Raw genomic sequence first — 72,089 nt, 5'->3', positions numbered from 1 at the left:
GCTTGGTCGAATGAATACCCGTAGCAAACTTAATCCCGCACCGCTTCCCAAAGATACAGTGCTCACATAAGTCTAACTTACTTGTCTTCCGACCCTTTAACAACCCTCTATCACTCAGCATCGTCATACCCGCCTCACTCATGTGCCCTAAACGCATATGCCATAAATGAGTTAAATCAGAATCTGTCTCACCCGATAAAACCGCAGCAGCTCCTCTCACGGTCTCTCCCAGTAGATGATAGAGAGAACTCACTTTCTTCCCTTTCATCACCGTCATAGCACCTCGAGAGATCTTCAGCACTCCACCTTCAGCGGTGTACTTACACCCGATATCATCGAGTGTCCCCGGAGAAATAAGGTTCTTCTTGAGCTCCGGTACATGCCTCACGTCCGTCAATGTGCTCACCACACCATCGTGCATCCGAATCCGAACTGTCCCTATGCCCACAACCTTGCAGGCTGCGTTATTCCCCAATAGAACTCTACCACCATCTGCAGTCCGGTAAGTAGTAAACCAGTTCTTATGAGGCGTCATATGATAAGAACACCCCGAATCTAGCACCCATTCATCTCCCGATGAACTCGCAGTTACACACAAAATGACCTCTGCATCACTAGTGCTTTCTTCAAGAACATTCGCCACACTGGTTGTGGCTTTCCGCTCATCACCTCTGTTTCTCAATTTAGGACAATCTCTCCCGATGTGCCCCTCTTCGTGACACTCAAAGCACTTCACGCGTCCCTTGGACTTTCTATGGCGTGACTTAGATCTGCTTTTACCTCTGCTGCTACTGGACCCTCGTTGTTGCTCTCTACCCCGAACCACTAGTCATCGCGCTACATCCTGCGCTAGACCGTCATCTCGCAACTTTCTCTGCCACTCTTTAGAAAATAAGGCGGACTTTACCTCTTCCGAGGTAATCGTAGTACGCCCCTGCAACAGTGAATCAGTAAAGTGCTCCCATGACTCTAGTAGGGAAGCTAACAACATCATGCCCCGCTCTTCATCATCAAGTGTCTTACCGACGTTCTTCAAATCCATCATGAGTTTATTAAATTCATCTAGATGGGTTCCGATAGACGTACCTTCAGTATATCCGAACCGGAACATCCTCTTCAACATGTATAAGCGATTGTTCAAACCCTTCGTTACATAGAGCGCCCGAAGTTTTGCCCACAATGCTGTGGTATCCTTCTCCTCACCAACCTCTATTAACACTTCATCCGATAAATTCAACAGGATTAAACTTCTAGCTTTCCTCATTACCACATCCTTTTCAGCATCTGTCATCGTTTCGGGCAACTCAGCTTTGCCCTCCAATGCTTCTGCTAAACCTTGAGTTGTCAATATCGCCTCCATCTTGAGACTCCATAACCCAAAGTTGTTCCTCCCGTTAAACTTCTCAATTTCAGCTTTAACTCCAGACATAATTGCAATAACAGGATATCCAGATAATAATCAGACAAGCAAAAGCCCCAAATCACAATCTAGAATATCCGAACTCGGTGCTCTGATACCAATTGTTGTAATATAACGTGCGGAAATTAACCCGGATCTTGCAAATAAATCAATGCGAAAAGCCACGAGAAATAACGAGGAACGATAAATGACACCAGGAATTACGTGGTTCGGTCCGAATATCGGTACCTACATCCACGGGAGAGCCAGCAAGAACAATCCACTATAATCGGAGAATCGGAATTACAATCGCTCAATACGCTCGTGTTTCCCGCACCTAGATTATACCCAAACCCAAAGTGTTCACAAATAAACAACTTACTTGGATATAACAAAATAAAACTCACGAAGCACTAATCTTCTCTCTTCGGACTTCTTCGCGCGATCGGAAGAGCATCACCTTCTGCTCGCAATTTCTCTTCCTTTTGTGCGGCACTCTTCCTCTCTTCTTTTGGGTGCTCATTATTATATATAAGAAAACCCCTTCCTTCCTTCTCTTTTGTGAACGACAACAAGAAGAAGGAGAAATGAAAAGAAAGCTTGCACCTTTCATTTACTCTATGATGAAAGGCTCTTGCACCTTTCATTTACTCTCTGATGGGATCCACAATAAAATATTTTATTTAAGCCCCTCTCTTTTGTCTTGTGGTGCCAATAACAATTTTAAACTCGAGACATATTTAACGGGTTCTTTGAGGAGGATGAAGGGGTGGCTCAAATGATTTGGAGCCCCTATGGTGGGAAAATGGCAGAAATCTCCGAATATGCCCCGCCCTACCCTCACGTAGCTGGGGTTTTGTACAAGATCCAGCACACAACGTCATGGACTAATGAAGAGGTTTCTCAAAAGCATTTGAGTTGGATACGAAGCTTTTACAGTTATATGGCCCAGTATGTGTCGAAATCACCTCGAGAGGCGTATATCAACTACGGGGATCTCGATATTGGAATGAACAACGTGAAAGGCGACACGAGTTATAAGCAAGCGAGCGCTTGGGGAAAGAAATACTTCAAGAACAATTTCGAAAGATGTGAAGACCGCGGTTGATCCTTACAACTTTTTCCGGCACGAGCAAAGTATTCCTCCCGCTTTCATCTTAAAAGGAAAGGAAGAATAGTTGAATTTAGATGTGTCCATCGCAATAGCAAGATGATACTTTTTAATAAATGGAACACTTGACAATGTTGATGTATGAGCTTTGTGCGGGTTACTTACAAATAATATTTAATTATCTGAATTTTTGAATTTTAAATATCGAATATGCAATTACTAAAATAGGATTACGAGTTATTGAAAGGTAAAATGAATAAAAAATGGGCGGCGCTATTTTTCCTTTTCACATAGCTCAAACACTCCCCTTTACAAGTGTACTACGATCATATAATTCCTCGATTTGGGGCCCATTTGGGTTCTTTTTTTATTTGTTTCTTCTTTGTCTTCCACTTTCCTTCTTCTTCTTCTCACTTGTGTTGAAGCTTATGGCGACGCTTCTTCATCTTCCTCCTCCAAGACCTCCGTGCACATCAACCGAGCGGCCTCTCGGAACCTCACGAGCTTCCTCTTTACCTCGTCTTCGCCCCTTGCAAACCCTTTGCACATGTGGCAGAACCACCCTATGTCGGCATGAGCTGCTGCAAGATGGACAACTTGATCTCGTCTCTCGGCTTCTCGTTTGGCACACTCCATGAGATTTACCAATTGCATATGGGGCTTGTCATTCTCTTTGGCGATCATTTGATTCTCGCAACGATTTATGAGAATTGAAACAAATTGGTTGAGCCGCTCAAGCTCACGAGCAATGCGAGCAAAGACTTGAACGTGAAGAGGATAGCCTCAATGCATCCGCAATCGGCCATCCGAGAGGATAAGGAGCTCGACACTCTTATCAAAGAACCATCATGGGGGGCGGCATCATCATTAGATTCGCGAGTCCCTCATCAACAAAACTAACAAGAAGAAAAAGGAAAGTGAAAAAGAAGAAGAGGAAACCAATAAAAAAATCCCAAATGGGCTCCACATTCGATTGTTTGCAGGTATAGCATTGTAAAGGAGGAAAAAACGAGGGTAATATCGTTAGTACAATGTGAAAGGGAGTGTCTAAGTCTAATTAGGAGTGAAAAAGCATGGCCATAAAATTTCACATAATATAGTATACGGCAAATAGGGCATTAAGTTCTTGGTTGTTGTTCATTAATGTGGTATTTAAGCAATGGGGAGAGCTATCTACATAGCGATTAATGGTTTCCTATACGAATTGTTAGGTAAACCGTTGCTTTTACCCATGCTTGGCATGGATTTCTTTTTCCTTTTTCTTTATGGTATTTTAATCAATGTCAAGTACATTTTGCTTCTAATAACAATTATGAATCGGGTCTTTCAAGAATGTTTATTGTCTATAAAAATAGCAGATTTATTTCTTAAAAGGTCCCTTCAAATTGTTAATGATGTAGGATTCGTTTGGAAATTGCTTCGCTTAGGGGGTTTTGGCTCTAAAGTCACTTGAGCAAATGTAAATATTATTTGGCAAATTTTTTGGAGAGCTTACTACAAGTTCGGAGGTTCTTTGAGCTTGGAGCTTTTTCGAAATGCAAATAATAGTTTTTTCTTCCAACTTTGCCCTTGCTAAGTTTTCATTTTCTGAAAATATCTCCACCTCATGCGACGACATTAGTGAGCGTTCAGGCGGTAGGCCATGCCAGATTTGGCTACCGGCTAGTCTTGCCTGAGGTCGCATCACTTGGATCATGCGAAAGAACTATAACCAAATCTTACTCATAAGATTTAATCAGCTATGAAACACTACCAGATCTTCATTAGGATGCAATTAGCGAAACTTCTTGATGCAATTAAGCGCAATGCCACAAAACCCGCGATGAAGTCGCCTTTTGCATAGTAACATCGTTTCCGATGGAGCACGTGACCTGCAGCGTACATGCATGGCACACATGACAATCCTTGAGGAAAAAACACATGTAAAAGCGGGGAGTCCACTTGGCCGAGGAGTCCAAGTGGAATTCGGTCAACACAAGTCAACTTTCCTTGGCTGGCAACTCTTGCACACTAACTTGATATCAAGATAATATGAGAAATATCCAGCTTGGACTCTGACACCAAATAGGAAATATGAATTTCCATGGCACATAGTCGTGGACTTCCGCCAAAAAACAATTAATCCGAGATGAATTTCGTTCACGAGTTTAAATTTGGGACATGTTTTGACATAACGGGCCCGAAGAAGTTACTACCTTCTCTTGCACTCTTGAGTAGGAGTGAGCATGGGCCGGGTTCAGGCCTAGACCCCGAAACCGACCCCGTTATAACCGATTCCTAGTTTTTAGAATTCGAGAACCGACCCTGTTTGTCTTGCAACCTGTTTTCAAGCCGACCCTGTTTTTCGGTTTGGTTGTAGGGTCTACCCGAGAATCTATTTTTCTTTTTTTTAATCAAAATAATATGCGTATCGATGAAATGAGCAATAAAATTACAATCCACTGAAACCAACGGTCCAAAATATAATAATAGATAATACGACGAGATGGGAAAAAACAGAGGACCGAGAGGGGGTGAATGCCGTAAGGCAACCAAAGGGCAAGCGACGCTAGACTGGACATTAGGGTTTCTATTTTTTTTTAAAAATAACTAAAAACTGGTTCTAAAATCGGTCCGGGTGGATCTTCACTTAGAACCGGAAATTGAACTGGTTTCAACCGGCTCCAAAAATTGGAACCCATTCCCGGACCAGTTTGAGTAGGAACCGATTCCCGACTCTGTTTTTCGGGTGGGCTGATCCGGGTTCTGGGTAAACCCGGTCCGATTGCACACCCTTACTTTGAGTGAAGATAGGGCAACCGTTCAAATATAGGATTAGGCAGTGCTTAGGTTACGTTTTTTTTTTTTTGACAACGCAGTCAAGCCAAACTTCGCAATAAAAATGAGGGTTTCTTGCCATTTAGAATGTTACGTGTCATCATAAGATATAATCCGTTATTATATATTTATTTAGATAGCTACCAATAAACGAATATTTTAGTGAACTGCTTTTGGAATTTGAAAGACTAGGAGATTATTCTGCCTCGAATACGTTACTTATGGAATTTGAAGGTTACCCATGTACGTGACTCTTAGGCCCTATTTGTTTGCGAAAAATGAATAGTTTAAAAACATTTTTGCAAAAGTTATTGATTGTATAGTTTGAAATAATTAGACAGTGAAGAATATTCTAAATAGCCACAACAATTTTGTCTAAATATTTTCGTGAACGATAACAATTATTTTTCGTTCAATTATTTTTGTAAGCGATCATTTTGAAGAAAATATTTTTCAAATCATTCATTTTTCACGAAACAAACAGAACCTTAGCATTCTCTTCATTTCATATTCCCAAGTAATATGAGTGCATGTGATAACAATACCAATCCGAGTTTTCCGGTCATACTTCCCTCTTAATTAGGCACCAAAATAACAAAGAAAACAGAAAACGTAGTCTTCCCACGTTTCAATTGTCGAAGTCTATTGATCTTTGTTTCATCCTGCATGAGATGGTTAAAAAGGATATGCTCTAGTCCTGGTAAGTCCTTTTATATTCCTTGATGCTATTCTGATTTAAAGGGCCTTCTTTAAAATTGCTAGAACCATCATGCATGATTAAAAGATATGCACAGGCTAGAAACATTTCAGGGCAATATTGTTTCACCAAAAAGTTAAAAAAAAATTGATAATGGATGGAATTGATGAATTTTAAGGAAACAGCTTTTTTTTTTTCAAAGGGAATGTAAATTGCTGTAAAATTTAAAAAATGCAGGTACTCCAAATTAAAGGTTGAAAGAGAGATAAAAGAGTATGGGAAATTAACATGTACTGGAAAGGTAAATTTGCATGAAACTTATAGATGAAAGTAAATATGCGAGAACATATATTAGGTGATTGATACGAAGCTTTACAAAGATTTGTAAAAATCATTGTGGAGAGGGTGGCCCTCACTAAGGGTTGGTGAGGGCGGTCCTCGCCGGATTTGGCGAGGGTGCCGAGGGCGACCTTCACTAGGGGTCGGCGAGGGCGGCCCTTGCCTGCCCAAGCAAGGGCGTCCATCGCTTGACAAGGAAAAAAGAAAGGAAAAAAGTAAAAAAGGAAAAAAAAGGAAAATGATAAAAGGAAAAAAATATTCGGCAAAATGTTAAAATATTATTAAAAATTATCCAAGTCAGCGATTTCCGGCCCAGAGACGACTGAATTGGTAAAAAGTAAAAATGTTTAGGACTGAATCGACAAATTTAAAAGGTTTAGGACAAAATTGACAAAAATGCAAAAGGTTTACGATTTTTTTGACAATTTTTCCAAGCCCACGCAAGCAGGACCAGGCTCACTTGCCACCTTTTTGGTATTTTGTTTTATTTCTTTATCTCCTCGTGAATTGTATATTTGCAACAATAGTGACAGAATTTTCTCAATTCCAATCGACTAGGCGTATTGTGTCAATTCTTTTGAGTAATATAACTGGAAAGGGGCAGCGCTATTTTCACTGCCATTTTGGCTAATATATTCCTTTTTTCTTGTTAACTTACCCAAGTACCCTTCTCTCTTCAATTTATTATTTCTTTTTTTATCTGGTTAATCCATAAAACTGCATTTATTTTTGTCATTACTCTCATTAGTTTCACAATACAAATATTCAATTACACTTGTCAATATACCAATTTACCATATCTCATTATCTTCTTTTGACCCAAAAAATATCTCATTATCTTCTCAGTTTTAATTTTAGTTTTTGTGTTAACCATGACAATTTCTTACATTTTTTCTTCTTCTTCTTCTTTTCTCAATTTTACTAAAAGAAAAATTTACCCGCATCCCTTCCAAACAATTTTTATCTGTTGATTCTTCCACACCCATCAGATTTCAATATTTCCTTCTTGTTTGTCTTTTCCTTTTTTGAACTTATTCTTCATTATTGTAATCTATACAAGCACTAATCTTATATCATAGTAGAGAAATGTCAACTTTATCTGCAAATTGTTTACTTCTTTTCCATAGATTATCCTCATGATTGTGAATTTTTCGTCTTCAGGTTTTGGTACAAATTTACGAGAATTTAGTCAAAGATTGAATATTGTGGTTTATGTATGCATTGTCCACAGTTTACTCAAAGATTCTTAGCTTACCTTAAGTTATTTTTTGAATAATAGTTTCCTAGTTAAAAAAAATACAACTTATTAAGAAAAAATTATATATTTTTTTTTATAGAAGCACAATAATTAGTTTCCAACGGAGAAAGAAGAGCAAAAAACCAAAAAAGAAGGCAAGCATTAATCTTTAAATCAAGAGTGGACCCCAAATTTAACGTCAATAAATGTCCTTTGAGAGGATTATGATAGTTTTATCTCTAGCAAAATTGAAACAAAAGAAAAGGAAGAAAAAAAGGTAAGAAAAAAAATCTTAAATCAAGAATAAGACCCATTAGGGATAATGTAGTCAATTCAATGTAAAAGAGAGTGGCAGAAGCCAATAAAGAAGTGGAAATAGCGCGAGCCTAATGTGGTCAATTCAATGTAAAGGGGAGTGTCATAAGCCAATAAGAGAGTGGAAATAGCGCGACCCTTTTGCCTTTTGTTTTTAGAAAACTTTTAGCTTCAATATGAGTAAGTATGAAATCTAAATAAGAAATAATTTTTGGTTTATATTTGTAGTGCAGATAGCCACATGCATAATTGTACGAACATGTTCTTAATCATTCTCTCACGATCATAAGTATAGTATTTAAAAAAACACTGTGCCAGATAGTCTGTTGGTTACATTGTAAGTATATTCCCCAAGGAATTCAAAGTCTTCAATGGATGGCCGAGAATATGAGGAGGTCCAACCCTATTGTCGTGCCAGCTTTCATGCTAATCATTTAGGTTTTGTTAATACAATAGTTTTTGAGTGATTGTAAGAATAACAATATGTTGTAAGCCATTAACTTCTTAAAAGAGTGGACCGTACAATGATTTTTACTTAATTGTCATTTATTTTTTTGTGGTCCAAAACGGACCGTTAGTCTTATAGTCATCCAAATATTATTACATAGTAAATTTTCTTTCGTTTCTCACCAATTGGAAGGCAAGAGAGAAAATCACCAAGGAGTTTCGCTGTTTGTGCCCTCGCATGCACTATAAAATAAGGCACACATGAGAGAGCTGGTAACGCAAGCTCAAGAGAACAAAATTACAAATGATGATGCAAAACTTCACTCTGGCATGTCTCGTTCTTTTTTCAGCTCCTTTGGTAGCTTTTGCTATCAGCACTCCTGAGAATTTCATGCAATGGCTATCTCGTCACTCCAAAAATGCAAACTCAATCGCTACACTCGTTTATACTCCAATCAACTCTTCGTATTCTTCTGTGTTGGACATTACCATACAGAACCTGCGCTTCTTGACTCCTTCCGCTCCGAAACCTTTGTTCATCGTGACGCCGCTCCACATCTCCCACGTCGAAGCCGCCATCGTTTGCTCCCGACGGTACGGACTCCACATGAGGACCCGAAGCGGTGGTCACGACTATGAGTGCCTTTCATATTTGTCCAAAGTTCGGTTTGTCATTGTTGACATGGGGAATCTCTGATCGATCTCCGTGAATGCGGAGGCTAAAACTCCATGGGTTCAATTGGGGGCAACGGTCGGCGAGCTTTATTACAGGATTGCCGAGAAGAGCAAAACCCTAGGCTTCTCGGCTGGTGTCTGACCCATGGTCGGTGTGGGCAGGCACTTCAGCGGCGGAGGCTACGGCATGATGCTGCGCAAATACGGCCTCGCTGCCGATAATGTAATCGACGCCCAGTTGGTCGACGCCCAAGGTTAACTCTTGGATAGAGAATCAATGGGGGAAGATCTCTTCTGGGCGATCCGAGGCGGAGGAGGCGGCAGCTTTGGCGTGGTAGTGTCCTGGAAGGTCAACCTCATCCCGGTATCGTCGACCGTGACGGTGTTCACTCTCCTGAGGACGTTGGAACAAAATGCGACGAAGCTCGTACATCAGTGGCAACTGGTCGCAAACAAGCTCCCCAATGACCTATTCATAAGGTTGATCTTGCAGAGCTATAACTCCGGTCCTAACGGGACGAGGACCATGCAAGCCATTTTCAACACCCTTTACCTGGGCGGGGTCAACTCGCTCCTTGAGGTGACAAGGAGTAGCTTCCCGGAGCTCAACGTCACGAGACAGGACTGCACCGAGATGAGCCGGATTGAGTCGATCCTCTACTTCGCGGGGTTCCCAAGCGGAGAGCCCTTGGAAGTGTTGCTCAACAGGAGCTCCGACACCAAAACATTCTTCAAGAACAAATCGGATTATGTGAAGGAGCCAATCCCTGAGAGTGGCTTAGAAGGGATGTGGGAGAGGTTCTTTGAGGAAGATGAAGGGGTCCCTTTAATGATTTGGAACCCCTATGGCGGGAAAATGGAAGAAATCTCCGAATCTGCCCTGTCCTGCCCTTCCCTCACAGAGCTGGGGTTTTGTACAAGATCCAGCACATTACGGCCTGGACCAGCGGAGGCAACGAGGTTACTCCAAAGCATGCGAGTTGGATACGAAGCTTCTACAATTATATGGTACAGTATGTGTCGAAATCGCCTCGAGAGGCCTATGTCAACTGTAGGGATCTTGACATAGGAATGAACAATGTGAAAGGCCGCACGAGCTATAAGCAAGCGAGCGCTTGGGGAAAGAAATACTTCAAGAACAATTTTGAAAGGTTGGTGTGTGTGAAGACTGCGATTGATCCCGACAACTTTTTCTAGCACGAGCAAAGCATTCCTCCATCTTTCATCTTAAAAGTGTTAGGATTTGATGCACAATTACAACGAAATAAAGCGTAAAAGCGAGAAAGAAAAATTGAGATACGAGATTTTATCCTAATTCACCCTTAAACTAGGGTTACGTCCAGCAGAGGATTCCACTATATTTAGCACCTCGCACCTTTCGTTACATCACTCAATTACAAGCAAAAAAGAGTATATGTAGCGGTTGTTATTTATGAACCCAACCCCAAACTACTATTGAAAAATTACAGGCTTAAATCGTAAAAGTTCTATGGTGTCTAGGGGGCGCTGCCCCCTTGAGACCCTGCCGAGACGGCTCCTTCAGACCCCCGCCCGCTCGGCGTAGAGTAGGACCCATGTGATTTTGTATGGTTAGGGAGTATGAACCACATCCCAACAAAATAGAAATGAAGAATGGCTGAATTTAGGTGTGTTCATCGCAATAACAAGATGATACTTTGTAATTAATGGAACATTTGACAATGTCGATGTTGGAGCTCTGTGTGGGTTATTTGTTAAACAATATGCAATTTTACTTTATATCTCTCCTGCATGAACTTGGAGTGTCTTTTTTTTACCACACCTAGCATCTATTACGATAATATTGGTGCTACATATGTGATCGCTAATCTTGTTTTTCACTTCAAGACGAAACAACATTGCCATTGATTATCACTTTATTCGCAACATGGTTAACAAAGGCCTGTTACGAGTGAGTCACGTGTCTACTCATAATCAACTCGTGGATGCACTAACAAAGCCTCTTGCATGACAATGATTTCTCCATTTAACGGTCCAAGATCCGCATCCGTGATGGAATGCCTCTCTTGAGGGGCCGTATTGGAGAAAACATCGCTCAACAGCAAAACAACTACAAAACTTCCTCTCTAATCTGATCAAGACCACTCAATCAATTCTTATACTCTTGGCAAGTGTAGTGAGAGTTTTCAAAATTGACAAAGTCATTCTATCTAATTTTGCACACAGAATGTTATCTTTCTATGTATAAAAGCCATAGCTATGAAACTTATTACATTACAATTATTCTAGCTAATGTCTTCCAAAAACTCATTAGCTCTCTTGTACTTTAAATACTTGTAAGAAACAAAGTGAAAGATCATCTTGTCCAATTCTTTCACTGGTTTCATCTCCAATCCAGACTCCATTGGTCCAACCGTTGAAAGGGCTTTGAGATTGACACAAATGGTCTCGATGCTCAGCGGAAGGGAGGTGGGCAATGAGTGAGGATGCGAGGCTCATGAGATCGCTGATGGGGAGGCTAATGAATGTGTAAAACACGGCCACGGAGGATGTTGTCGCTGTCTTGTGGACAAAACAAAAAGGAAACAAAGTTCTTGTGCCCTAGATACCCCTGGCCATGGCAAGGAAAATGGTATGTGAGATGCGTATGCTAGCCGACCAGCGAAGGCTTGAGCCGCCGGTTAATTGGGAAGTCAGTTGTGACAAAATCGTGAACTTCGAGAGTTCTTTTTTTTTTTTTTGTTGGACAAACACCACTCTAGAAGGCTCTTTTAAGAAAGCGGCCTCACTTCATAGGGCATTTTGAAATTTTCCCAGTGAGTATTAAATACAAATCAAGGATGAGTACATCTAATTAGTACTTCTCATCTCAATTTGTAAGGATTATGTTTACTTTCTTTTCGATAATTTGCTATCGACTAATTAATTCAACGTATCTACCCGTGTAATGCATGGGTTGCTGAAACGTGTTGAGAGAAACAAAAACATTTCTTCATCACATGTATGTAGTTGGTAAAGCATTGACACGGATCACTTGATTTTAAGCCAAGAAGATAAGAGCAAAGAAACGAAGGACCACGCAACCAAACATCATGTCCATGAAGAAGGTTCAATATGAATCCTTATTGGATGGTTTGCAAAACATAATCAAGTTACTGGGGTCAAATATATACAAAATCTTCTAGGTGTTTGAATTTTGGGAAGTATTGATTGAAGGAGATGTTCGATAGCAGCACATATTGAATATACACGACGTACCTACATAGAAAAGTGGGAAAAATCAATGGCATAGCACCTGATTAATAGACCGGAAGAAGGTCAATAATCGTATTTTCTTTTTTTGAGACTTAATTTAATGACTATGAATTTTCCAGGAAAGCAATATATGGAATCACATCTCCAGGTGATAACAGAGACAGCTTGGCAAGATTGAAAATTGTGTAATTGTTGAAGATTGGCATAAGTCGGTCGACAGGTTACGTTCTTAGGCAGATGCAAACTTTGACGAAGAGGAGACAAATCTATATCAATAAAACATTGACGTTTGACGAGTATATAACAATTGAATCACGTCACTTTTGCTATATAAAAAGGCATTGCCGAACCAAGTTGACTTTTTCTTTGGTTTACATGTCACTTGCAAGATAACTACGTGCATAATTATCTGTAAAAGGTCTTAATCATTCTCCCACGATGACAAATATAATCTTTAAAAACAATGTGCCAGACAGTCTATCGAATTCAAAGTCTTCAATGGCCGGGAATATGAGAAAGTTTAACCCTAGTATCGTGCCAACTTTCGTGTACATGAATATGAGAAAATTCAGCTAATTTCGTCCATTTCGATTATCACCAACAAGAAGGGAAATGTGGAATTCTATGATCGGAAGTTTCGCCGTAAGTGCCCTCGCATGTACTATAAATAAGTCATGGTTAATAGAGTTGGTAATGCAAGCTCAAGAGAACAAAATCACAAATGAAGATGGCCAACTTCACTTTGCGCCATCACTTGGCATGCCTCCTTCTCTTTGCAGCTCCTTTGGTAGCCTTTTCTACCAGCGCTCCTGAGAATTTCATGCAATGCCTCTCTCTTCACTCCGAAAACGCAACCGCAATCTCTAAACTTGTTTATACTCCAATGAACTCTTCATACTCTTCTGTCTTGGACGTTACCTTACAGAACCTGCGCTTCTTGACTCCTTTTGCTCCGAAACCTTTATTCATCGTGACGCCGCTCCACGTCTCCCACATCCAAGCTGCCATCATCTGCTCCCGACGGTACGGACTCCAAATGAGGACCCGAAGCGGCGGTCACGACTACGAGGGCCTTTCATATTTGTCTGAAGTCCCATTCGTCATTGTCGACATGGGGAATCTCCGATCGATCTCCGTGGATGTGGAGGAAAAAACAGCATGGGTGCAATCGGGGGCGACGGTTGGCGAGCTGTACTATAGGATCGCTGAGAAGAGCAAAACCCTAGGCTTCCCGGCCGGCCTCTGCCCCACGGTCGGGGTTGGTGGGCACTTTAGTGGTGGAGGCTATGGCACACTGCTGCGCAAATATGGCCTTGCTGCCGATAATGTAATCGATGCCCAGTTGATCGACGCCCAAGGTCAGCTCCTGGATAGAGAATCAATGGGGGAAGATCTCTTCTGGGCGATCCGAGGAGGAGGAGGCGGCAGCTTCGGCGTGGTAGTGTCCTGGAAAGTCAAGCTGGTCCCGGTGCCGTCGACCGTGACTGTGTTCGCGCTCCAAAGGACGTTGGAACAAAATGCGACGAAGCTTGTGCACCAGTGGCAACTTGTCGCAAACAAGCTCCCCGAGGACCTATTCTTACAAGTGATCTTGCAGAGCTACAACTCCGGCCCCAACGGGACGAGGACGATGCAAGCCATTTTCAAGACCCTTTACCTCGGCGGGGTCGACTCACTCCTCAAGGTGATAAGGAACAGCTTCCCGGAGCTCAACGTCACGAGGCAGGACTGCACCGAGATGAGCTGGATTGAGTCCGTTGTCTACTTCGCGGGATTTCCAACCGGAGAGCCTTTGGAAATCTTGCTCAACAGGAGCTCCAACACCAAAACATTCTTCAAGAACAAATCGGATTACGTGAAGGAGCCAATCCCCGAGAGTGGCTTAGAGGGGATGTGGGAGAAGTTCTTTGAGGAAGATGAAGGGGTGCCTAGAATGATTTGGAACCCCTATGGCGGGAAAATGGCAGAAATTGCCGAATCTGCCATTCCCTTCCCTCATAGAGCGGGAGTTTTGTACAAGATCCAGCACATAACGGCCTGGACCACTGGAGGCAACGAGGTTGCTCCAAAGCATGTGAGTTGGATACGAAGCTTCTACAGTTATATGGCGCAGTATGTGTCGAAATCGCCTCGAGAGGCATACATCAACTACAGAGATCTCGACATAGGAATGAACAACGTGGAAGGCGACACGAGTTATAAGCAAGCGAGCGCTTGGGGAAAGAAATACTTCAAGAACAATTTCGACAGGTTGGTGCTTGTGAAGACCGCGGTCGATCCCGACAACTTCTTCCGGCACGAGCAGAGTATTCCTCCGTTCTCATCTTAAAAGGAAAAGAAGAATTCTTGACTTTAGATGTGTTCATCGCAATAACAATATGATACTTTGTAATTAGTGGAACATTTGACAATGTTGATGTTTGAACTTTGTGCGAGTTATTTGTTAAACAGTATTTAATTATATTTTGATTTTTAATATCGAGTGTTCAATTACTAAAATATGATTAAGAATTATTAAAAAGTAAAATGAGTAAAAAAAAATTATTTATAATAAATAGGGCATCAAGTTCTCTATGTGTTGTTAATTGATGTGGTATTTTTTCTAATAATAATCATAATAATGAATCAGGTCTTTTAGTTATGTTTAATGTTTCGAAAAAATAAAGGATCTATTTCCTAAAAACCCCCTTCGATTTTGTTAATGACATGATGGGATGTACGAGGGGAAAAAACCAACGGAACCAAAAAATAAAGGTCAAGTTTACCATAATGCTGTTACTTGTAAGCATGCTTTGCATGGATTTTCACGACATTTTTTTAAAGTTTCACTTAATTAACGAAAAGTTCTTGTCACACTTACACACTTAAGTTGTTATCATATCGATGCGTACTATTTCATGTGCGTAGTTGAGTGAGTTTTACTAAAAGGATTTATATGCATCATGATACACCAAGATACTTAAAAATATTTAACTCCGTCTACACTCCATATGTAGCTGATTTTACTATGATTGGACAATTGTATTTTTGTTAACGTTTCACAAGATTTCTTTGTAATATTATTTTTCTCAGCAAAACCTTGAATTTTTATTTGGGAAAAGACTTCTCACGTCAAGGGCCGCGCTTTTTCCACTTCTAGTTTGGCTAAAACACTCCCAACAAAGTGTTGTAACGATTTTACCTATTGTGGGTCCCACCATGGCATTGTTGAGTTTGTCTCCTTCTGCGAATTCTGTTAATTGGAGTTTTTGTAATTTTGTGAGGAAGAGTTGAAAGAAGAAAAGAGAGTCGTGTCCGTTCCTAAAGAGTTTTGCTCTCACCAAGTGACAAAAAGGTTTATCATCCCATTAACTTCTAACTATTGAATTTACTAATTTCTTCGACCCTATTGATATAGAGCATGCATTTGATTTTTTTAGTAAATTTTCGGTAGTCTTCTCATTGAAATTTTCTTCAGATTGGTTTCCATTGATCTCTTTCTTTTCTGCAATCTATTTAGCAGAATGATTTCAAGATGCATATTTTGATATCTCCCCACAATATTGCTCTAATTATTGTTCAGAGTCGGTAAATGATGAAGGGTTTTTTTCCAAGAAATTTCAGTTTTGTTTTCGTTTCAATATGTTAATTGAAACTTTTTACCATTTTGTTTTCGGTTCTTGAGAAAGTGGAAAATCAGTGGGCACGCCAAATGCATTTTCACATATTAGCTAGTAAAGTCTATTGATGGTAATGAAAAGTATGATTGGATCCCTCCTCTATAATATATTGGGTTGGTTTTGAATAGAGAAAGGCTTCCATATGTTGTACAACCACCAATTAGATCAAGAAAACATCATTTGATCGAGTCTTGTGCTTTTACGGAGATCATCACGGTGGTATTTTCTCTACAATATAGAGACAGAGAGAAACATGCTGAAAGGTGGGATGAGAAGGAAGGAAAATAGGACCTGCAAAGAAGATTATGGTGGCATTTTCTCTGCAAGATAGAGAATCGGGACCCTTGTGTTACATGCGAATGTCTTAGTGACGAAGATGTGTGCTTTGCTCGAGCTTTATCTAAGACAAAAAAATAGGCAAATCCATCGCTCACTTGCTCCCTCTATGTCTCTCCCCCGAAAGCAGTGTGGGGGAAAATTTTCAAAGAAAGGGCCCTAAGTATTTTCATTTTAAGTTGACTTTATTCAAATAAGGGTTTGAAGTGCCCTTATTATCTCAAATAAAGGCATGAAGTAGATATTGTTTTAAATAAGGGCCTAACTCACTAGTTGTAGGGCATTTTTTATTTACCCTTTTTTATTATTTTATTATCTTTCTTTGGTTATCCCTTTTCTTTATTTTTCAAAAATTTTAAAAAACAAAAAATCGAAAGTGAAAAACCAAAGACACAAGCAAGAGGTTGCCCTCTCGCCGGTGGCAGCTGCCCCATCGCCGGCGGGATGGCGGTGATGGCCGGTGGGGTTGCCGAAGCTTTGACTAGGACCGGCGACCCCGCCAATCGTAGGCGAGGGCCTACTAGCCCTCGCTAGAAAAGGAAGAGGGCATGACCCTCGCCCGGGTCGAGGGAGCATCGTGATCTTCGTCTTTGGTCGGTGGGGTTGTCGGTACTAGCCAAAGCGCCGACAACCTCGCCCGCCATCGCTACTACCCTATCGACGGTGGGGCAAATGCTATAGGCGGGAGGTTATCCTCTTGTGCCTGTATTTCCTTGTTTGTTTGTTTTTTTTTTTTTGTTTGTTTTTTTTTTTTTCAGTTTGTAGTTTCTATTTTTCTTAATTTTTAATTAATTTAATTAAAAATTAGGTTAAAATAGCATTTTGACCAAAATGCCCTTGATCGATCGAAATATTTAGCTGGTCTACCGATAGCAAGGTGAGGCCATTATTTAAAATAGCCATGGTCATTTCAGGCCCTTATTTGAGACAATGATGGCACCTCAAGTATTTATTTGAAAGCACTTGGGGCTCTTATTTGAAATTTTCTCCAATTTGGGTGCTCAACAAGAGGGTAGAAGACAAAAAAAGAATTTGGGTACTCCAATCGTCCTCCACGAACACAATATTTAGGTGATCCAACTTCGTAGACAATGTGTGCTCTTAGTGATGGGGGAAGAAGAATCCAGAAATATTTGCAGTTTTTTGTTTTTGTTTTAGGGTTTATTAATTTTTACCCAATTTTTTTGGAAAAAATTCCCTTGTTCCGATCACTGGAAATGTCACATTCTCTGCTCTCGGTGAACATTGGACCGGCCAATGAGCTTAGGTCTTTATTTGAGATTGATTTAGCCACTCCAAGTCATCATTTCAAATAATGTCCAATTTAGGCCTTTATTTATGAAAATAGCCATACTTCGAGTTCTTATTTGAAATTTTTCTTAAAAATTCGAGGAAACTGATGGGGAACAGAGAAATTTGGAGATGGTGGGCCGGTTTGGTTTGAAGCAAATAAGGGGTGGTTTCAAAAGGGAATATATTGTGGGAAATTGGCTTCATTGTATGCGTGATGAAATTGAAGGGAGATGATTGGTTATTGTTTGAGTGATGATAAAGATATGAGTGGGTTGCCAGTGAATTCTAGCAGAAGCTAAAGAATGTGGGAGTGAGCCTTGAGGTGAGATGCTATGAGTTGAGGATTTTGGAGTTTTGTTTGGTTGTGAGGAGGTAAGAACAAATGAAAAATTGAAATTATTTCATGTATCGAGAGCAAAGCACCGCGACCTCAAGCCCAAAAAATCAAATAAAATCTCTCCCTCCTCCTCTCTACGATCGGCGATGAGAACCACCCCGAGAACGCCATGTCCTCCATGACCTGGCTTGCAAGGAGGAACATGTGTGGAGCAGCAGATGTGATGCCCTCCTTGTCACCCTCATAGATGCTCTCAAAGTTGTAGGTGATGGAGAGGAAGAAGTCGCCTGCTGGGGCAAAGAGCTATGAAAATGGGTCTCAAATAGGTTTGTTCCCAACTCATTATGATGCATTTAGCCATTTATAGAGGTGTCAAATGGATAGGTAGAGCCGGATTTGGATTGGGTCAAATATGGTCCAACCTATGTTGGCCCATTTTCATACAATACAAATTTAACAACCCATATCCAAACCGACTCGATCCGTGTTATTTAAATACTTCAATATTTAACAAAATCGTGAATATTTATTTATTATAATTTAATAAAAAATGATATTGCTAAAACACGCAATTGAAATTTTTTTAATTTTTTTTCTAAAAAACTTTAAATTTTTTCATTTTTTTTAAAAATAATTTTTTATTATTTCCCGCCGCTCACCATTGTCGATTGCCATTGCCCACCACCACTGCCGCTGCCGTCCGCCACCTCCGGCCGCCGCTCTATGGTTTGTGAGGGCATCGTAACCGTGTCATGAATCAAAAAGCGACATGTCATCAATCCTTGGAAAGTTCATCCCAGCCGTTAGATCGCAAAGGGGCTCAATCTCCACCTTCGGATTTGTGTGATAAGGATTGAGTATCTCAATTATTTAATGAGGATAATCTCCACCGTTGGAATAATGTTACGAGGATCACCATCCTCCGCCGCTAGATTAAAGGGATTTCCACCCTTGGATCAAATAGATGAGGATTGACATCTTCTACCGTTAGATCGAGTACAAGTCAATGGTTGTAGGTAGAGGGATTTTTGTATAAATAACGGAGTCCTCCCCTTAGTTGGATCATTGAATTCATTTGAGTAATACAAATATCATAGAGCCTCTCTCTACTTTCTCTCTCTAAGATTTCCTTCCGTGAGTGTGAGAGTAAGACGGAGATCAAGGTTTACTTTGGCCGATTCGAGCAATTCATGGTCTAAGTGTCACACAGTTCGTGATCAAAAGAATCATCCCGAGACAAGTGGCATTAGAGCCACGATCCTTCGACAATGGCTTCAACTACCAAAATTGACAGCGTCGAGGCTCTCCAAGAGAAGGAGACCCGCGAAAAGTCCAAGAAGAGAGGAGTTTCGACGGACGTCGTATCCGCTTTTGAGGAAAATCTCACCACATTGAAGGCCACCATGTTTGATATGATGGATGGGATTGACGATGTCAAGGAGCACATCATGGAGGTAGAATTTTACCAAAGTTATTATGATAATATTGGTGCTACATATGTGATCGCTAATCTTGTTTTTCACTTCAAGACGAAACAACATTGCCATTGATTATCACTTTATTCGTAACATGGTTAACAAAGGCCTGTTACGAGTGAGTCACGTGTCTACTCATAATCAACTCGTGGATGCACTAACAAAGCCTCTTGCTTGACAATGGTTTCTCCATTTAACGGTCCAAGATCGGCATTCATGATGGAATGCCTCTCTTGAGGGGCCGTATTGGAGAAAACATCGCTCAACAGCAAAACAACTACAAAACTTCCTCTCTAATATGATCAAGACCACTCAATCAATTCTTATACTCTTGGCAAGTGTAGTGAGAGTTTTCAAAATTGACAAAGTCATTCTATCTAATTTTGCATGCAGAATGTTATCTTTCTATGTATAAAAGCCATAGCTATGAAACTTATTACATTACAATTATTCTAGCTAATGTCTTCCAAAAACTCATTAGCTCTCTTGTACTTAAAATACTTGTAAGAAACAAAGTGAAAGATCATCTTGTCCAATTCTTTCACTGGTTTCATCTCCAATCCAGACTCCATTGGTCCAACCGTTGAAAGGGCTTTGAGATTGACACAAATGGTCTCGATGCTCAGCGGAAGGGAGGTGGGCAATGAGTGAGGATGCGAGGCTCATGAGATCGCTGATGGGGAGGCTAATGAATGTGTAAAACACGGCCACGGAGGATGTTGTCGCTGTCTTGTGGACAAAACAAAAAGGAAACAAAGTTCTTGTGCCCTAGATACCCCTGGCCATGGCAAGGAAAATGATATGTGAGATGCGTATGCTAGCCGACCAGCGAAGGTTTGAGCCGCCTGTTAATTGGGAAGTCAGTTGTGACAAAATCGTTAACTTCGAGAGTTTTGTTTTTTTTTTTTGGACAAACACCACTCTAGAAGGCTCTTTTAAGAAAGCGGCCTCACTTCATAGGGCATTTTGAATTTTTCCCTGTGAGTATTAAATACTAATCAAGGATGAGTACATCTAATTAGTACTTCTCATCTCAATTTGTAAGGCTTATGTTTACTTTCTTTTCGATAATTTGCTCTCGACTAATTAATTCAACGTATCTACCCGTGCAATGCATGGGTTGCTGAAACGTGTTGAGAGAAACAAAAAAATTTCTTTATCACATGTATGTAGTTGGTAAAGCATTGACATGGATCATTTGATTTTAAGCCAAGAAGATAAGAGCAAAGAAACGAAGGACCACGCAACCAAGCATCATGTTCATGAAGAAGGTTCAATATGAATCCTTGGATAGTTTGCAAAACATAATCAAGTTACTGGGGTCAAATATATACAAAATCTTCTAGGTGTTTGAATTTTGGGAAGTATTGATTGAAGAAGATGTTCAATAGCAGCACATGTTGAATATACACGACGTAACTACATAGAAAAGTAAGAAAAATCAATGGCATAGCACCTGATTAATTGACCGGAAGAAGGTCAATAATCGTATTTGTTTTTTTTTTTTTGAGACTTAATTTAATGACTATGAATTTTCCAGGAAAGCAATATATGGAATCATATCTCCAGGTGATAACAGAGACAGCTTGGCAAGATTGAAAATTGTCTAATTGTTGAAGATTCGCATAAGTCGGTCGAAAGGTTATGTTCTTAGGCAGATGCAAACTTTGACAAAGAGGAGACAAATCTATATCGATAAAACATTGACGTTTGACGAGTATATAACAATTGAATCACGTCACTTTTGCTATATGAAAAGGCATTGCCGAACCAAGTTTTGACTTTTTCTTTGGTTTATGTGTCACTTGCAAGATAACTACGTGCATAATTATCTGTAAAAGGTCTTAATCATTCTCCCACGACGACAAATATAATCTTAAAAAACAATGTGCCAGACAGTCTATGGAATTCAAAGACTTCAATGGCCGGGAATATGAGAAAGTTTAACCCTAGTATCGTGCCAACTTTCGTGTACATGAATATGAGAAAATTCAGCTAATTTCGTCCATTTCGATTATCACCAACTGGAAGGGAAGGGTGGAATTCTACGATCGGAAGTTTCGCCGTAAGTGCCCTCGCATGCACTATAAATAAGGCATGGTTAATAGAGTTGGTAATGCAAGCTCAAGAGAACAAAGTCACAAATGAAGATGGCCAACTTCACTTTGCGCCATCACTTGGCATGTCTCCTTCTCTTTGCAGCTCCTTTGGTAGCCTTTTCTACCAGCGCTCCTGAGAATTTCATGCAATGCCTCTCTCTTCACTCCGAAAACGCAACCGCAATCTCTAAACTTGTTTATACTCCAATGAACTCTTCGTACTCTTCTGTCTTGGACGTTACCTTACAGAACCTGCGCTTCTTGACTCCTTCTGCTCCGAAACCTTTATTCATCGTGACGCCGCTCCACGTCTCCCACATCCAAGCTGCCATCATCTGCTCTCGACAGTACGGGCTCCAAATGAGGACCCGAAGCGGCGGTCACGACTACGAGGGCCTTTCGTATTTGTCTGAAGTCCCGTTCGTCATTGTCGACATGGGGAATCTCCGATCGATCTCCGTGGATGTGGAGGAAAAAACAGCATGGGTGCAATCGGGGGCGACGGTCGGCGAGCTGTACTATAGGATTGCTGAGAAGAGCAAAACCCTAGGCTTCCCGGCCGGCCTCTGCCCCACGGTCGGGGTTGGCGGGCACTTTAGCGGTGGAGGCTACGGCACGCTGCTGCGCAAATATGGCCTTGCTGCCGATAATGTAATCGATGCCCAGTTGATCGACGCCCAAGGTCAGCTCCTGGATAGAGAATCAATGGGGGAAGATCTCTTCTGGGCGATCCGAGGAGGAGGAGGCGGCAGCTTTGGCGTGGTAGTGTCCTGGAAAGTCAAGCTGGTCCCGGTGCCGTCAACCGTGACCGTGTTCACGCTCCTAAGGACGTTGGAACAAAATGCGACGAAGCTCGTGCACCAGTGGCAACTTGTCGCAAACAAGCTCCCCGAGGACCTATTCATACGAGTGATCTTGCAGAGCTACAACTCCGGCCCCAACGGGACGAGGACGATGCAAGCCATTTTCAACACCCTTTACCTTGGCGGGGTCGACTCACTCCTCAAGGTGACAAGGAACAGCTTCCCGGAGCTCAACGTCACGAGGCAGGACTGCACCGAGATGAGCTGGATTGAGTCCGTTGCCTACTTCGCGGGATTTCCAACCGGAGAGCCTTTGGAAATCTTGCTCAACAGGAGCTCCAACACCAAAACATTCTTCAAGAACAAATCGGATTATGTGAAGGAGCCAATCTCCGAGAGTGGCTTAGAGGGGATGTGGCAGAGGTTCTTTGAGGAAGATGAAGGGGTCCCTTTAATGATTTGGAATCCCTATGGCGGGAAAATGGCAGAAATTTCCGAATCTGCCATTCCCTTCCCTCATAGAGCTGGGGTTTTGTACAAGATCCAGCACATAACGGCCTGGACCACTGGAGGCAACGAGGTTGCTCCAAAGCATGTGAGTTGGATACGAAGCTTCTACAGTTATATGGCGCAGTACGTGTCGAAATCGCCTCGAGAGGCCTACATCAACTACAGGGATCTCGACATAGGAAAGAACAACGTGAAAGGCGACACGAGTTATAAGCAAGCGAGCGCTTGGGGAAAGAAATACTTCAAGAACAATTTCGACAGGTTGGTGCTTGTGAAGACCGCGGTCGATCCCGACAACTTTTTCCGGCACGAGCGCAGTATTCCTCCGTTCTCGTCTTAAAAGGAAAAGAAGAATTCTTGACTTTAGATGCGTCCATCGCAATAACAATATGATACTTTGTAATTAGTGAAACATTCGACAATGTCGATGTTTGAACTTTGTGCGGGTTATTTGTTAAACAGTATTTAATTATATTTTGATTTTCAATATCGAGTGTTCAATTACTAAAACATGATTACGAATTATTAAATAGTAAAATGAGTAAAAAAATTATTTATAATAAATAGGGCATCATGTTCTCTATGTGTTGTTAATTAACGTGGTATTTTTTCTAATGATAATAATAATAATGAATTAGGTCTTTCAGTTATGTTTAATGTTTCGAAAAAATTGCGGGTTTATTTCCCAAATACCCCCTTCGATTTTGTTAATGACATGATGGGATGTACGAGGGGCAAAAACCAGCGGAACCAAAAAAGAAAGGTCAAGTTTACCATAATGCTGGTACTTGTAAGCATGCTTTGCATGGATTTTCACGACATTTTTTAAAGTTTCACTTAATTAATGAAAATTTTTTGTCACTCTTACACACTTAACTTGTTATCATATCGATACGTACTATTTGCATGTGCGTAGTTGTGTAAGTTTTACTAAAAGGATTTATATGCATCGGGATACATCAAGATACTTAAAAATATTTAACTCTGTCTACACTCCATATGTAGCTGATTTACTATGATTAGACAATTGTATTTTTGTTAACGTTTCACAAGATTTCTTTGTACTATTATTTTCTCAGCATAACCTTGAATTTTTGTTTGGGAAAAGACTTCTCACATCAAGGACCGTGCTTTTTTCACTCCTAGTTTGGCTAAAACAGCCCTAACAAAGTGTTAGAACCATTTTACCCATTGTGGGTCCCACCACTCAGCATCCTCTGCATTCTCTTAGTGTCCGTTTTTAAGTTCCTTCTTTTGCGGGTCCTACTTTCCTTCGTGTTCATCCTTCTGTCTTTTCCTCTCCTTTTTCTTTCTTTTTTTCGAGGTTTGGGATGGTTTTTTCATGGTGGATATTGGATTGATCGAATTCAGAGAGTTGGTTAATGTTGAGTAATGTGAAAACTTTCCTTATGATGGGTTCGGATCAATGGAGTCTGAAGGTGCTTTTTCTTCTTTCATCTTTTTTTTTTCATGTATGGGAAAAGTGAATTTTCTTCTTTCATGGCATTGCCGAGTTTGTCTCCTTCTGCGAATTCTGTTAATTGGAGTTTTCGTAATTTTGTGAGGAAGAGTTCAAAGAAGAAAAGCGAGTGGTGTCCGTTCCTGAAGAGTTTTGCTTTCACCAAGTGAAAAAATGGTTTATCATTCCATTAACTTCTAACTATTGAACTTACTAATTTCTTTGACCCTATTGAGATAGAGCATGCATTTGATTTTTTTAGTAAATTTTCTATAGTCTTCTCATTGAAATTTTCTTCGGATTGGTTTCCATTTATCTCTTTCTTTTCTACAATCTATTTAGCGGAATGATTTCAAGATGCATATTTTGATATCTCCCCACAATATTGCTCTAATTATTGTTCGGAGTCGGTAAATGATGAAGGGTTTTTTTCCAAGAAATTTCAGTTTTGTTTTCGTTTCAATATGTTAATTGAAACTTTTTACCATTTTATTTTCGATTCTTGAGAAAGTGAAAAATCAGTGGGCACGCCAAATGCATTTTCACATATTAGCTAGTAAAGTCTATTGATGGTAATGAAAAGTATGGTTGGATCCCTCCTCTATAATATATTGGGTTGGTTTTGAATAGAGAAAGGCTTCCATATGTTGCACAACCACCAATTAGATCGAGAAAATATCATTCGATTGAGTTTTGTGCTTTTACGGAGATCATCATGGTGGCATTTTCTCTACAATAGAGAGAAAGAGAGAAACATGTTGAAAGGTGGGATGAGAAGGAAGGAAAATAGGACCTGCAAAGATGATTATGGTGGCATTTTCTCTGCAAGATAGAGAATCGGGACCCTTGTGTTACATGTGAATGTCTCACTGATGAAGAGGTGGGCTTTGCTCGAGCTTTATATAAGACAAAAAAGAGGCAAATCCATCGCTCACTCGCTCCCTCTCTGTCTCTCCCTTGAAAGCAATGTGGGGGGAAATTTTCAAAAAAAGGGCCCCAAATAGGAACCGAGCATGTATAGTAGGAACCGGAAGGCATAATATGAATAAGAAAGGTTTCACAAAAGTAAAGGTTCAGTTACGAATGAAATGAGAATATACGTAAGGTATACATTCCTTACCACAAGATATGATACTTTATCATTTAAGAAATGGAATGACAATTTACAGAATTCAAAGTGATCTTGTGAACCCTTATCATCAATGGTTATTTACGATTGGGTGATGTGTTTTGCTGCAATAGTAGCAAAATGATAATTTAAGAAAATGAAAGATATGTTGTTATGAACCGAAAGAAAGACTTTTGCACGTAATTGCTCTTTACAACAAGACAAGGACCATTACTTTTTCAGCGACAAAATGGTCATTTAAAAGATGAAAGGTTATCTTACGAAGCTGAAAATAAAAATACTACCAATTTTTATGATGTAACGAGGAATTTCGCTAGTGTCAGATTAGGAAGGTAACACAAAAGACGGAAGTTATCTTACGAACCAAAACGAAACATTGCACCCATAACTTGTCTACATTATTGTGATGATTAGTTTTTAGATTTGGGCCGCCTATAATGAGCTGGACGTAGGCCTAAGCCATTTCTATTTGAAAGTTCCCTTGGAGGTAACAAGCAAAGAAGTTCAATAACTTCTCTTACCCTCCCGTTAAGAAAGGGAAGCATGGGACGTGCAAGTTACAAAGTGAGTGGAAAAAGTCCTCGTGCGTGTGCGTGTGCGTGTGCGTATGGAATTGTCACCAAGAAGAAACGAAAAACGAGAGGGAAACGAGCAATGATCTGCAAGCAAGTTTTGTACGGATCAATGGCATATCCGGTTGTGACCATCCGGGCAAAACATTTCAAGGCGGTTTTGCACCCTGTTGCACTACCAATTTTGCAGTCATGATTTTCAGGCGTTGATCATCAAATTCGTAACCTGGCGTGAATCCGAGACGTACGACACTCTACCGTGGCAGAATTCCCGACACTCAACGTAAAAGATATCAAACCTTCTGTGAGGTTTCTTTTACACTAACATCAGGGCGATAGATATTTGTTTGTCCCCGGAGTCCTTGTTACATTATCTCCATGCATACATTGCTTCAGCACCACACATTAAGGACTTAGGACTTCAATTTATCTCTGAACAATGCTTACGTATATAAGCAATCATTAAGGAAGGTTGATAAACATGCTAAGGGTGCGCTTGGCACGGAATTGGAAATGAGTTTTCAGCAGCAAGTCTTTAGCCAAAGTGGCTTTGGGAAAATGCAAGCAGCGTTTAGTAAAAATTACTTTGAAATGCTACTTTGGATTATATAGCGTTTGGCAAAAAGAAATTTGATCAAAGGGCTTTTTGGCTGCATATTTCTTTATTTCTTTTTATTTATTTAAAAAAAGTCAAAACCCTTCGCAAGGCTTAGGCCGCCGGTGAGCCAAATCTGGCATCGGCTGCCATCGATCGAGGCCGCCCGGGGTCACACGACCCCCGGTGACAGTTGCCTGGTTATCGAGCACTTGGGCCCAAGGCCACAGAGGCCAAGACCGAGACACAAGTGCTTATCACGAGGTATTCGGTGGGCATGCCTAAGTGTGTGGCTCTTGCGCACGAGTCATAGGCACTCGGGCTGGACCCCGATGTCCGTGCTTAGATCCCTTGTGGCCTTGTCCTAGTTCTTGTTCTTGCGCGCATGTCATTAACACCTCGGCCTGGATCCATTGAAGTCGGGTCCAAGACCCTAGTGCTTGTGCTCGAGTCTATCGGCTGGGACTCTGGTGGCCATGCCGGGTACTCGGCTCTCACGTCCAAGTCAAACGCGCTCAGATATGGGTCTATCAAGACCCGTCCCGGGTCCATAGAGTCCAAGTAAGTGGATAATGTGATTCTAGAAAGCAATTTATCGAATAATATCTTATCCAATGACAAAAACAATTTGGCAAAATTTTCTTTCTTTGGTCAATACAACTTGGAGAGATTGAAATTGTCTATTTGTTGAACATTCACATAAGTTCGTCGACAGGCTATTTTCTGAAGCGAATGCAAACCCCGACCAAGAAGAGAGAAATATCTTCCAATATGTAACTAATATAACTAAATCATGTGGCTTTTGCAATGTGAAATATCAGTTAAAGACATTCTCAAACCAGCTTTAACGTTTTCTTTGGTTTACACTCGCAATAATTTTCTGAAAAAGGTCTAAATCATTTTCTCACGCCCATCTTCTTTTGACCCACAATTACGATCCGAGCCCGATCTGACATCAAAAGAAACTCACGGTTACAATTACTTTGGACGCAAATTTATAAACTTATCAGTTAAAAATATGTTCAGATTCTATTATAGAAAACTTGACCGAAGATTCCTTTCGATGAGCTAAAACGTGGATGATCTTCACATCAAGTGGCGGATTGAAATTATAAGGAAAACCTACTTAATCAGTTCAGAACTTATTGTACGGATGTCAACTCAGTCTGAAATTTCTTAGTTTGGCCAATTTAGTCCTAAATCTTTGTGAAAAATTTCAATATAGTCATTTTGGCTAATTTTCGTCGGAAAATTGCCGGTTGAGTTACATGGCACACCACAACGTCGGTGATTGTCAAGGAAAATTTGGCCAAAAGGACTAGATTGAAACTTTGTGCGAATGTGCAATATTGATATGGCAATATTAAAAATTTTAGGATCGAGTTAGCATCGTACAATAAATTTAAGATGGATCGGAAAGTTTCCTGGAACCATAATCTCGAACCCAAATAGGAAAATGGTAAGGAAATTAATTACATTTGTATTAGTATGCGCTATGCAGGCCTTGCCAATTGCTCGCCTAAAATTCATATAGAAGAACACACAATCAAGTATCAGAACATCAGTTCTTCCGACACTTCAAATTCTCGACCCTTTACGTTTCTCGCGACCTTAAAATTCTGATACCTGCATTTCAATGCCTTCACTTTCACACCAGCTACTTTTCAATCCAATAATTCCCCAAGATCATTCTTGATCAAATGAATAGGGCAACTTTTTTCTTCAACCTCAATGGAGGGGAGGGTTCGAGCTTGATCTCTCCTTCCCCTTCCCCTTCCCCTTCCCCTCCCCCTTTTCTTAAGCTGTTTTGATTCTCTATTTAATTTTTTCTTTTATTTTTCTCTCATTTGAGAGGTTTTTCTCTTCCGATTTAGTCTAGATATGGAAGTTTTTCTCTCCCATTTTTAGGGAGATTCCGATCTAGTTTGGATTTGGGGTTTCTGCGTGTATATTTTTGGGGTTACGCTCTTCTCGGGTTTTATTGGTTAACAAATCCAGTTTTGAAGGAAATCGAGGGAGTTTCGTGAAGGTTTCGCTCTTACGGGGGTCAAATCTGTTCGCTCTTACCGGGGTCAAATTTGTGCTCGTTCAACCTTTTATCTTTGTTCGGTGATGGTGTTGAGCACGCTAAACCTAGGCGTGTATCGCCGACAGGCAAAGCCATGTCATTAGATGGAGATCTCGGTGTGTGCTCATCACCGAAGACGGGTTCGGTGATCAGCTGCCGATTTTGGTATGAAGAAGTCATAGATGTGCACTTTGAGCGTGTGACCCATAACCTTGTTCCAATGATTTCTCTTGTTATCCGGAGCTTGTTTCGTTTTGAAGTTTTCTGAAATTTGTTTTGCTTTGTAGTTGATCTGCAGTGTATATCACTTGTACCCCGAGAAAATGAATGAAATATTATTTTGAAAAAAAAAAGAAGAATAGGAGGAAAACTTGTCACACAATTCATGATCAAATGAATCAATGCCGTGCTAATCTGGAAGGTGATAGAAAGTCAAACCCTGCATGTGTCGTGTAAACTTTCATGCACGTCGTTCTCAAGGATAGAAATAATCGGCTAATTTCGTCCATTCGTTTATCACAGAATTGGAAGGGGAGTGTGAAATCAAAATCGAGTTTCGCCACTCGCCGTTTGTGTCCTCGCTCGCATGGAACTATAAATAAGGCACCCTCCATATAGTTGGTAATGCAACCTTGAAAGGAACAAAAATAACAAATGAAGATGCAAAACTTCACTATGCATCTTCGCTTGGCATGTGTCCTCCTCTTTTCAGCTCCTCTGGTAGCTTTTGCTACGAGCACTCCCATGAATTTCCTGCAATGCCTCTCTCTTCACTCCGAGAACGCAACCTCCATCTTCAATCTCGTTTATACTCCAATCAACTCTTCGTATTCTTCTGTCTTGGACATTACCATACAGAACCTGCGCTTCTTGACTCCTTTCGCTCCCAAACCTTTACTCATCGTGACACCGCTCCGTGTCTCCCACATCCAAGCCGCCATCATCTGCTCCCGGCGTTACGGACTCCAAATAAGGATCCGAAGCGGTGGTCACGACTACGAGGGCCTTTCCTACTTGTCTGAAGTCCCGTTCATCATGGTTGACATGGTGAATCTCCGATCGATCACTGTAGATGCGGAGGACGAAACAGCGTGGGTCCAATCGGGCGCAACGTTGGGCGAGCTTTACTATAGGATCGCTGAGAAGAGCAAAGCCCTCGGCTTTCCGGCTGGCGTCTGCCCCACGATCGGTGTTGGCGGTCACTTCAGTGGTGGAGGCTATGGCACGATGATGCGCAAATATGGCCTCGCAGCCGATAACGTAATCGATGCCCAGTTGGTCGACGTGCAAGGGCAGCTCCTTGATAGAGAATCCATGGGGGAAGATCTCTTTTGGGCGATCCGAGGCGGAGGAGGCGGCAGCTTCGGTGTGGTAGTGTCCTGGAAAGTCAAGCTCGTCCCGGTGCCACCAACCGTCACCGTGTTCACGCTCGTGAGGACGTTGGAGCAACACGCGACGAAGCTCTTGATTCAATGGCAACTTCTCGGGAACAAGCTCCCCGACGACCTATTCATCCGGGTGATCTTGCAGAGCCTCAACTCTGGCCCCAACGGGACGAGGACGATGCAAGCGTCGTTCAACACCCTTTACCTCGGTGGTGTCGACGCGCTCCTCGACGTGACGAGGAGCAGCTTCCCGGAGCTCAACCTCACGAGAGAGGACTGCACCGAGATGAGCTGGATTGAGTCGGTCCTCTACTTCGCAGGGTTCAGCGGAGAGCCCTTGGAAATCTTGCTCAACAAGAGCTCCAACACCAAAGTATTCTTTAAGCACAAATCGGATTACGTGAGGGAGCCAATCCCGGAGAGTGGCTTAGAGGGGATGTGGGAGAGGTTCTTTGAGGAAGATGAAGGGGTGCCTCTTATGATTTGGAACCACTATGGCGGGAAAATGGGTGAAATTTCCGAATCTGCCCTTCCCTTCCCTCACAGAGCTGGGGTTTTGTACAAGATCCAGCACCTTACGTCATGGACAGATGCCGAGGGAGGCAACGAGGCTGCTCCAAAGCACGTGAGTTGGATACGAAGCTTCTATAGTTATATGGCGCAGTACGTGTCGAAATCGCCTCGGGAAGCTTATATCAACTACAGAGATCTCGACATAGGAACGAACAACGTGATAGGCAACACGGATTACAAGCAAGCAAGCGTTTGGGGAAAGAAGTACTTCAAGAACAACTTCGACAGGTTGGTGCATGTGAAGACCACCGTCGATCCGGGCAACTTTTTCCGGCATGAGCAAAGTATTCCTCCGTTTTCATTTTAATTTAGGTGTACTCCTTGCAATAATAAGATGATACTTTGTAATAAATGGAACATTTGACTATGACTACGTTTGAACTTTGTGTGGACAGTTTTTATCGTGTTCTGGGATATTTGTTAGGAAAGTGATTGTCAAGAGTGAATCGTGTTCTTGACCCATGACCAAGTAGCTAGGAGTGAAGAGTGAATCGTGTTTTCACCTTAAGAAAAGGTTCCACAAATGGAATCCTCTTTCATTCTTGTCTCATAATTCCGAAGGTTCTTCTTTGAAAGATTTTATGAGACCACAGCTAACTGTTCTAAAATTTTAAGCTTTTAGAAGAAGGCGTAAGGCGTGGTTTAATATTTATATATTCTAACACTCCCCCTCATGCTTAGTCTGGTCTTTTTGCTTAGTGCTAAGCATGAAAATATTCATCGGTGAGGCAAATAGGGGCCTGGAAAGATTTGAACTTAGGACCTTCTGCTCCGATACCATAAAAGATTTTATGGGACCGCAGCCAACTGTTCTAAAAGTTTTTAGAAGAAGGCGTGGTTTAATATTTATATATTCCAACATTCTTGACCCTTTGGGATCGACGACTGTTTTTGACTTTTAGGCGCTATCGAGAAGTTTGTGGTTCCAAAAATTTGATTGTATATGTGATTTGAATTTAGGGATCACAAGTTTTTCCACGCAACAAATATCGAGTTATTTGGACGACAACGGAGTAATCTTTGGTCGATATATTGTCAAATATGTCGACGATTCTATTAGGTATTGATGCCCACAACAATACTTAGATTTCTTGAACTTGCGTAAAAATTTTCACATCTCTTAATTATGGTAAATAACGAATTGTTTATGGCTTGAGATGGTTAAGATTATATCCATTTCATAGACCCGGGGGAAAACTGTTTAAGAAGTCATAAACAGACTGCACTTTTGTCAATTCAGCCTTAAATAATTCAATTTTGCCAATGAGTCTTAAACTTTTTCATATTTTTCCAATTGAATCTATTCGCCCAATTTTGACGGAAACGTGGATGCCAACGGTCCTATGTTGTATGGCCGATCATCACAAAGACAATTGCTAATAGTATTTAACATTTTTTGTCTGATTCTTTTATTTATTTATTTTTTCTCTTTTCCTTCTTTTCTTTTTTTCTCTTCTCCCCCACCCCCACCACCCCCTCCCCCTCGGCCCCCAGCAAGTCATCGCTAGGCCTTGTCAATAATTGGTGGAAGCCGTTGGCCTTAGGCAAGGGTTGCCCTCATTGGCCTTGAGGGACACTCGAGCTTGGGTTGGCAAGGGCCACGCTCATTGGATCAACCGAGGGTAGCCTTCACCTGGGCGGGTGTGGGCTGCCCTTACTTGGGCGGGCAAGGGCAACCCTTGCCCGTGTAGATTTGATGAAGGGCTGCCCTCACCTGATCCAACGAGGGCCATTGTTTGAGGCCTACGGAGGGAAAAATGGAAAGAAATTAAAAAAAATGAAAAAGGGAGACATAAGAAAATAAATGAATAAATAAATAAGTTAAAAAAATTATACTTGTTAAAAATTATCTACGTCAACATCAGCAGTGCCATATAAGATAGCCAGAGTCCATATTAGCAATTTCTTGCTAAAATTGGCCGATGCACTAAATTTGCAAATATAAAAAGGTTTAGAACTCAATTAATAAAATTAAATAGTTTATGACTCAATTGACAAAACTGCAATATGTCTAGGTTTTTTGGATAATTTTCCCTAGACCCAAGTGTATTGCCCCGCTTTAGCCAAAATATCGGATCCTTGATTTTTCAATTCAGTCCATTAATATTGAGCTCATCAGAAAGCTCTCATTACAAGTTTTATTACGTAGATATCACGTAAACGGGGCATTGGATGCTCGAGATACGACCCCGAGAATATTATGTATAAGCACCTTTACAAGCATGCTCCTCAAGATGAGGAACATGGTCCTTGCCCAAGTGAAGTTGCATAGAAGAACATCAACTTTGTGATTGTGTTTAGTCACAAGGGCAAGGAGTGGATATGGTTGAGAATTGCATCTACGATTTGGTAGTAGAAAAAAAAAGTGTCTACAATCACCGTAGATAATCTTAGTTTGAATGAAGTTACCATTGGTGCTTTGAAAGAAATTTTTTAAAAGAAAGGTTATGGATCTTAAATAGTGATTTTTGTGTGTGTAAGATGTAAATAGAGCTAATAGTTCAAAAAGATGGAGTTAGAAAGTATCCACATAGTAACTAAAACAATATTTGTCTAAGAAGGACTAATTTTCGGTAGGGTGAAGTTCTACCTTTTACATATTTACGCACGTTAGCCAAAGTAATGTGGATGTTCGTCGACTTGTTTTGAACCCGCCTACGGTTGTGCTCCATCCAAATGCCATACGTGGTTGCTAGAAAGGATACCTTGAGGAGTCTTGCCACAAAGTCTTTTCCCTTTGTTGCTTTAACCATCCATTGAAGTTCCTCATTCCATCCTTGTATAAGGATACTGCGCTATATGTTAAGTAGCATCGACACCGACACGTGACATGTGATATGAGACACAACACGACACGCCGACATGTCATTTATTAAAAAATAAAAAATTTCGATATGTTTGGATATGTTGTATATTAAATGTATATTTTTATATATACATGATAAATTATCATGTAGCGGAGAGTTTATTCTTCTTCTTCCTTTTCTTTTAGGAATTAACGATTAATTTTTTTTTCCTGGTTGAATATATTAATTTTGGGATGGCTGGATATATGATTTAAGTATATGTTTTTTTTGATAAATTTATATTTTGATTCCAAATTTATTGAAAAATGCTTAAAATTGACCTCGTGCGTGTCGAAATGTCTCTTTGAGATACTGGACTCGTGTGTTACTGGCATGTCTAGATCGTCGACGACGTGTCGATTGCTCGTGAGAGTGTTGGAGTGTCGGAGAATGTCGAACACGATATGGAGACCCCCCGAGAGTTTTGGTGCTTCCTAGGCCATATATGCTACCTATCCACTCACACTGGAAGAATAAATATCTTCTTTCTTATATACTAATCCTGCAAAAGTTACACCGGATATCAACCAAAGCCATCCATTAGCCGACAATCTTTGCTGTTGGTAGTCTTTTTCTGCAAACAAGCTAGCCAATAAAATTATGTTTGCTATTGCCGCTAGTCCAAATTAGGTTATATCACTCCACAACCTGTCCCACATGTCTGAGTTCATAATAGATTTCTCAACAATAGTACCCTGAGCTATGGATAACAGAGGTTAAAATAGGTCAAAATTTAAGAAGATAATGCCAACTCCAAGCCATACTGCCCCTAATGTTGATCTACATAATTGGAGTGACTCTGCATTTGGTGTTGTGAACCCATATACTCCAAAGAGAAGAGGACGGGCGATTGATGAGGTTCCACAACATCCGACCTAACAATACTTTATTCCATATATTCAAGTCGAACAATCCTAATCCCCTTTCCTTTTTAGGTGAGCAAATTACTTGCCATGCCACCTTGTGCAATCCGTGATTTACTGTATTGCTTGTCCACACAATATTTTATTCTATATGTTTCTAGTACCCCTTAAATAGGAGAAAATATTCAATGGTTTGTTACCGCCACGTCAATTATTGATGTGGCATTAATTTTTCTTTCATATCCACTTAAAAATTGACACAAGTCTTGAATTAAATTTTAAAACATTGATGCGATATTTCTAGATTTCCTTTCTCTGGCTTCATCTTCTTCGTTTGTCTGCTTCGCCATGGTCGGGACGCTTGGGGGCTATCCAGATTTGGCCGTCAACAGTGGTCGGTGTCTCCATGGGCAACCCTATCTTCCTCCGTTGTCCCCTCGTGGTCGACCTCGTTGACGGCCAAGCCACCCCTCCATCATCATAGTGGAGCGTAGTCATTTTTCGTCCACATCGAGACTGGAATCGTGCCTCCAGATCTAGTCTCGCCATGCCACAGGCGAGGAAGAGATCTCGAAGGCCATGGATAGAGCTTGGACATAGCTCAAAATCAAGAAGAATAACAGAGGAAGCCATCTTCTTGCAATTGTCCCTTGAAGTCGACTCGTGGTCAGCCATGTTGATGGGTGAGGGCAAGATCTTGAACAATGGTGGGCTATTCTTAGCAATTTCCTTGGACAATTGTTGAACTCCATAAATGGTTATTTACTAGTCAAGGCTGGTGGACGAATTTTGGAAGGTGAATAATATTGGATAGTCAGATTTTCAAGTCTTTATGTGATTGTTGCATTCTTAGTTCCTAGGTCTTCATGAGTCTTAATTGTGCTATAGGTTTCAAGAGTAAAAGTTCTAGTTTCTAGGTATTTTACTGCATTTTCTGGTTCCTAGGAATTTAATGTGTTTTCTAGTTCCTATGGCTTTATTAGATGGGTAATTCCGGTGTCTTTAATGTTTAGTCTATTTCCTATGTATTGGTCCCACTATAAGAAGAGGCGAATCCTCATTTGTAAATAGTGAAGATTTGATAAATGAGAACACATGAGATTTTCTTTTGTTTGAAGGAATATATTTTGAGAGTGGATAACTCATATATTGGCTTCTTTATCATTGAAAAGTGGATTACTCCTCGGTGGTGAACCAAAAAGCACTATATTGTCGATTGGTGATAATCCTTTAGGCCTTATTGGTGAGCTTTCTTATCCCAAAGTCTTATATCCTTAGCGGGTGATTATTCTTTTAAACCTTTGTGATGAACTTCGTCGATCCCAATCTGTATCCTTGGCTTGTAGTGCATCCTCTACGCCTCGATGGTGATCGAAGTTATCCTACATTTGCATTCAATCATCGACATCCATCCCCACGTACTATGTTCGGCCGTCAATTCCTTCCTTGATCACTCAAAAAGCATTTTCCATCCCGCACACGCATCACAAAGGTTCTTCTTTAGCTACACTCTAGAGGCTCAACATCAATAATACAATAGTATTTCATCACCTCGAACGTGGATTTACACAAATTGAGCAAGAAAATCTAATCACGATCTGAGACTACAAGAGATAACTTGGAAAATATTTTCAACGAACAAAACCGATCAATTCATGGACCTCGGTCTCACGAACATTATCCTGTAATTCGAGCTAATTTCGACATTATTTAACCATCGAATTTTCGTCGGAAGATGTAGTCCTCTTTCCCCTCTTCTTTTTCCTCTCCACATGCTTTTTGACTTTTCTTTTTCATATTGTGTTACCTTCGCCCCACGAAAAGGCGGACCCATTCAACAGGATGTGCTGTAATCATCAAAGACGCGAATGGTGACACGCGTAGACATATGAAATGTGAATGATAGGAATGGCAGACAGGTTTGCTTGAGATTGCTTTCCCACACGGCTAATTGTATCTAGTACTAGTGGCGACACGTATGGAAATGAGACTCTTGAGCTCAAAAAGATCATAGGGAGAGATTATGATTAACAACAATTTGTGAGTCACCTAGATGTAAGAGTGAGATGGAGGTCAATTGATGTGATATCAATCAACGTTTTTCGACGTGGATATCCTAAAAATTCACGATATCAGTAGTAGGCCAGAAAAGAAAAAACATATACACCTGATATAATGGAATAAAAATTGAGAATGTCTTCCTCTGAGATTTTGAGTTAGTCGAATGATGATGACTAGCTGAGGTATTTACAGTCCTTATGTACGCATTGCAACTAACTCTAAAATTGATGCGTACACTCCTCTGTGTGAAATCCCAAAGGCTATAAAACCTAAAGATGAGCAAATTGAACTGTCCGAATCGGAACCAGTGGCCCAGTTTCCAATTCTAGAGGGCGATAGTCCGGTTCACGATTCTTAAAATTAAAACCAATAGCTGGGCGGTTAGGTTCCTGGTTTCAAGGGTAGGACCGAACATGTTGAATTTTTTTTTTAATTTTTAAAAGTAATCCTCAACAGATTTAGGGTTATGATGAGGCCTGATAGACATCATAACTTAACATATGGATACTGGGAAGCTGGCTTATCTATGTTCACAGAAAAGCAGAACTATAATGACTTGTCAAGTCAAAATTTTCCGCGGCAATTTTCTCTGGCTTCCACGACTGTGCAACAGTGCAAGTGAAACCTCCATATGAAGTTTCTACTTCAGTTGGCTATAATCCAAGAGGTCAGAAACCTGGGTTAGCTGCATCCAGGGAAAAGCAGAAATACAGTGACTTGCCAATTCAAATATTCAGCAGCCATTTTCTCAAGCTACCACGAGTGCGCAAGGAAAACATCCATCTGAAGTTTCTACTTTAGTGCGCCATGGTCCAAGAGGTCCGAAAGCTGGGTTTACTAGTTCTTTAGAACCGCTTGGGAACCTGATGGGACTGTCGGTCCGGTCTGGTTCTCGGTCCCCAGATGGCTAGTCCGGTCTCCAGTTCCGAAAAATGGGAACTGGGACCACTAGTCCAGCTCCCGCTTCTTGAGGAGAATCGGACCGGATCGAAAACCAATCACTCCTAATAAAAATCACTTGAGCTGCCTTTGGCGTAGTATTTTCAATGAGATTTGGATCTTCAAAGGCCCTTAGAGACAAAGTTTTAAGCGTTTGGTAACACAATCTCAGACGCCTTTAGTGCGAGTTTTGAGCTTTAAGCATTCTAAAAATGCTACTTCAAGGGTTTAATGAATTGCTTTTTTATCCATTCTTACCGTCACTAATGTTTGACATTCGTGTTTTGCCCTTGCTATTATTCTAGACACAATGTTCATCGCCTCTCTCAGACAGACACGGTCGTGGCTCCAACATCTAGCTCGTCGAGGGTTGCACAACGTCGAGCTTCATCAAGGTTTGCTCGACGCAGACAAGCTTCACCCAGATGAAACCCTTTCAAATCTTGGGCCAAGGGTCACACAAGAGTCTTCGATGATCGCGTGACAAGGGTCGCTGCGGGACGGGGGTCGAGGAGGTGGCAAGGGTGGCGACGGCGGACAAGAGGAAGTTGGGATGGTGAGGATCGTGTGGCCAAAGTTGCTTTTGAAAGTGTATTACCCAAAAATATTTGCATTAAGTAAAAGACATTAATGAGAAAGTCATTTTGTCTAGATGCAAAGTAATTCTTTGAAAGCTCTCTTAAACGCACCAAATATAGTACCCTTAAGACCTTCCGTCGTATTTCGAAATCTTGATCTATCGACTGGTAGTAGAACGTGTTTTCTCTAGTCAAGAACGATGTGGCCTCAAGGAAATGTCAAGAAACCAGCTAAGTTCAAATGGAGAGATTCGAGTAGAAAAGGAAAACCAATCTGTATGCGCATGGGACGAGTGATCCATCTAAGGACGCTCCATAGTTCAATTCCCCATTGCATCATATTATACCCGAATTCATTTTGTCGTAGTTCCTATGCAAAATGTGGTACCACAGATACGTGAGGATTTTCAAATGAACAGTTATTTGTGTGGTAGGTCACTTTGTATAGAAATTACGATAAAATGAATTGGGGCATGATAGGAAATTGGTCCTTGAAAGAGTGTGGAAAAACCCATATAAAACATAGGCGGAAGTCAGAATTGAGCAACCCGGATAGCTAGTGCGAAATATGGAATATGCAAAACATAGGCGGAAGTCAAAATTGAGCAACCCGGATAGCTAGTGCGAAATATGGAATATGCTTACATGAGAGCTTGCTTGCTTACCTTTTTTTTTTTTTTACTGTGAGATTGACAGCATGTTGTGAACCACAAAAAAATAGATAACAAATAATTAAAATTATTATAGGGTCCTAGGGTTTACTTTTTTCAAGAATTTGTGGTTCACAACATTGTGTTATTCTCTCAGTCACCAAAAAAATTGTTATGCTAGTAAAATCCCAAAATATATTTTCAAGGTTTTGACCGAAAATTGTAAGGATAAGAGTTCCAGAAGCGCATGTCATTGCGGAAGTACTTGCACAAAATAAAACAAAGGCAATTTCTGCATGAACGAGATCACAATTATCATCAAGCAAGACAACTGACCCTCTTACTTTTCGTAAGTTGGCTTTTCCAAGTTTGGACCTGGAATTGTAAGGATAAGAGCTCCAGAATCGCATGTCCATGCTCAAGTATTTATGAAGTAACTGAAACAGGATCACCAGAATCATCAACTAAGAATGTCAACCCTCTTCATTTAGTCTATGTCGGATTTTGTTTTTCAAGATTTGTACTTACAATTTTCCGGTCAAGATTGGAGGTGGCTTGTAAGAACTTCTCATTTCGATTATCATTGATTCTATTTTTTTTTTTAATGAATTCTTAGCCCTTTTTTTATATACATTAAGCGGTTTTTTTCTTTTTTATGGCAAGATTCTATTTTGTAATGCTTGGCTTCTCAATAATTTGGTCGGCAAGCTAAAAAGGATATGATAAAAAAAAAAAAAAAAGTCAGGCATAATTTCGTACCAAGGATTGACGACAATTGTTATTATTATCTTTATCACTAGATGTATTACCCTCGTCATCTTTAAGACCGTTATGCCGGAGCCACGGAACTTTAAACAATTATTGATTACCTCCGTTAACCAACGATTGTAATTTAAATCATTTCATCAACCCTGTACCCTCTAATTTAAAAGTCAGGCTCTATGAGGTCGAGAATTGAGTTAGAGGCTTATTCCTTTCGGCGACGTCAAGACTTTCTTTCCTCCGCCAGTAACGTCGTGCTCGTCTTTTGCTGTCATTTCGCGATCAGATAAAAATGGCGAGACCACCACTATATTGTTGCTTCTCACGTTAGGGTTTTGAAACAGCGCCCGGTTCATTGGTCCCCTAATGCCGACCCTTCCCATGGTCCCTTACAAAGCAACCTTGGTGGCAACTTCGTAGCATCTATGGTTTGACTGTCCGATCTGAGGGATATCTATGTTTTCAATCGGGCTCAATAGCTATCACTGACTCAGTCGAGGCGAAGACGCGTTATCTTTCCACAAGGCTCCATGCATTGGCCCGGATGATATTTCCGCAAGATCTCCTACATCCACAAGTGAGAGATTCCTTTTTGTCTGAATAGCCTTTAGCACTTCCTCATCGGCATTGGCCCGAGTTGATATCGTATCCAACGCCACGGCCGATTTACAATAGGTGACATAAATTCTTAGTAAATTTGACTCTTTGACAAAAAAAAAAGTTGGCTTTTTTAGGGTGCCAACTCTTAGGATTCGATGCACAACCACAACGAAATAGAGTGAAAAAACATGAAAGAAATATCAAGATACAATATTTATTTTAGTTCACCCTTAAATTAAGGTTACATTCAACAGAAAATTTTGCTGTAATTAGGGCTTAATAAAACAGGAACCCTTGTTTTGCTGTCGATGGCGCATATGAATCGCACCTCAATGCCAATTGTCTCATATTGAATTTCGTCCGTTTTGGTTGGGCTCGCGCACATCGAGAGTATTGTACTAAAAGCCGCAGGAAAAGCAGGAAGCAAATGAGCAAAATGGAAGGTAGTTTCTAACGAAAGTTTAAGATTGGACGGACATGCTCGACAGTAGTATTCCCCACTGTTAGGACTATAGACTCTTCAAACTCCTGTTAAAACTTCATTGTCGGAGCAAACCCCGAGAAAAATTCTTCAACTTTCATTCCGAAAGAGGTGAAAACCGATCCTACAAAGCAACGTAACAAAGTAAATAATCTCAATATCCCCGGCAGACTCAAATAAACAACACTAGATCGTACAATATCTTTCAATGAATGATAAGATTATAAGATATCTCAACAACAATTTAGATTGAGAGAAACATTTCTTGGCAAGCTTCGACTTCATGGACCAATCTATACCGTCACACATGCATTGGAGGCAAGAAAATTTGACAAGTGCGATCCATTAAATTTGGGTTTGCAGCTGCTGTTCAGCTTGAGGATGGGCCTAGAAAGTAAGAAGAAGAAATCCGTATAAAGGGTATGTACGGATGAGTCTACGCTCCCCGGAATCATTAGCTCTGATGAGTTGAGATCAAGAAATTACCTGCCAAGATATACATACCTTAACGAAAACAATTCAATGGCTCTGATGATTTCTCTCTCAACGATTCCTCTCTCTGTAGAAGAGAAGTAGCTTGAACCAGTTCAACAAGTCTTTTGCTTCTGTTTGGGAACACCCGAGTAGTCAATACTGGATTTTCAAATGAATAGTTATTGGGAAAAGTACACTAGAAGTGCCATAACTTTTGTACAGCGTTCACTTGAGAGCCATAACTTTCAAAACGTTCACTTAAGTGCCATAACTTTTAAAAATCGTTCACTTGAGTGCCATGTTGACGTGACAGCCGGAAAAACTGACGTGGTAGCTGGAAAAGTTACTGTAGATGCTGGAAAGCCGACGTGACAAGCCGGAAAGTTGACATGGCATGCCGGAAAAGTTGCTATAGCACTCAAGTGAACGATTTTGTTCCGACGTAGCACTCAAGTGAACGATTTTTGAAAGTTATGACACTTAAGTGAACGTTTTGAAAATTATGGCACTCAAGTGAACGTCGTACATAAGTTATGGCACTTCTAGTGTTCTTTTCTCACGCTTATTTGTGTAGTAGGTCACTTTGTATAGTAATTACGATAAAATGAATTGGGCCATGATAGGAAATTGGTCCTTGAAAGAGAGTGGAAAAACCCATATAAAACATAGGCGAAAGTCAGAATTGAGCAACCCGGATAGCTATTGCGAAATATAAGAATATACGTATATGACAGCTAGTGCGAAAATTGTAAGGATAAGAGTTCTAGAAGTGCATGTCATTGCGGAAATACTTGCACGAAATAAAACAAAGGCAATTTCTGCATGAACGAGATCACAATTATCATCAAGCAAGACAGTTGACCGTCTTACTTTTCGTAAGTTGGCTTTTCCAAGTTTGGACCTGGAATTGTAAGGATAAGAGTTCCAGAATCGCATGTCCATGCTCAAGTATTTATGAGGTAACTGAAATGAGATCACCAGAATCACCAACTAAGAATGTCAACCCTCTTCATTTAGTCTATGTCGGATTTTGTTTTTCAAGATTTGTACTTAGGATTTTCCGGTCAAGATTGGAGGTGGCTTGTAAGATCTTCTCATTTCGATTATCATTGACTCTATTTTTTTTTAATGAATTCTTAGCCAATCCCATTTCCTATAAAAGGCCTTCATGCAAAACTAATTATCTCAACCAGCAAAAATATTTGAACCAAACCCTAAAATGGGAACTTCATTTCCAAAGTCCAAAACTCTTTACATCTTCTCATTCCTGGCGTTGTTCATAGCTTCATTTTCTTCACATTCTCAAGCCTTTGCTAACGAAACCCTAGCCCAATGCCTCATCGACCACTCCCAACCTTCGCATCCGATAACCTCATCCATATACACGCCCACCAACTCTTCTTTCTCGTTCGTTCTTCAATCTTACATTCGAAACCTCCGCTTCAACACCTCCAGCACGCCGAAACCCGCTCTCATCCTCACCGCACTCCATGAGTCTCATGTGCAAGCCGCCATCATTTGCGCCCGGAAGCTCTCGGTCGAGATGAAGATCCGAAGTGGAGGCCACGACTACGAGGGCATATCCTACGTCTCCATCTCCTTGCCTTTCTTCATCCTTGACATGCTCAATTTCCGCTCCGTTGATGTCGACATCGAGGCTGAGACAGCATGGGTCCAGGCGGGGGCCACCCTTGGCGAGGTCTACTATGGGATTGCAGCGACGAGCAAGGTCCATGGCTTTCCCGCCGGGGTTTGCCCCACAGTGGGCGTCGGTGGCCACTTCAGCGGCGGAGGCGTGTAGTAGGTCACTTTGTATAGTAATTACGATAAAATGAATTGGGCCATGATAGGAAATTGGTCCTTGAAAGAGAGTGGAAAAACCCATATAAAACATAGGCGAAAGTCAGAATTGAGCAACCCGGATAGCTATTGCGAAATATAAGAATATACGTATATGACAGCTAGTGCGAAAATTGTAAGGATAAGAGTTCTAGAAGTGCATGTCATTGCGGAAATACTTGCACGAAATAAAACAAAGGCAATTTCTGCATGAACGAGATCACAATTATCATCAAGCAAGACAGTTGACCGTCTTACTTTTCGTAAGTTGGCTTTTCCAAGTTTGGACCTGGAATTGTAAGGATAAGAGTTCCAGAATCGCATGTCCATGCTCAAGTATTTATGAGGTAACTGAAATGAGATCACCAGAATCACCAACTAAGAATGTCAACCCTCTTCATTTAGTCTATGTCGGATTTTGTTTTTCAAGATTTGTACTTAGGATTTTCCGGTCAAGATTGGAGGTGGCTTGTAAGATCTTCTCATTTCGATTATCATTGACTCTATTTTTTTTTTAATGAATTCTTAGCCAATCCCATTTCCTATAAAAGGCCTTCATGCAAAACTAATTATCTCAACCAGCAAAAATATTTGAACCAAACCCTAAAATGGGAACTTCATTTCCAAAGTCCAAAACTCTTTACATCTTCTCATTCCTGGCGTTGTTCATAGCTTCATTTTCTTCACATTCTCAAGCCTTTGCTAACGAAACCCTAGCCCAATGCCTCATCGACCACTCCCAACCTTCGCATCCGATAACCTCATCCATATACACGCCCACCAACTCTTCTTTCTCGTTCGTTCTTCAATCTTACATTCGAAACCTCCGCTTCAACACCTCCAGCACGCCGAAACCCGCTCTCATCCTCACCGCACTCCATGAGTCTCATGTGCAAGCCGCCATCATTTGCGCCCGGAAGCTCTCGGTCGAGATGAAGATCCGAAGTGGAGGCCACGACTACGAGGGCATATCCTACGTCTCCATCTCCTTGCCTTTCTTCATCCTTGACATGCTCAATTTCCGCTCCGTTGATGTCGACATCGAGGCTGAGACAGCATGGGTCCAGGCGGGGGCCACCCTTGGCGAGGTCTACTATGGGATTGCAGCGACGAGCAAGGTCCATGGCTTTCCCGCCGGGGTTTGCCCCACAGTGGGCGTCGGTGGCCACTTCAGCGGCGGAGGCTATGGCAACATGATGAGGAAGTATGGGCTTTCCGTCGACAACATAGTTGATGCGCGCATGATCGACATCAATGGGGAAATACTGGATAGAGAATCCATGGGCGAAGACCTTTTTTGGGCCATAAGAGGCGGAGGCGGTGCGAGCTTTGGCGTTGTCCTCGCTTACAAGATCAACCTTGTCCGAGTCCCAGAGACGGTGACGGTCTTCCAGGTCCCAAGGACGTGGGAGCAAAACGCGACCGAGGTGGTGTACAAGTGGGAACAAGTGGCGCCCAAACTGGACGAGGATCTCTTCATAAGGCTGATCATGGACGTGGTCAATGGAACAAACGCGGGAGAGAAAACAATAAGAGCCACGTTTTTCGCGCTTTTCCTTGGAGACGCTCAAAGGCTTCTTGCATTGATGAGCAATAGCTTTCCCGAGCTAGGCTTGCTGAAATCAGATTGCATCGAAATGAGTTGGGTCGAGTCCACGCTCTACTGGACCAGTTTCCCGATCGGGACTCCAGTGGATGCTTTGCTTTCGCGCACGCCGCAAGTCTTGACACATTTGAAGAGAAAGTCCGACTACGTGAAGCAAATCATACCGAAGGACGGATTGGAGCTGATTTGGAGGAGGATGATCGAGCTAGAAAGGCCGGTGTTGACCTTCAACCCTTACGGAGGCAAGATGGGCGAGATTCCTGCCACCAACACCCCGTTTCCGCATAGGGCCGGGAACCTATGGAAGATACAGTACGCGACAAATTGGGACGAGGATGGGGACGAGGCGGCACGGCACTACATCGAGCTGACGAGGAAGCTCTATCGTTACATGACGCCCTTTGTGTCGAAGAACCCGAGAGAAGCGTTCTTGAATTATAGGGACCTTGATCTGGGGATTAACCACAATGGAGACGAGAGCTACGAGGAAGGGAAAGTGTACGGGGTGAAGTACTTCAAGGGCAATTTCAACAGGTTGGTGGAGATAAAGACCAAAGTCGATCCTGGTAATTTCTTCAGAAACGAACAGAGCATTCCGGTTCTTCCCCGGTGAAAAAGAAAGTGGAAGCGCCCAATAAATAATAATTGCATTTCTGCTGATCCTTTAGACACTTCATTAGTTCAGAGATTTGTAAGTTTGTATTGGCGAATAATGCAGAATTTGTGAATGAGAATAAAGAGATTAACAATGGGTCCTCGAATTAAAGATGGAGATGAGCAGCTATTGAAGTCATACGTGAAGCTAAGGTTCCTTCAAAGTTTGCAGGCTTCAAACTCACATGGAAAAGATAAGAGTTGGCCCACTCTCAGAAGGGCCGATGGAGGTCGCCGAACCCTCGCTGGCCCTAAGCTCGGGCTGACGACCCTCACTAGGATCGGGCGAGGCCCACCCCGATCTAGGCAACGCCAAACCTCGCCCAGGCCTGCCTAGGCTGGCATCGCCCAACTCTGTGTTTTCTCAACCCAAAAAGATATAATAATCTCATTGGCAAATCATCCATGAAATGCTTAGGTCTAGACCATTGACATGTACATATGATCTTGACCTAGAGCGTTTTGCACATAATTGGTGAGATTCATAAATACACATTCAATTCACGAGATGGAAATGCCCTAATTGCGCCAACGTTGACAACCACACAGAAATGACTAGATGCGAACAAAGTGTCGAAGGCCACAATCATACAAAAGTGATGGACTAAAATGCAACAAAATGGTCCAAGTTTAAGGACTGCGGGGGGTAATTTCTTCTTAAATAAAACTTTCAGACTTAATGGTAAACTTTGGGCCAAACAAAATGGACTTATTACCATGGCTTGATGGCCAGGCCTATACATTATGGGCTTGACCTTAGCAAGCAAGTACTTGAAATATTTAGGCCAGTCTTTGAGCTAACGATTTTTGGAAATGGGCGCATGTGAACGGGACTCTACCAACACATTTATATTAAAGTCTCTCAATCAATTAGCTCTAATTTGGCTGGCAATTATATTCCATCTTAGACAAATTTGTAAAGCATCTCTATTTTTCGAAGTGAGATTAATGTGAAATAGATTCTGGACATTCTTTTCTTAAAATCTCGAAACCATTATCTTGAAAATCGAGGAATATAACCACTAGATTGGCCATTCTTTTCGTTGAAAAGGCACGTTTTGCGCGTACACTCCACTGTGTGAAATCCTGAAGGCTCTTACCTAAGAGAATTTGACTGGAAATGATTCTGGTATATCAGTTCAATTACCAGCATGACTCCTGCATTTTCGCTTCATTAGCATCGAAAAGATTCGGCTTTCTTTGCGGGATAATTCCAGCACCATGTCGCCAGACGACTGACGCGATTTAGAAGTCTGGCAACGTTCGAACTCATGCCGGATAAATCTGATAAGATCACTTGATCTTGATATTGGATTGGAACAGTTGAAGGTGTATGTAAAATACGGCATCTTGAAACATGATTAATCAGGGTGTTCGTTTTTCAGATTCATTAGTGATTAATTAGTGCCTTCGTTTTCCACAGACTACAAGGAATAATGAACAGAGTTCCCGTGTATCTGTAGAACAATAACAAAACAAGTTGGGATGTGCATGAATAACATAACAACGCGATTATTGAAGTCTTCTCTTCCGTGTACATCCAGATTGATTTAAAGAGTCATACTTATCCAGAATAGATCTTAACTATAAAACAAAAATATCAACTAAAACAAAAGCTCAAAGTTCTTGTAGATTATTGAAGTCTTCTCTTCCGTATTTTTATTAGGATTTGGACAGGATTGTCTTCTGTGCGTGTGTGAAGTATGGACTTTTCATGTTAGGGTCTGGTCAATGTAGCATGTTATAATCCACTGGAATGTTAGCGTTAGTACATTGAATAGGTCAGAAGAAAATCATGGCTCCAAACACAATTTTTTTTTTTTGGTCAAACCAGTACCAAGTTGTAATGTGCTCTTTTAGCATGTATACTATTAGTAAGTCCAACCCAAAAACTTAAGCTTATAAGTAAAAGAAGATCACATGAATATAAAGAGCATATATGACCCATTCATAATTGATGTGGGACTACGAAACAACAACTTCAAGACCCAACTCATGTGTAAGCCGAATTACAAGCGGCATGTGGAATTTGAATTACGGGGGGTGGACGCACATTTGTGGAAGACATTGGTTCTAATACCATGTTAAAATGTCCAACCTAAAAACCAGTGTTATCTCTTTATGCATATGTGGGCCGACCCCCATTAATCAATTTCCATGTGTCACTCGTAATCTGGCTTGCACGTGAAATTTAACTAATGGGAGTGGACCCACATATATAGATAACAGTGGCTCCGATATCATATTAGAAAGTCTAACCCAAAAGCTTTTGGGTTACATCATTAATAAGGCCGACTGCGAAAAATAGCTTGAAATATAGCAAGAGCCTAGTCGACTGCGAAAGCCAAAAAAAGCGGAAATAAGGTCGCAAGTGCTGAGACGCATTTGAGCAGGCAGAGGAGCGGCACCGAGACTAGTAGAATCGATAATGTGAAAGGTAGTAGTAAAGAGAACCACAAGCCTATTCCCGGCGGTTCCATGAGTTACATCGTTAATTTGTTATTTCCCGGAAAAAAAATCGTCGCCGTCTTCGAACAAGGGTCTCTTGCCCCGATGGTCTGTTGAAGATTCTCAGTTGATGAAAATGCCCTTTTCAAGAAATCTTCCAGAAGGAAATCTGATTCTTTTAACAGACCTTTCTCTTGAATATGAATCCAAACGCATCGATGTATCCTCTTTGACATCCAATTTATCGTCGATGACAACAATGGGGCAAGCCGGTATAGAAGTTTCATCCAAGCACATGAATGATATAACAGGAAGGTCTAGCAGGTCGACTTTAGATTCGAATGCTCATCATCCTCTGTCGATCGATGAAACAGCTTGGTCGAACAAGTTTACAGTGAAAGTCACGATCAAAAGGGCTAGTTCGCTCGTTGAGTACAGGAGTGCAATGCTGCAATGGGCTCTGTCACCCGGCAGGTCAGGTTCATCTCTGATGTCTATAGAAAATAAAGAGAGGCTGTTGTCCTTTTCAAGCTTGAAGCCACCGTCGAGTCCCTCCAAGGCATAATGGTGTGGAGAAGTTGCTTAATATGGGACTTGACTTGTTGAAGAGCAAGAAAACCTCATCTCATCATCTTCTCTGGGTCCTGCGGATGCGGAAAACATTCATCAACTTCACCTGCTTCATAATCGGTTGATTCAATGGTAGTATGTGAATGCTAAAGCCAACGGTGCAAACTCAAAGATCATTAGCCAGATTGAGGTGTGTGACACTAGAACATAATTTCTATCAATTCATCGAAAGTCGCAAAGTGAAAGCTGCATATTGTTTATTCATTCCGACAATAAGACTTTCGAGATTATGTCAATCACGCTGAAAATCGGGATAACTCATTCTTCTATGATTAATATTTAGAGAGCTGAATAGACGTACGTCTATGGCATCTACATACACATAAGAATAAAGAGATGGATCGTTATCTCTCTGTTGATTATAAATATGAAGTTAGGAGTGTATATGTCGTATCTTATGGGCTGGACCTATAGGCATGTGATGGAAGTCTTGTACTAATTTGTAGGTAAGTTTAGCCTTTCAGAGAAATTTAATATGTGACTGGAGCAGCCCCACAACATTGCAACATTTTGTGCTCCAGAAGAAATTAGAGATGGTTAAAGAAAAGTTCCAAATGAAGCTGAACCTGATACTCCATTCCCAAGTCAGTTTGGCATCTTGTAGTAATCTCACGCAGACGTTCCCGGTAGAACCGTCTTACTATTTATCTATATGAATTAAAACGAGCCTGGCTGAAGCACATCACTTTTTGTAGATTGGACAACTGGAAACTTGGGGAGACATGGAAAGGCCACACTCATAGTAATTTCCAAAACAACCAAGTCCTTGCAATCTATTGTCTGCAAATTACCGTTTACAGAAGGTGCAGATATATGATGACCATCTTCAATTAGATGCTTCATAAAATGCATGCATAACTCTAGATGTAGGCCTAAATGGAGACTAAAGTAGAGCTACAATCTACTTCGTCTGCTCTCGACACGCATTAGATGTCACGACTTCTATCGAGTCAGCGATCACCGATATTTCCACTTCAATGAGAACCAAATACTAAAGTCAAACTCTTGATCGGTATCTTTAGTTTGGCATGCTTGATAAAATCCTTTTTTATGAGTCAAGTACCGTGAATCGAGTCTCTTTAAATCCTTTTCATGAGCCAATTATCATGAATCGAGTCTCTTCAAAACCTTTTCATGAGCCAGTTACCTTGAATCGATTCTCTTTAAATCCTTTTCATGAGCCAATTACCATGAATCGAGTCTTTTCAAATCCTTTTCATGATCCAAATATCATGAATCGAGTCTCTTCAAATCCTTTCAATGAGACAATTACCATGAATCTAGTCTTTTCGTCACTAAACCCTTTTTGTTAGTTGATCTTCTTGGCACTCTTCATCATTTTTTACTTAATGTCACCTGCTAAGCTACTTTCTTTGACCTTGCCATCTCGGGTTTTCCATGTAGGTGTTTATGTTGGCTCTATATAATTGCATTGGCCATGGCTGTCGTTTGTGCCTTTTATTTTCTTTTGTCCCTCTAGATGGATTTTGTGTTTTTGTCAAAATCTGATTTTGATACATTGATTACCATGGATCAAGTCTCTTCAAATCCTTTTCATGAGCCAATTACCATGAATTTAGTCTCTTCAAATCATTTTCGTGAGCCAATTACGATGAATCGATTCTCTTCAAATTCATTTCGTGAGGCAAATACCCTGAATCGATCTCTTCAAATCCTTTTCGTGTGGCAAATACCATGAATCGAGTCTCTTCAAATCCTTTTCATGAGTAAATTACCAAATCGAGTCTCTTCAAATCCTTTTCATGAGCCAAATACCATGAATCGAGTCTCTGTAAATCCTTTTCATAAGCCGGATACCATGAATCGAGTCTTTTCCTCATTAACCACATTTGCTAGTCGATCTTTTTAGTACTCTTCGTCATTTTTACTTAATGTCACCTGCCTAAGCTCCTTTCTTTGGCCTTGCCATCTTCAATTTTCCATGTAGGCTTTTGTGTTGGCTTTATCTAACTGCATTGGCTGTGGCTCTCGTTTGTGCCTTTTATTTTCTTTTGCCCATCCGGAAAGATTTTGTTTTTTTTTTGTCAAAATCTGGTTTTGATACATTGAGTACCATGAATCAAGTCTCTTCAAATCTTTTTCATGAGCCAATTACCATGAATCGAGTCTCTTCAAATCATTTTTGTGAGGCAATTACGATGAATCGATTCTCTTCAAATCCATTTGGAATATGTTTACTAGAAGTCCTAAAACTTATCACAAAAGTGCAATTGAGTCCTAAAACTTACAAAAAGTGCAATCAAGTTCTAAAACTTGTCAAATTGATGCAATCAAGTTCTTCTATTAACTCCATCCAACTTGACTAACGAAAAATGCTGGCGTGGCTTATTTTAATAAAATCTCTCTCCTATGTGGCAAATACCTTCGATGAACAGGTCCATGTCATCAATACGTCGCCGTTCACCTCCCCAAATCGAAACCCTAACTATTTCCCTTTGGCTTGGTTGTTTCTCTTTGCCCTAAATTGAAGTCCGAGCCCTAAATTAGAGCCCTAAAGTTTGCTTCTTCATTGATTGCGAGTCAGTTCTGATGTTTGCGTCTGGGCAGCCGATCGAGCGGCATCATTCTCCTCTTCGAAGGTTCATCGGAGCGCATGCTCGGTCGTCGTTCTCGCTTTAACATGCGTTTAGTTGCTCATGCTTAAAGCGTCTTCTCCATCCTCTTCCTGATTATGTATTCTCTACGGCAGCGTCATCTCTATTTAGGCCCGCTTTAATTATCCGGTTCATCTATCTAGGATGCTTTTGGTGACTGATTTGGTTTTGCTATGGCGAGTTGATTGCTGAAAAAAAAAATTGAGTTGATCGTAACCATGTCTTCGAGATTCCGAGTTAAGGGAAGATGAAAATGTGTTAATTGGAATCATGGGATCGCAATTGTGAAATATTCCTCGCAGGTATCGCATCTCTGCTTCTTTAGAGAGATCAAGAAAGTTTTTTGTTTTTTTTGGTCGAAAGTAAGTTGATATATGCAGATTTTTGCAGTTGTGAAATCTTCTTTTGATATCCTATCAAGGTCCTCATTAGATCATTTTGTTAACGTGGTTCGTGGTACATACATTTACTTGTCACTGTGTGCACCAAAAAGAAGTAGAAATAAAACGAAGATGGTGAGACGATGTAGTTGGGCACACATAATTGTCGATTAAATGTGGCAGTTGACATCTATGTTATTTTAGATTATTTGATGAACATGACCAAATCATAGACAAGAAGTCGTTGCTCTGATGGGACCGAGTTTTATAATTAAGCTGGCCTCTTTTTTTAGTACATTACATTATCAGTAGTTACGTGCTCCGATGGTGGCTTTTATTTTTTACTCTTGCAAGCAGATATGGTGAGATGGCAGATCCTTCTAATGATGCTGGCAACTTGGAACTGAGCTTTAAGTTGGGACTGTACTTGTCTAGTAACTTCATCGTATCTTAAGCTTGAGGAATGGAGGAAATTTAATAGGCCTTGCAAGGAGGTAGATCTGTCCGATTTGTTACTGTCATTTAACATACAATAGTTGGGATAACTTTTCTGTATTATGGTTATGCTGTGAATTGTGCTGGTTTTCTTTTACATATGTTGATTGCTTTCTTCAATTTTGAGCTTCAACTAGCCTTAGATAATTTGACGATCCACAGTGCCACTTGTTTTTGTTCCCTTGTAGGTCCAAAAGTTATTTATATGGTGAACCGACAGTCTGGCTAGCATTTCCGCTGAAGGGAGAGAGAAGTGTTCAGTACTTCAACTTTTTTGTGTGCGACTTGAATGAGCAAATTCAGGCAACGTCCATTGTTAGACTCTGTATTTTACAAGTAAAGTGAAGACCTTGTTGCATTCCTGGGACTAACTGATGTATATGCTAATATGTTATCTTTGTGCATTCACGTGAGTACGTAAATGGTCCTTTTGAGTTACTGTCAAATGCCTGGTGTTGTTGAAGTGTTGGAGATGCACTTCGAGTTGCAGGAAGCACATTATGAACAACATAACAGCATGTCTGAGATCAACTAATGTTCCTGTACTGATGGAAAGATATCCTACTCTACACACTAGCCAAGCCAACGTCCATTTCCACTCCAAGAGTGTGGATCGTCCCATTTTTCACATGATCATTTAACTGAATTCACTAGTTCTGTTTTCAGTCACAAACAGTAGTAGAAACATAACAGTCAAAGAAGGTGATGCCGACAAGCTAAATACCAATCTGACATAGAAGTACACATTCATAACCGGACTTACAAACTTAGAAGCAGGGTACTATAGAAGCTACTTAGAAGTAGGGTACTATAGAAGACTTAGAAATTTCCCATCAACTCTCACATTGCATACAACCAACACAATGATACAACATATCCACAGAACAAATGTCAATTGATATAGCATCTCTTCTTGCGTCACTCGTGCGAGCTCCTCCATTATATGTTCATGCTTCGCTCATTGAATCTTTCTTTCAAGTAGCAGTGAGAGCTCACGTCGATTTCGTCGTGCCTCAATTGGCTTGATTGGCACAGTGCATAATTTCTCTCAAGGAAGTCAACTATAATGTACCTTGCTCGATCTGGTATCTTCATATCTACCCAAATGAAGATATCACATTAATCTAGACCATCAAACTTAGCTTATCTATGGAACCTCCTTCCTGTGTTCACGGAGAAATCAGATTCCGTAAGCCTATAGCAGGTGCCACAGGTGGAAACCATCCAAATGAAATCCACAAATGCTATATTCATTATTTTTCTTATCTGTCCTTTACTATTGTATGTACCCAACTGACTCACATAAATCACAACCACAAAAATTACCGCAACCAAATGAAAACATGATGAAATTTCTTTGGGCAAATGATAATTTTCGTAAATTGCAATATGAGGAAACAAGAAACCACCAGCGGAGTTACCGAGATTTGCCTCTGAAACCACGAAAGGTAGGAGTTGAATCACCAGTTTATAGAAGTAGGTATATGTTTAGATCAACTAGAAACTGGCACATACTACTCCCAAAATGTTCCCGAAAGGTTGGACATGGATGAGTGTTGCTAGTTAGTCTTGGACCATGAAAGTTTATCACAATTCCAGAAGATCTTGGAACCGACCACACAATCACCGAGTGAATAGAGACAGTCTATGAATCTGACTGTGGCTCTTCAAAGAGCGTCCATCAATTGTAATAAAGAGATTTAAAGAACGCTAACAACCAGAAGAACCGCACATTTAGGTCAAGTAAACGGCTTTGAGCTCATATATCGGTATGACTTGGATGGGCACAAAAGAGGGACTTGCCAGAATTCAAGACCCGATACAATATGCAGATATGCTATGAAGATATGAAAAAGATACATGAAAGTCCGCAGTTAAACCGACATATTCAACGATCCAATCCTATTATTCCAGTTAACACATATTCATCTTCCCTTAACTCGGAATCTCAAAGACAGGGTTGCGACCAACTCAATTTTTTTTTTTTTTCCGCAATCAACTCGTCGTATCAAAACCAAATCAATCACCAAAAACATGCCCGATAGACCATCGAACCAGAGAATTGAAGTGGGCCTGAATAGAGACAACGCTACCACAGATAAGACGTGATCAGGAAGAGGACGGAGAAGACGCTTTAAGCATAAGCAGGTGAACGCACGTGAACGACGACTGATCGTGCGCTCCGATGAGTCTTCGTAGAGGAGAATGATGCTGCTCGATTGACTATCGACATGCAAACACCAGAACGGACTCGCGATTGACGAAGAAGCGAACTTTAGTGCTCTGATTTGGGGCTCAAACTTCAATTTGCAGCAAAGAGAAAGACCGGCCATAGGGAAACGGTTAGGGTTTCAATTTGGGGAGCCGAATGGCAACGATTTGATGACATGGACCTATTCGTTGAAGATATTTGCCACATAGGAGATATAAATAGAAAAAATAAGCCACATCAGCATTTTTCGCTAGCCAAGTTGGATGGAGCTAGCAAAAGGACTCGATTGCTCCAATTTGACAAGTTTTAAGACTTCATTGTACTTTTTGCAAGTTTTAAGACTCAATTGCATTTTCGTGACAAGTTTTAGGATTTTCAGTGAACATATCCCAATCCATTTCATGAGTCAAATACCATGAATCGAGTCTCTTCAAATCCTTTTCATGAGCCAATTACCATGAATCAAGTCTCTTATTATCCTTTTCATGATACCATGAATCACGTCTCTTCAAATCCTTTTCATGAGCCAGATACCATGAATCGAGTCTTTTCCTCATTGAACCCTTTTTGCTAATCGATCTTTTTAGTACTGTTCGTCATTTTTTACTTAATGTCACCTGCCTAAGCTCCTTTCTTTGGCCTTGCCATCTCTGATTTTCCATGTAGGCGTTTGTGTTGGCTCTATCTAACTGCATTGGATGTGGCTGTCGTTTGCTCCTTTTATTTTCTTTTGCCCCTCTGGAAGGATTTTGTGTTTTTGTAGAAATCTGGTTTTGATACATTGATTGCCTAATTGGTGTTTATGTTAGTCTTGCTTGAACTGGAGCTGCTAAGTGTTTGTCCAGGGCATAATACTGATTCTAATGTGGTAATTACCCGAGACGTGGTGAACATCTTTGAGCTTGTTGTTTGGGGGCAATTCGGCCTTCTCTTCCTCAATCTCTCTGTACTTTCCCCAGGGACTCGATCCCTTTGTGGGCCAGGGCATTAACCTGTTCTGATCCCATCTTTTATCTATCTTTTGCTTGCCCTTGTTGATCTCTTATCCTTGCTCATCTGGGTTTTTTTAATACCCCTTTTATACATGAATAGCTGAAAAGGACCCTTCTTTTAGTTGAGAAATGGTAGTAGCATCCCTTCTTTTATTTGGAGTTATTATCATCCCGGTGGTCGTGTGGGCCCCTGTGCAAGGACTCAGCTTTTTGATTTGGAGTTACTAACATCATGCAAGTAACATACACATAAATAGCTTAGAGTGAATTAAATAGTTGGTTGAGATTTTTATAGGTTGGATTAAATATGAAGTATTTAAGTAGTATAGGTCGCTGAATTTGTTTTGTATATAAATGTGTTAATTTAGATCAGACAATGTTCGCCCTGACCCGATCCAAACTCTATCTACTCCATCCATTTTGTGGGTCTACATGTTCAGACCTTGCAAGATCATGTTTTTTTGTCAATGGGATTCCCCCACAACGCCGGCATCGCCACGGGACTGCCGGGCAAGTGCAGGGTCAACACACCTTACCAGATCAGCCGTCCAACGACTGCAAGAGGCAATTGCTGCATCATCATTTCCTCGAGCGCCATTGAGAGTACTATAGTTGGAATACTTCAGACGTACTCGCTAAGTCTCATCTTTTTTTTTTTTTTCAACGTGAAGTGAGAGAAAGATAGAGCGCGGGACCAAATGCTTCCAAGGGCAGGACGTGGATTAACTTAGAATAATACAGCGACGGTTTCTCTAGTTACGAGAGTAGTCGTTGGTGTGTCGTTCCGGATCTGGTGTCAAGCAGTGATTGGATACGTTCGTATAATATGGTCTACTGTGTTCTTCGCCATGTATGGAGAAAGAAAAACTACCTTGTAGTTTTGAATGTACGTGTTTTCAGTGCTTCGTTGACCAGCTTGCCCGTTGTCTCTCTTTTTGTTCTCGATTCGATATGAAGCTTGCAAATATATGCTTGCTGAGGACTAGATCCGTTAAACGGATGAATCAGATTAAGTTTGAGTGGAGTTGAAAATGGTCCGACCTAAACAAATCTATTTAATCCGTTATAGCCATCACCGCCATTAATCTTCTTATTCCCGTTCCCGTTCTTCTTCGCAGTCTTTCCTTCATGAAAATTCTCGTAGTTCTTGTTCTTCCCTCCCTTCAGATTTACGTTGCTGTTACGAAAATTCACAGACGTGGCTTAAATCCCCTTGTTAAACCCTTCATTGACCCCCAGATGGTATCCCCCCATCTTCCAACCACCATCGAAGCCGTTGAAATCCTTCCCGCTGTTCACCTTCCACCCGTAATTGCAGGCATTGAAATCGGGTTCTCCATCTTCCACCAGTAGTTGAATCCGTTGAAGTCGCCGGCTCCGTTAGCATTCTCGATCCGCTTCCATTAATGGAGTCCGGTCTTTCCTTTCATACATCTCTCCTAAACTTCCCCCGGTCTTCGGACCGAGCTGTATGAGACATAAACTCATCTCATGTACGGTTCGGAGGCCGAGCCCCACCATAGCAGTATCGAGGACTAAACCACGAAAACTTTTGCTAGCAATTCTTTTTCACAGCTTCAGTAAGAGCTGACCCGAGAGCCGAATCCCTTGAATTCTTTCAACCTCGTGATCGTAGTTCCTAATTTTCTAACTAGGAAACGATCTCTGCCACCCTTACCAGCTTTGCTCCAGCCATTGGTGGCAAAGGCCCGAACCTAGATCCGAACTTCCACAACTCGTTCAGCTGAGGAAGCTTTGGGCTGGGACCGCGTTGCCGCCGACCCCGGCATCGAAGTTCTTGCTGTTCAAAGTTATGTCGACTGGACATAAGCCCCCTTCTTCCTCTTTCATCTGGGAAATAAGCAAGGTCAACGAAAGTCAAAATTCTGATGAACATTTCTGGGACGAAGTTTGTTATTTGATAAAAATAGCTTTTATATTTTGGATATAATAATCATATCCAACTTTATCCCACCTTTTTCTCGAAATATCTTTATAGGGGCTATCTCCCCCATTGTATCCACCAAGTTTGGTTGTTCTACTTAAGTTTTATTATTTTTCCCACTCTTTATTATTTCTTTTCTTTTTCTATATCTTTTTAAGACCCATCAATGATTCCTTAATAAAAGGTTCATTAAATGTAAACTATACTGATATAACTAAAATATAAAATAAACATAGATACTTAATACACACACCCACACATACATATATGTATATATGTGTGTGTCTCGCAAATATGTTATGTACAATAGAAAGTAATTCTAATATGGAAATAAAAATATAAATAAATAAACACGTATATTGTTGTTATCTTGTTCGTTATTTTGAAAAAAAAATTCTTATGTAAAAGTTCAAGTTTTAGTTATATTGGATTATAATTTGATTTTCATTAACGTAGGAAGTTTGTTATTTGATAAAAATAGCTCTTATATCATGGATATAACAAATCCTATCCACCTTTATCCCGCCTCTTTCACGAGATATCTTTTATCTTGGCTATCTCCCCGTTCAAAGGTGTTGAATTAATGTCATAAATTGCAATTTGGCTACAATGAGCTTATTGCGTTGGGCCGCCCTTGATGGGCTGATCCAACCCAGCCCACACTGTTTCAAAGCTCCCTGTAGGGGAACAGTTGAGAAGGAAGAAAACTTCTTCCTTGTCTTTATGGGCTTGCATGGGACGTGAAACCTGAAAGAAGTGAGTGAATAAAATTGATCCTGATAAACCAAAAAAAACCAGTGGATATTGAACATTCCAGCCTTTATTTTTTTTTGGATCAAGGGAATATTTGGTTCTTAATATAAAAGTGTTACTTTACGTGCGTAGCTTCACCTTCAACGGCCGTGAATATACAAGAATTATGTGAAGCAATCTCGATTTTTAAGACTTCATATACGGTTTCACCAATCTCGTTAGTTTGATTATAACTTTTTATTCTCTCGGGTCCCTCCCATTCTATCACCTTTTTCCGTCACTGCGTTCGATATAAGAAATTTATTCTAACTATTTCCATAAAATGTTGGATTAATGCCACAAAAAAAAAAATCAAAACATATTCACCGTAATACAAATACCTAGAATTTTTTTGCGTTACAAAAAGCCCTAAACTTACCCATTGTGGCAAAAACCCCAAAAATTTTCTGTTACAAAAAATCTCGAACTTATAGCAGTGCAATAAATATATCCCGAATGGAATCACACATGTATAAATTTAAGTTTTTTCATGACACAAAAAAAAAAGTTCGGGTATTTGTATTACGGTGACATAGTTTTACGGTTTTTGATAAACAGTATGGGCTAATTGTGTAATGACGAACACATTTTGAGATTTTTGTGGTGTTTGTCCTAAAACATTATACATGATGATAAAAGTATATGACTCAATTAAAATAAACTAAATTATGTTGACTACAATTCAACAAAAAGATTATATTGAACATCAAGTTTTTAGGCCGAATTCCATTTAAAAAAAAAACCCTAAAGTTTAGGTTTTGTCCCAAATTTGCCCTCAACAATTTTTGTCTCGTAAAAAATCTCCAACTTTTATTTTAGTCCCAAATCTACCCTACTTATTCCTTCGTTTAATATCACCGTTAAGTGGCAACTCCACGTCAGTATAAATTTCATGTCAAAAATTGACGTGGGAAAACACCACGTAAATGTTGTCCATGCTCCGAATATTGAGGGATTTAGGGCTTGCTTTTCTTCTTCAATTCGAGAATGTGGTCGCTCCCTCCATTAGCTCGACGCAACAATTCCGGATCTAGAGGCAGCGGTCGCTCCCTCCATCAAGCTCACTCGACGCGATGAAGCCGGAGCTAGCGGCGGTCGCTCCTCTATTGGATTCACCCCGACACTACGATTCCAGAGCCAGAGCTAGTGGTTGCTCCCTCGATTAGGTTCACTTGACATAACCAAGCCAAAGCCAGAGCCAAAGCCAAAGCCAAAGCCAGAACTAGAGCCACCGAGTTTCTCCGCCCCCCTTGCCATGGGAGAGTTAGAGCTTACTTCTTCTTCTTCTTCAATTCGCGCTCAATCCGGTTTGGTATATCTTAGAACTTATCCGAGAGTCTGTTGCAAGAAATTGAATCATTCCCGTATATTGTCTCTCCGAATGTGCTGAGACTCAAGTTGATTTTTGTCGATTACGATAGACATGAGTGGAGAAAATTGCAAAAAAATCCTCGTGATAACTATGTATATGTTTTTTTTTGTTCTTTTTCCCCTAAATTCGACTTCCATCATTTTTGTTGAAGTATGAGAACACTTATCTTGTATTTTCAATTTTTACTATTCTTGTTACATCTATGATTCCGGTTAGACGCTTGATGTTTGGGGCTTGTTGTTGTTTCACCGCTATCCGTTAGTTAGCACCTTCAATATCAATCTCGGAAGAATGTTGGTTGATTGTTGTGGTAGTCAATTGTTCCCAAGATGTGAACTATGTTGTTTATATTTCACTTCAATCAATGTGATGTGTCTGACATTGAACTTGCGGGTTGACCTTGATTTTCCGGCAATTTTTTCTTGTTCAAAATTGGAGTGTTACTAGGTTGAATCAGAAGCAATTGTGAGTTCATTCAATTGTCACCTCTTTATGTTTGAACTTGTTTTTAGTTATCAGACTATAACGTTGTGTGTTTTTTAATAGAATGAAAGTAACAACGATTGTAGCTCATTAGATTGGAGTGATAAAGAACCAAATATATTAGATGATGAAGAGTCAGCAACAAGGGAGATCATGACAGAATTCGAAGAAGTGGGAATGGAAGAGGAGGCAGATAATGGTCGAGATTTAGTCGTGGGTTCCACCGATGTTGTTTTATACGAAGATGAGGCAGCTAATGAAGATGCAGATTCCGATAGTGAATCTCTAAGTGGACTTGATATTGATGATTTCGAAGAAACCAATGGCATATCAAGCCTAATGGTTAATAGGTATGATCCTACGTGTGGCCATAACGAGGAAATATTTAGTATAGGCATGAGATTTGCATGTCATGAACAATTCAAGAATGCTATGAAAAGGTATGCCGTGATTAATGGATTTGACATTTACTGGAAAAAGAGTGAAAATAAAAGAATGGAAGCAAGGTGTGCAAGAGGATGTGATTGGAAGTTGTATGACGGTTGGATTCAAAATGAGAAGACTTTTGTCATAAAGAGAGTTGGATTTCCCCATCACCGCAATAGAAGCCTAACAAATAGACAAGCCATCGGGACATGGCTTGCTCAAGAGTACATGCCCAAGATTAGAGTTAGACTTACTTAGTTGCGGAAATGCAGGCAAATGCAAGAGAAAGGTTTGCCCCGACACTTAATTAGAAAAAATGTTACAGAGCTATATGGAAAGCTCTTAGTGATATAAGGGGTCTAATAGAGAAGCAATATGATATGTTGAGATCTTATTTGGTGGAGCTCAAAAGAGCCAACAAGGAAGGAACATTTGTTATAGAAGTTAACCCAACAACCAAATTATTTGAGAGATTTTATGTGGGTTTTAATGAGTTGAAAAAGGGCTTTTTGGCATGATGTAGGCGAGTCATTGGCTTAGGTGAGTGCTTTCTTAAGACTGGATTGAAGGGTATATTGTTATGCGTTGTCGGACGTTATGAAAATAATCAAATGTTTCCAATAGCTTGGGTAGTTGCAGAAGTTGAATATGAGGCATCTTGGACTTGGTTTCTCACCCTCTTATTCATTGATCTAACCGAGGGCACAGGCAAAAGTTGGACTTTTATCGGTGATCAATAAAAGGTGATATATAAGCTTTTGTCTTTATTGGCTGTTACGGTACAATTGTGTAGTTATTGATGTCATTTGTTTGCCTTTAATCGGCTGATATTTTGGTTGCGGGGATTAGTGAATGCAGTTTCATGCTTATCTCCACAAGCAGAGCATCAAAATTGTGCAAGACACATATATGCTAATTGAAAAAAATTGCACAAAGGAGACGCTCTTAAGAATCTCTTTTGGAGAGCTGTGAGGTGTACATTTTAAGCTGAATTTGACCTAGAAATGGTGACTTTGAAGGAGGAGTGCTCTAAAGGTTATGAAGACTTTACGAGGCAAGGCCCTAAGCATTTCTATAAGGCTTTCATTAAGACAGGTATCAAGTGTGATGTGGTTGATAATAACTCAAGTGAAACCTTCAATGGATACCTTTGCATACCAAGAACAAAACACATAGTTGAGCTGCTTGAAGGAATAAGAACTATGTTGATGGACAGGATAGTAGAGAGAAGTCAGTTAATGATGGATTGAATAGATCCAATTTGCCTAAGTATTAGAATGATGTTGGAGAAGACTAAGCTGAAGAGCAAGTGTTGTATTGCTAGAGCGGCAATGGGGAGTAACGTTGAGGTTCAAGTATTTGACAAGAGATTTGTGGTAGACTTGGCCGAGAAGACCTGTGCTTGTTGGGAGTGGGATTTATCTGAAATACCATGTAAACATGAAATATATTGCATTAGTTTCATGAAGTTTTATCTCAATGATTACGTTGATGACTGTTTCAAAAAAGATGCTTATGAGAGATGTTATCAATTTTTCCTCCCAGCCACAAATGGACAACAAATGTAGCCCAAAGTTAGTGGTGAGCCAATCAAACCCCTACCTTATAGAAGGAAAAGGGGGAGAGAGAGAGAGAGAGAAAAAAAAAAAACAAAATCAAGGATAAAGATGAGCGAAATAGTGACGGTAAGAAATTATATGCCCATAACATGTTACCAAGACACAATCCTATAAACATGACTTAAAGCTATTCAACAGCCCCAAAAGAAAGATCTCATGCCCTCTTTTTTAAGTTTGATACCAATTTCACAAGAACTAAACTGGTAATGTATAAAAAAAGTTTAGTTGTGTTTTTTAGACGGGTGAGGGAAGGATTGGTGAAACTTCAACCCCCATTTAGTGAATGGATAAGTGACATTTGCCAAATAGGCAAATCCTCAATTCCAACATAAAGGCACTTCTAGAACACTCCCAGTAAGGAATCTATGGAAAATAAGCTAGTCCTCAATAGCTTTTACACTTACATTATGCCCTGCAATTTCTTTTGGTGTCTGAGCATTCTTCTATAGGGATCCATCGGCTGATGACTCAAGTAGGGCTCCACCACATCTCTCCAGGAAAAAGATTCTTCTTTAACTAGATTTTCCTATTCAAATGCCCGAAGACAATTCCAGCCATCATCATCTGCAGAAAATAGCTACATAAGTCCTATGCGCTTTTACACCTATAATCTTCAATGGCATTTGTTATAAACACCATATTTCCTCTTCGGAAGAATTACTAGCAGCCTCTGTTGGTTTTACTAGAAAAAAATTAGCAACAAATGACACCAACAGAGACTTTCAATTTTCTAGGAATGATGTCTAAACATATGAACCGTAGAAACACTTGAAGCACAAAATATGATGGCAAACAGAGAAACGGAAACAACGATTATATTTCGCAGCTATGAAATTACATCAAGAATCCTGTCTAATAATGAATAAGCCGATTAATAGCATGTAGATCGTATCTCGGGGACATATCATCAAAGAGGTTGTACATACTGGACAAAAGGAGAAAAGACAAGTTAACAAACTCGGATTTGATACTAATCTTGTGCTAAACCCGACGATCGTAATCAACAAAACCAAGTTAAATCATCATGGAAATTAACCTAAATTGAGAAGAAAACATCTTAGCACATTCGGAGAGACAATGTAAAAGGAATGATTCAATTTCTTGCAAGGAACTCTCGGATAAGTTATGAGATATACCAAACCAGATTGAACGCAAATTGAAGAAGAAGAAGAAGAAGAAGTAAGCCCTAACTCTCCAAAAGCGAGGGGGACGGAGAAGCTCGGTGGCTCTAGCTTTGGCTGTAAGTGATTGAACATAAACTTTATGCGGAAATTCAATCATAGACGGATCTTCGATCTTCATGATTTTCACAATCAATAAGAATAAAGACGTACTTTTGTCCATAGCGATTCTTGAAGAACGACCAATGTAGAAGACAAAGAAGATGAAAAATCTGATTTCTCTCCCTTAATCCTTTGTACTTTACGTTAACTATTTGATGGAGGATAGAAAACACAAACCGACGTCTATTTGTTAAACGTCGTCTTACAACGGGTTGGAGAGAGGACCAGATTCAATTTAAATAAAGCTATCAATAGGCACCTCTTCAACAGACAATATCCATCAAAGCATGTGAAGAGTTGTGTCTATTCATTTATGCCTTTAATTGTTGAGAAAAATCTTTAGACGGTTTTAAAATTGACAAAACAATCAAATTACTCTTGTGTTTTGAGATAATGCCGTGATTTACTTATTTTGCAGATTATCCTTTGATGCAAGGATGCACCGGATTGAATTTGGCAAAAGGATTTGGCTCGGATGTTATTTCTGAGAGTCTTAGACGCCGGTTCGAGCTCGGACGTTGGAATAACGCTCAAGCTCTTAGCGAAGTACTTCACATGCGGTAATCAGAACTTCAAGAGGAATATTAACTGAGCTTAAATGATGCATATCAACGGACGCCATCGAGCTGGATCATTCTTGAAGATTCTCGATGACGGAGATCAATCAAGGATACGGAACCAAGGAGACAAACAAAGACTTTCCAAATGGAAGAAACCATCTATGAAAACCCGGGATCATAATTGTATGGGCGATTTGATCCAAGCGGGGAAAACTTTCCTTTGGCGATCCCCTACGGCTAAGAGATCTACTTTTGGTAATCATTTCGTCCAAAAGAGTAGATTTGGAGAGATCTCTTCTGGATGCCTTGCAACGGCTAGATTGGAGGCGTAAGAGTACAAAAAGACATCTTAAAGACGAAGGGAAAAAGAGATCGATGTTAAGAAGGAAAAGTGTTTGTAATTCTTAGATAAAGTGAATTTCATTTCCAACATCTTTTTTATCCATCCATTGTAATAGTGAGGAGGTGTACACATAAGTATTGAGCGCTAGGTGTGAAGTCCCGCATGTCAAGGAGATCACCGATCCGTAACCTCTGAGCATATTACTAGTGGAATCCAGCCGATTGGTCATCAGCCGAAGAAGTGGACGTAGGCTTAACCAAAGTCGAATCACTATATACCCTATGTGCGGTTTTCTTTACCTCTTACTTTAATCACTCTAGATATATTGTGATAACTAAACTGCACACGAACAGCGCGCATTGATCACATTACATATCCTGCATCAATTGAATTACTTACTCATTGAGATACACTCTGTCTCCATCACTGAGATCTCTGTTTTACGCTGTGTGATTTAAATTCCGCAACAAATTTTTCAAAACCACATTCTCACCTATTCACCCGTCTCTAGGTGAAATCACTAGCCATCAACAATAACCAACACAATTAATTATAACATGAAATAATTATTAAACCGTTATTATAAAATCATATGGGCCATATTTATTTTACATTCTCCCACTTGGCCAATATGAGTTTCCTTTCATGGTTAAATAAATACCATAATGTGCACAATAACATCACGTTAAAACTTTTCTTTAATTGGCTATCACATAATAACCACAATAAAGTAAAGAAGACTAATGCGAGTCATAGCGGTTGTATTCATTAATTGACACAGTCCTTTCTACGTACTACAACTATAGCTCTCTACTCATCATGATTCATAAATAAGAAATATATTGATAGTCCAACTATAATGTCTCCGTTAGAGACTATCATGTCAAACATTCATCTACTTCCATCATGTATACTAACTAGAAAGCAGGATAAATGAGAAACATACATAAATAAGCTCAAAGTGTCAAATACATAAAATAAATAGAGTCATAATACAACATCATTAGTGACGTCCAATAATGCCCATCCTTTCAACATGTTCATTAAATAATTTGGGTGGCGATCCTTTTGTTAATGGATCTGCAATCATAAGATTGGTGCTAATATGCTCAATTGACACTCTTTATTTCTGAACTTCTTCTTTGACAAACAAGTATTTGATTTTTATATGCTTAGCATCCTTAGAATACTTGTCATTCTTAGAGAAGAAAACCGCTACGGAATTATCACAGTAAATTTCAGCGGCCTAGCAATACCGTCAATAATCACAGGCCCCGAAATAAATTTTCACAGCTATAATCCATGAATAGTGGCCTCAAAGCATGCCATGAACTCGGCCTCCATAGTAGATGCAGCAATAACTAACTACTTCGTACTTTTCCATGAAATTGTACCTCCAACCAAAAGGAACAAATAGCCAAACGTTGATTTCCTTGTATCGGCGCATCCGGCTAGATCCGAATCCGAATATATAATCACCTCAAGATGATTGAATCTTTTATAAGTGAGCATGTAATCCTTTGTTCATTGTAAGTACCTGAGAACTTTCTTTGCAGCTTTCCAGTGATCCAAACCTGGATTACTTTGATACCTGCCCAGCATTTCGATAGCAAAATTCGTGTATGGATGGGTGCAAGTCCGAGCATACATTAAACTCTCAATAACATATGCATAAGGAATGCTTTTCATTTGCTCTCGTTCCAATTCACTTATCGGACATTGCATAAGGCTAAATTTGTCCCCTTTTTGAATTGGAACTATTTCTGCTGAACATTTTTCCATATTAAATCTCTCTAGAATTTAATTAATATAGACATTTTAAGACAACCCTAACAATCCTTGTGATCTATCACGGAATATTTCTATTCCTATCACATAAGTTGTCTCACCCATATCTTTCATCTCAAAATTTTTAGAGAGAAATTTCTTGGTTTCATTTAATAAACCAAAATTATTAGCAGCAAGCAAAATGTCATCAACATAGAAAGATAAACTTGCTCCCACTGACCTTCATATATATACACCGATCAACGGTATTTTCCTTGAACCCAAAAGAGGTTATGGTATCATTGAACTTGAGATACCATTGTCGAGAAGCTTGTTTAAGTCCATATATTGACTTCTTTAATTTACACACCATGTGTTCCTTTCCTTTAACTGAAAAACCTTCAGGTTGGTCCATATAATACTCTTTCTCTAAATTTCCATTAAGAAAGGCAGTTTTCACATCCATTTGATGTAACTCTAAATCGTAATGAGCTACCAAAGCCAAAATGATTCTAAGTGAGTCTTTCTTAGAGACAGGTGAAAAAGTCTCCTTATAATCAATGCATTCTTTATGAGTAAAATCTTTAGCAATAAGTCTGGTCTTATATCGTTCAACATTACCTTTTGAGTCGCGTTTGGTCTTAAAAACCCATTTACAACCGACCTTTTTACATCATTTAAGCAATTCAATAATATCCTAGACTTGATTTTGGTCCATAGATTTTAACTCTTCTTTCATGGCATCAAATCACTTTATAGAATCACTACATTCCATGACTTGTGAAAATGAACCTGGATCATTATCAATTCCTAAGTCAATTTCTGACTTTTGTAGATAAACCACATAGTCATTGGAAATAGCTGATTTCCTATCCCTTTGAGATCTTTTTACTACTATTTCTTGTGGCTCAACTACTGTGGGTTCATTGTTAACATGGTCATTATGGAGTGATTGACTATTTATTTGTTGTCCTTGATTATTGTTCGGTTGAACAATAATATCAAGAACAACAATTTGAGAAGTTTTAGGTAAAGGAACCTCCACCCTAACTTCTTGAATGCAAGCATCATGCATTCTTTCACTTCCACTGATGTTGACATTTTCAATGAACCTAACATTTCCAGATTCAATAATTCTCGTCCTATGATTAGGACAATAAAATCTATATCCCTTGAATTTTTCTACATAACCAATGAAATAACCACTAGTCGTTCTAAAATCTAATTTCTTTTCATGTCGATTGTAAATACTTACTTCTACTAGACAACCCCGGACATGTAGGTGTCGTAAATTAGGTTTCCTACCCGTCCACAGTTCAAAAGGAGTCTTTGAAACCGCCTTACTAGGGTACACAGAAGTCTTTAATGTATACATCCACATAGACAAGGGTAAAAATGAATAACTCATCATATTCCTAACCATTTCCATTAGAGTACGATTACGTCTTTTTGCTACACCATTTTGTTGTGGTGTACCCGACATTGTGTATTGAGCACAAATGCCATGTCTTTCAAGAAATTTAGCAAATGGACTCGAACATTGTCCCGATTCATCATACTTTCCATAATATTTACCACCTCTATCCGATCTTACTATTTTCGTCTTTTTATCTAATTGTCTCTCAACTTTTTTAATATACACCTCAAGTGCATTCATAGATTGAGATTTATCATACAATAGATAAACGTAACCATAACGTGAAAAATCATCAATAAAAGTGATAAAATAACTTTCTCCACCAAAAGATGGAACATCAAAAGAACTACATATATCGGTGTGTATAGTTTCAAGAAGCTCAGTGCTTCTTGTGGCGCATTTCTTAGTATGTTTTGTTTGTTTTCCTTTAATACAATCAATACATACTCCAAGGTCAGTAAAATACAAATTTGGAAGAATTCATTCTTCACTAATCTTTGCATCCTTTCTTTGGATATGTGACCTAAATGTTTATGCCACAAGTAATCAGAATTCTCATCCACTAAATTACGTTTAGTGCCAACATTATGATGCAAGGTCATTATAGTCTCAACGAACGTATTATCAAGTTTAAACTTGCAAAGACCATCACATAAGATTCGAGTGCCAATAATATTCTCATTCTTAAATAAACTGAAAGATCCACAACCAAACTTGAAAGAAAAACCGGCAACATCAAGTTTTGGCAAAGAGACTAAATTGCGGGAGAACGTAGGTACATAAAGGGTTCGAAACAAATCCAAATAACGTCTAGTATCTAAGACTAAACAATAAGTGCCAAGGCCTTCAACTGGAACTTTGTTTTTGTTTCTCGTGTACACATAGTTCTCATTTGGCTTTAGGGCTTGGATTGTAAGGAATCCCTGCATCGTATTAGAAATATGAGTGGTAGCACCCGAATCAATCCACCAAGTATTATGAGGAACTTCAGTAAAGTTTGATTCAAAACATACTAAAGCACAAGACTTACCTTTCTTTTCGAACCAAGCTTTATGCTTCGGACAATCTTTCTTCAAGTGTCCAATTTTATTACAAAAGTGACACTTAATAAGATTGTGCTCTTTCTGTGGATTTGAGAAGCCTTAGAAGAATCATTCAAAATGTGTAATCCTTTCTTCTTGCTTTTTCTACCTTTCCCACTTTTCCACTTGGAATTCTTTTTAGGCTCTTGATGACTTGAGAGATGAACTGAATGAACCTTTTGATTCTTTATCCTTGTTTCCTCTTGAACAAACATACTAGCTAATTCATTTACATTCCACTTATCTTTTATAGTGTTGTAATTCATCCGAAATGGCCCATATTGCTCATGAGGCAAGGAATTAAGAATGAATTGCACTAAAAAATACTCATCCACATTCATTCCCAAAATCCTTAACTTTGTTGCTAAGTTTGTCATCTCAAGTACATGCTTATACATGGTACGTGAATCATCATATTTCATGGGGGTCAAAGTGCTCATCAGCGTACCAGCAAGTGACTTGTCAACAGTTTGAGAACGCTCTTCCACAAATTTCATAAATTCCTTAGCATTGTCGGTTTTGGGAAGAGAGGTCTTTAAGTTGTTTGTTCTTGTCATTCGCATGAACATCAAGCTTAGTCCGTTCGAACTTTCCCAAGTTCAATGGAAAGATTTTTCATCAACGCTACTTTCATTAGTAATAGCAGTTGATTTCTCAACTTGAAGTGCTAAATCAAGATCCAAGACACCTAAGTGGAATTGGCCTTGTTCACTCCAGTCAGAGAAATTCATTCCATTGAATAATGGAACAGACGAAGCGTGTGAATGCAGAGAAACGATTCTGTATACTGCAAATATGCAAGAAATACTCATACATTAATGTTTTGAGAATATCACATTATCATATTCAAATTAAAACAATACATGTATATCGTAATTTTCTTTTGGGAGATCCTATGACACACAAACATACTAACCATAATGATGCTAATAACTTTTATTTGGCAATTACAAATATATCTCGTTAAAATTTATTTGCTATCTTTGGATATACAAATAAATCTAATAAGGCATTTGAATTACCAACCATTACGTTCATGAATTATAAGAAATTAATTAACCTTTGGGTTAATCCCGAAGTTCTTATAATAAATGAACTTCAATATATCCATGATACTCATAAAAATATTTAACATATCAATTTCAATCATAGCATCAAATAATCATGGATAATTGAATAAATATTATGAATTTCAAAAACTCAAGAAACTTAAGATTCGGCCACTTTGATGACTAACAAATCCTTAATTTTTCAAGCTTTATTAAATCCACGTGCCCAAGAACAAAATCGTAAATTCAACATTTAAGGACAAAATAGTAAATTTACGTGTCAAGGGCAATATAGTAATTTTATTTTGTCACAAAAGGACAAAATAGGGGCAAAACTGTAATATTGAGAAAAAGACAACGCAAGGGTAAACTGTAATTTTTTCAAAAAAGAAGAAAGAAAAAAAAAATGGGGAAAAGAGCAAATAGGGGTAAAACTAGGGTTTTTTTCCAATTTAATTTTTTTAAATTAAATATTTACGAAAATATTTTTTAAAAATAAATATTTACCGATTTGGGTCTCGCTCGGCGGTTGGGGTGCCGAGCGAGACCCGCTCGGCACCGGGCCGCCGAGCAAGGATCGCTCAGCGGCCAGTGCCACGAGCTAGGGCGGTGGTGGGCCCCGCCGCCCGCTCGGCGCTTGAACCGCCGAGCGGACAGGCGGGGCCCCGGGCCGGCTCGCCCGGCAGCCGGTGGCGAGCGGGCGGGGCCCTACCTCCCGCTCGGTAGCCCGGTGCCGCGAGCGGGAGGTAGGGGCCCACCCCCGCTCGGCACTGGGGCCGCCGAGCGGGGTGCCCGCCCCCCCTCCCCCCACGTGTCGCCCCCCCCTTCCCCTCTCTTACGTGCCGCCCTCCCCCCTCTCCTCTTGCCGCCGTCCCCGTTTTCCGTGTGGCGGTCTCCTCGCGTGAGTTTGTGCCGCGAAAGAGTAGGGGCTCTCCTCTCCCCCCGCATTTTGCGTCTTGCGGTGTCGACGCCTACAGATGCGCAAAATACTCCAGTTTTCTGCTGCTCTTCTCTTCACTTCTTTAAATTCTCTCTTCCTCTCCTTCTCTCATTTCTTCTCTTTTTGGAAACGCTTTGCTTTGTCGCTCTCCCTCTCTTTCAAACGTTTTTCGTCCGTCTCAAAACATTCTCTCATTTCTTCCCTCTTTCAAACCTGTCTCTCTCTTAGACGCTCTTACCGTCCCGCAAACGCTCTTCCTTAGACACAATTGTTTATAGTTAAGTATGAATTTTTATTTATATGTTGTTAGTACTACGTTTTTATATTAATATTTAAATTAATTCGGTACTTTTTCTTGACAGTTTGAGCTCCTCATTCGGTGCGTGCGCTCTCTCGATAATTTGAGGTAAATTTCTTTTTATTATTTTTTACGGTTTCGTAAGTGTAGATTTATTTATGTGATTGTTATTTATATCCGAATCATGTATGTTACATATAGGTTATTAGTAAATTTTTTTAAATTGTTGTGAATGTAAATTTTGTTTTAAAAGTTTAAAATAAATTTTTAGGAAAATAACTTAAAAAAAGGGTTATCGAATAGCCAATACGAGAAGTGTGGACCGCATTTGACCTGATTAAAAAAAAATCAACGAGATTAGGGCGAATTTTTTTATTTACCCTATGTCGAAGTATGCTATCGTGTTGTCCTTCATGATTTTTTGTAGCGCTCTATTTAAAAAAAAAATTAATAGGTAGAGCCGTACTTGGAGACAGGGAAAATAAAAATGGCCACAATCTACTGGTGATGGACTATTATTGATATTCGGCTCCCGATTTAAAAGAAAATAACAATTTTGGCATTTTGGGAAAATATGTCCCAAAAAAATAGGTAAAATTTCGAGAAATCCCGAAAAATAGTAAATGGCAAAATCAACTGGCCATGGAATATTATGGATATTTGGCCGCCGATTTTAAAAAAAATAAGAAATTTGCAGGTTTTTTTCCAAATTAATTTTTTTTTAAAAAGTATTTACTAAATTAATTTATAAAAAAATATTTACAAATTTGGGCCTCGCTCGGCCGTGGAAGAGTAAATGGCCACAATCAAATTTTTTTAAAATAATTTAGTAAATACTTTTTAAAAAAATAAATTAGGAAAAAAATCTCAATTTTGCAATTCCGGGAAAATCTCTCCCAAAAAAATGAATAAAATTTCGAGAAATCCTGAAAAAGAGTAAATGGCCACAATCTACTGGTCATGGACTATTATTGATATTCGGCCCCCGATTTAAAAGAAAATAACAATTTTGGCATTTTGGGAAAATATGTCTCAAAAAAATAGGTAAAATTTCGAGAAATCCCGAAAAATAGTAAATGGCAAAATCAACTGGCCATGGACTATTATTGATGTTGGGCTGCCGATTTTAATAAAATAACAATTTTTCTCTTATGGGAAAATTTCTCCAAAAAAAAAAGGGTAAAATATCGAGAAATCCTGAAAAATAGTAAACGGCCACAATTAACTAGGCAAATCCTTATTTCGGTAATTTGACTGTCCGTGCTTTTGAAAATGAAGATTTTTCCCTTTTTGACAAATTGGCTCTGAATTTTTTTTTTATTTCCCCATGCAAATCATTAGGAATATATGATACATTTATTTCATTTCATTTGATATATTAATTGTTATAATATTAATTTGTTAATGAGCTCGGGACAATGTTTACTGAATTGTATGTGCGAAATAATTTGTAATTTTTTTATTTAGCAGAATGTCATCTTCATTAGTTGCGATTGTATACTGGGGAGGTAGAATAGTGCAAACAGAATATGGACATGATTACGAAGGCGGACAATCTATCATGTTCGAGTTTGCAAACATATCAACATTTGATGAGTTACGTGCTACGATAGAGAGCGCGTTGAATATAACACCCAACCAGTATATTCATAAGCCGATATATAGATTCCCGATTTTAACATCGAATTGTGTCATATACGACATCACGGAGGTGCGTGATGATGGTACCGTTAGGATGATCAAGCAATTTGCACTTGAGACTGGTGCTACGGGGTTTTTACAGTTTTATGCAACTATAGCTGAAAACCAAGTGATAAATGATTCAGCTGAGGAAGGTTGTAATGAGCTCGATAAAGATGAAGTTGGCGTGCATAATCGGTACTTGGACCCCGATGATAATGATGATAATGATGGAGATGATAATGATGATAATGATGGAGATGATAACGATGAAGAAGATGATGAATGGATAGACAGTGATGACAATAATGAGGAAGATATCGAAGGTGACAATATGGAGGCTT

The 72,089-nt window shown here is 40.0% G+C and overlaps 5 protein-coding genes and 3 pseudogenes across 5 annotated transcripts; all 8 read left to right on the top strand.

Moving 5' to 3' along the window:
- The window catches only part of LOC115756039, a 7,004-nt pseudogene extending 4,411 nt beyond the window's left edge, over positions 1-2,593 (top strand).
- Positions 2,594-8,655: 6,062 nt separating this feature from the next.
- LOC115756036 lies at positions 8,656-10,234 on the top strand (annotated as a pseudogene).
- A 2,746-nt stretch (positions 10,235-12,980) lies between these two features.
- Positions 12,981-14,728, top strand: LOC125316579 (berberine bridge enzyme-like 26). The gene has a single exon (XM_048285282.1). It carries the CDS (start codon positions 12,993-12,995, stop codon positions 14,598-14,600), a length of 1,608 nt encoding a protein of 535 aa, XP_048141239.1. The 5' UTR covers positions 12,981-12,992; the 3' UTR covers positions 14,601-14,728.
- Positions 14,729-21,466: 6,738 nt separating this feature from the next.
- LOC115733783 (berberine bridge enzyme-like 26) lies at positions 21,467-23,123 on the top strand. The gene has a single exon (XM_030664403.2). The coding sequence runs from the start codon at positions 21,516-21,518 to the stop codon at positions 23,121-23,123; it is 1,608 nt and encodes a 535-aa protein (XP_030520263.2). The 5' UTR covers positions 21,467-21,515.
- Positions 23,124-29,249: 6,126 nt separating this feature from the next.
- On the top strand, positions 29,250-30,966 carry LOC115756035 (berberine bridge enzyme-like 15). The gene has a single exon (XM_030695714.2). The coding sequence runs from the start codon at positions 29,261-29,263 to the stop codon at positions 30,869-30,871; it is 1,611 nt and encodes a 536-aa protein (XP_030551574.1). The 5' UTR covers positions 29,250-29,260; the 3' UTR covers positions 30,872-30,966.
- Positions 30,967-42,037: 11,071 nt separating this feature from the next.
- On the top strand, positions 42,038-42,619 carry LOC125316458 (berberine bridge enzyme-like 8). Its single transcript, XM_048284790.1, has one exon. The coding sequence runs from the start codon at positions 42,038-42,040 to the stop codon at positions 42,617-42,619; it is 582 nt and encodes a 193-aa protein (XP_048140747.1).
- Positions 42,620-43,265: 646 nt separating this feature from the next.
- Positions 43,266-45,004, top strand: LOC115756040 (berberine bridge enzyme-like 8). The gene has a single exon (XM_048285793.1). It carries the CDS (start codon positions 43,266-43,268, stop codon positions 44,874-44,876), a length of 1,611 nt encoding a protein of 536 aa, XP_048141750.1. The 3' UTR covers positions 44,877-45,004.
- A 7-nt stretch (positions 45,005-45,011) lies between these two features.
- LOC125316457 lies at positions 45,012-48,990 on the top strand (annotated as a pseudogene).
- The last annotated feature ends 23,099 nt before the right edge of the window (positions 48,991-72,089 follow it).

The sequence above is a fragment of the Rhodamnia argentea genome, chromosome 9 (assembly GCF_020921035.1).
Source record: "Rhodamnia argentea isolate NSW1041297 chromosome 9, ASM2092103v1, whole genome shotgun sequence".
Lineage (NCBI taxonomy): Eukaryota > Viridiplantae > Streptophyta > Magnoliopsida > Myrtales > Myrtaceae > Rhodamnia > Rhodamnia argentea.
The sequence above is the reverse complement of the archived record's forward strand: the minus strand, read 5'-3'. Positions and strand labels throughout refer to the sequence as shown.

What these genes read in the sequence shown, in the direction of transcription:
- LOC125316579 (XM_048285282.1), top strand. Translation starts at nt 12,993, where the DNA reads ATGAAGATGGCCAACTTCACTTTGCGCCATCACTTGGCATGCCTCCTT.
- LOC115733783 (XM_030664403.2), top strand. Translation starts at nt 21,516, where the DNA reads ATGAAGATGGCCAACTTCACTTTGCGCCATCACTTGGCATGTCTCCTT.
- LOC115756035 (XM_030695714.2), top strand. Translation starts at nt 29,261, where the DNA reads ATGAAGATGCAAAACTTCACTATGCATCTTCGCTTGGCATGTGTCCTC.
- LOC125316458 (XM_048284790.1), top strand. Translation starts at nt 42,038, where the DNA reads ATGGGAACTTCATTTCCAAAGTCCAAAACTCTTTACATCTTCTCATTC.
- LOC115756040 (XM_048285793.1), top strand. Translation starts at nt 43,266, where the DNA reads ATGGGAACTTCATTTCCAAAGTCCAAAACTCTTTACATCTTCTCATTC.